The sequence below is a fragment of the Vigna umbellata genome, chromosome 1 (genome assembly GCF_029865625.1).
Source record: "Vigna umbellata cultivar VRB3 chromosome 1, Vumbellata_1.0, whole genome shotgun sequence".
In the NCBI taxonomy this organism is placed as follows: domain Eukaryota; kingdom Viridiplantae; phylum Streptophyta; class Magnoliopsida; order Fabales; family Fabaceae; genus Vigna; species Vigna umbellata.
In genome coordinates this window covers 88,031,754-88,103,842 of record NC_142165.1, presented here as the reverse complement: position 1 = coordinate 88,103,842, position 72,089 = coordinate 88,031,754, and the positions used below count along the sequence as shown (strand labels likewise).

The following is a 72,089-nucleotide window of genomic DNA, read 5'->3' as shown; positions in this document are numbered from 1 at the left end:
TGTATTTTTATTTTAGTAAGTAATTTTTATTTGTCCGCCAGGTATGGTGGTTGGAAGAAGTTACAGGGTTGAAAAGGCTTCACAAATTTGAACACGCAATAGGGTGTGAATCAATTAGAAGCTTACGCGTGCGAATTTTGGATAAAATACGTGGTCACTGCAAGTCCACAGGAGACAAAGATAATGACAAACATTTTGTCTTTAGATTACATCTACATGAATACCACACTCTCCACACTCTCAATTCCCTGTCCTAATTTTTTTTCTCTTTAATAAAACACTATTTTTATTTGTTCGTTAAAATTTTTTTGTAACGTTTTTATTATTGGGTTAAATTTGTTTAAAATGTTAAATTTATTACTTCACAATTCTTTTCTTACTTCCTAGTTTTTATTATATTTTAATCAATAAACTCCCCCATTTGAAAATTTACTATTAAGTATCGTAGAAGACTTTTTAACTATGTCTTAAGGATACTAGTTAATCTTTTAAAATAGACAGTGAGTCTTTTATGAAAAAAAAAATCAAATTTAAGACTATAAGATTGTATATGATTTTATTAATAAAAAAATAGTTTTTACAAAACTTATTAATTTTTCAGAAAAAAAAAAGTTGCTTTGACCTTAATATTTTGAGGTCCGTTAATTGCTAATGTGCTAATCAAATAAGTTAAGCAAGTAACGTATGCTAGTCTCTTTAGGATAATGCCAAAGTATATATATCAAAATTCTTATTTAGATCCTTAAAATAAATATTATGATCTATTTTTAAATAAATTTTAAGGATGAAAATATTTATTTCATGTTTTAGAGATGTTACAATCCTAAGTTTATCGAGTAACATTGTTAAACAATGTAAAATTACTTGGTAAGATAGGAACAAGAAAGATTAAATTTTTTTAGAAAAACAAGAAAATAAACGTGATGAATAGAGGTAGTACTAACAAGCCTCCAAACCACAAAGTGGGGAACTTGAAATATATGAGTTAGTTTGGATGGTAGCATTATTAGAAGAAATTATATAAGAACTTAATTAGAACATCAAAGAATGGAAGATGAAAAAAGGTTATGAATATTGAAAAAGAAGAGAATATGATAACTTTCCACATTCCTCGCAAGTTCAGTTCAATTCCACTATCTAGGTATAGCTTTAAGCTAGTAAGTAGTTCACCCACATCACAACATGTTGTTAGGATAGTGATGGAGAAAACTTACACAAGGAAGGACAGACAAAGAAAACATGCTTTCATTTCTTGTCTAGCATTCAGAATTTCAAATATTCTATATAAAAGGTTGACTACATTGTGGCCACACCTTATTCAATTTTTTTTTTCTTTTTATAACTATTCATGAAAAAAATACTAAAGTATTTATATTTTTCTTAAGACACTAAAGTGAGTCAGAGAAAATTTGAAGATTTGTTGCCCATTGGTGTCTTTGGACCATGAAGGAGTTGTGGTGATAAATTTTAGGTTTAAATACCCTCTTTTCTTATATAGTTTCTTCTAAAAAATATATTATAAATATAGTCTTTTTAGTTTTAAAACTAAATCATTTTGATCTATTACTAATTAATTTGTTATCAAATTGCTAGCTTATTAAAATGTCAGGTGTCCCCAAATAACATCATATTACATAATATATCAATAATAAAGTTTAACAAATCACTTGTTATCTTAACAAATGATTATATAAAATATTATTATTATTATTATTATATATATATATATAAATAATAATGAACAAAAAAATAATTTTAAAATTGAGAAGATTAAATGTTAAGAAAAAGTAAAATAGAACTTTTGGAGAAAGTATGACTTGAACTATATTTAACTATAATAGTATCATAGGTTAGATTTGAAGAAAGTATTGAGTTAAAATAAATTAGTTGTAATTGTGACCTAATTATATTGCTTTGACTTAATCATATTAATTTAAGAATCTCAATTTGTTTTTTTTTAAAATGGTCTCAATTGGATCCTAAATTTTGTAAATGAATAATAATTAAGCTGTTTTGTTAAGTGGTAAGAAACAACATTAAGACGTGGAGCTATAATTTTTTTTTTAGGAGTGTCATTCTTGATTAATTTTAGTGGTTGATGTGTTTTATGATGATAATTTAAACCTGGAGTGAATTATGATATGCAATTCCCCACCTAAATCAGGGTTCTGATGCATAGGGAATTCTTGTGTCGCGAGGACGTGGAGAAGGTTTTCTAGTGGCTCCTGGTTCTATCACGATGGCGCATTGCATACTGGATTTTGTGGTTTTTTCCTTTCTGCATGTTGAAGAAGCTAATGAAGGCAGTGTGCGAGGTTTCCTAGAGAAGATGAGGTTCAGGTGAAGCTCACAAGAACACGATTTCTTGTTGGTTTCGATTTACAGATGATTCGCTATTGCGGCATGATGAAGAGGACATGGTGGCACGATTAAGCTCCCTATGAAGGACGATTGCGCGAGGATTTCAGACTATGGTTTCATTTTCTCTGCAGTTGGAGCATGATTTGGGTTTGTTGGTGATTAACAACGAGGTTGATGGTTTTGAGGTGAGGAGCTTGCGGATTCGAGATTTTAGGGTTTCAATTTGCGTTTTTTTTTTGGTTTTTCTAGTTTTGGGTTATCTATGATTGCAGGTGCGTGATGGAACTAGATGCTCCATAGCCGCTATGGTTGTGCGATTTGGGTGGCGCCATTCTCGCGATTTGGTTTTTGCAGGTTCTCAAAGAAGATGATTCACGATGAAAGAGGAACGAAGACACGAGACCATAGTGGTGCTTCTCTGGTTCACGTCTTGGTGTTGATTCGGGGCTTTTCATAATCTGAGTTCTCAGGTTTTCGGTCTTCATGGAGGTGCGATCATGGTGTAGTGGTGGAACTCGCGAGTTCTGTTATTAGGGTTTCGTCACGATGGCTGAACAACAACCTGTTGTGTGTGATGAAGTTGATGGATGTGTGACGCGTGAAAGATGTTGCTCGCGGTGGTGATTGGAACAAACATGGTGGAGTCGTGGTGGTCCAATAGAGATGACGACATCGCGAGATCTGCAATGATGCAAGGAAAAAGATGAGTGCTTGTAGTGTTATTAATTGTACATCATAATTTAAATTTTATTTTTGTAATAAAATAATTCAGATCTGTATGTCTAATATTCACTAGATTAACAAGTTTTGATATTGATTTTTACCACTTAATGAGAATATCTTAATTGTTAATAATTTACAAATTTAAAAATCAATTAAAACCGAATTGAGATTTCTTAACAGTTTAAACCATATTTTTATCATAAATAATTTATATAAATTTGATTTGATGGAGTTGGGTACTAATGTTAGATTTGATTCTAGTTCATTGAATTCAATCCGGAAAGAAAACGTCTTTAAACGTGTAAAAAGCTCAGAGAAAGTATCACTGTAGTGTAGATATTATAAAAGCGTCGTTAAAAATTCAAGTGAAATCAGCATAAGAACCTTTTGGAATAAATTTTGAAGTTAAGTAATTAATATTGAATTTAAGAATGTTTATAAAATTTTTAGAAATCCAAAAATGATAAGAATAGTAAAGAATTTGTGTAATCCGTGTCTATTGAGTTTTTTCTTTTACTTATATAATCATGATTTCTTCTATTTCTTTCTAGGTCATCAATCTTTTTTGAGATATATTACTTTTATTTGTTAATCCGATGGAAATCATATTGCATATTTTGATAGTTTATTATCTTTATAATAACAAAATCATTTTCTTGTATCTTTGGTTACAAATATTGGAAAGATAAGCGCGCAAGGTCAATTATTGTAATATTGATGAAGTTTTAATTAATACGTGAAACTTTATGCATATTATCACTAAATCCTGTATAATATACTACCATATTATAACTTTTAATTTAATTTCTTTTCAACTCGAGTTGTAATCTGACGTCTCTTCCCAGCTGAAGGAATACGTAATAGTTGCCCACGTCAAAAATAATAATGTTTCACCAAAAGATCAGGTTCAAGACAGTAGAAAAGTGTATATATAAACTTTCCTTGAAAATTCAGAAAATTTCAAGTTACCCGATATAAAAGAAAATGGAAAAGAGAAAGCTATCTTTCCGGATAAAAATAAAAACTGAATAAATTAAGTAAACAATTATATCGCTTAAAAGAACACGAAATTAAGAACGATCATAGGTTAACAATTTTTTTAACAACATTTTCATAATGTCACTATTTTATTAGTATGTATATTTAGACAGACCAATAACAAACTATTACATAAATAATTATAAAAAAATTGTTAAAAAAATGTTTGCATTAAAAATATGATGTTATTGTTATTATTATATCTTTAAAATAATAATATTTTGACAACATCTTTTTTATAACATTTTAATATCATTTATGTGATTGATCCAAAATTATAAATATCAACGTAAATCAATCACCGAATAACACTTAAATAATAATATAAAAAATATTATAAAAAAATATTATCTTATCTAAACAATAGAAAAGACAACCTTAGCTTTATCACGTGTTTGGCACTTGTCTGGTAGTACTGTAGCACATGTTGTCGATGCTGCCCTTCCTGCAATAAAGATCCTTTTGGGAAATACAAAAGAACAAAGTTCTCTATTCTCTTTTGCTTTCTTTCCAAATGCCTTGGGAAAATATATATGTGTTGGATCTATCCTTTTTTAGTTGGTTTAATTAATTTTCTTTATTATTTTTAGAAATGGTAAGTCGATCTTTTATTATTTTAGTTTTAATTTGGTTTTATTTATGAAAAATTATACAGTTAATTTTTTTCATTATAAATAATTTTAATAAAAGTTTTACGTATTAATTGGTATTTTTTTTAATTTGTAAATTTTATTTTAATGTTTTAATGTTTTTTAAAGTGATGTTACGTAGTACTGTCACTGTGTCTAAGACTTGATTTAGTTCTTATATTTATTTTTTTAATTAATTTATTTTCATATTTTTTTGTTAAAATGAAATAATGTTTGATTTTAGAATCTTAATTTAGTATTTATATTTATTTTTTAAAATTATTTAATAAAATGGAGAATGTTGTTTCTTTTTAAATTAAAACAAATTTATATTCTTTTTCAAATGTTAAGTTGATATTTTTATTAAATTTATATTTATATTAAATATTTATAGAATTATATTTAAACTAATCTAACATTTTTATAAATATTTTTATTAATTAAAAAAAATTATTTATCTATATTTATTTAATTAATAATTATATATGTAAATTCTTATATGTAATTTTTATCTATATAAATAAATTTGATAATTTTAACCTACTTAATCTATTTTAGCCAAAATTGGAATAAAACCTTAATAAAAACTTGTTTAAAAGTAATTTATTAAATAAAATCCATTAATATAATTAAAGATAGTTTAAAAGTATTTTTTTGAGATATTTAATAAAAATGTCAATTTTAACAAAAATAACTTCATAAAATTTATAAAACAAAAAATAAATTTGATTCAATTTAAAAAGAGAACATTATTTCATTTATAAAAATAGGACTAAATAGAATAAAAAAAAATATAAATATAATGATTAAATTGAGACCCGATCACATTATACTCTCCCATCACACTAATAAATATCACGTGACAAAAAAAGGTAAAAAAAAATTAAAAATCATAAATTAAAACGTAATTTTTCTTTAAAACAATTTTTATAACATTAGCACAAATAACCTAATTTATAAATCAAAACTAAATTGAAACTAAAAGAATTTGTAGACGAAAACTAAAATAAAAAAGTAATTAAACCTTTTTATTTTCTTCAATCTCTCAAAATTTTCTTATATTTTTTGGTATAATTAATATACATAATATACATTTGAAAACACATATTTTTCATATCGCAGCAATATTACTGCAAAGTCGTTTTTTTAAATCTTTTTCCAATTTTCTTTGTTGTTTAAAGAAATTATATGCATAAAAAATCTCAAATATAAAAAACCCAAGACTAATTTCACATCATTCTTTATGAAGGAAATATGCTATGTGTGGGCTGATGGTTTTGATGCATCATATATGATAATCTTTTTCTTTATGAATTGCTTATTTGAGAAAGGTTTTATAACTGTTACCACTTATATGCAAACATGTCCAACACTATCAATTAGTTTATCTTGCAATATTAATCCATTTTGTATTCATTATGGTTACCCCTTCTGCAAATTATTGAATAAGACGGAAAAAAGTTGCGTGAGATTCATAATTATTTATTGGACACACAAACATACATAAATGGGATGAAAGTGTAAAAAATAAAATAAAATTAATAGTACGAAGAATATTTATTGTTAATTTTTTTTCATATTTTGTAGCGAATATTTATAAAAAAAAAATACAATGAATAATCATTTTAACAATAATTTAATATGTAAGTAAATAATAATAATAATAATATTATTATGTATAATATAATTAATCATATCAAATTTATAATTAATTGTTTTTAAATACTTTTTATTCTTTATAGTCATTAATTAAAGAGATGGTTTTTCTAATAATTATAATGTAAATATTTTATTTATATATACTTTTATGTTATAAGAAAATAAATAATAAAAATAATAAATAAAAAAGAAATAATCAAATATTTTTCTTAATATATGTTTATATATTATAAAAAAGAAAAAATATGTTTCTGGTCCAAGTACTACGTAAAATTGAAAATGGTTCTTAGTTGAAATTTTGACACAGTTTGGTATGTGTAATTTCAAGTATTGATTTTGATCCTTATTTTTTAATGTCGTTAAAGTTTATCATATATAACATCCCAAAAATATAGTTTAAACTATATAAAGGAGTTAACATACAATAATATGATATGACAGTTTAGAGATCTACAAAAATGAGTTCTAGATAATCTAAAATACTGAAATATTTAATACTTTACATTAAAACATAAAGTCTAATGCAAAATAAGATAACATACCGAACGGTTTAAAACTATAAGCCTAAACCGAACGGCTCTACAGAATAATACTAATCCTCCTTACTGAACGATCCTACGCTTCAGCTTCAAGATTCTCTCCTTCCAGAGCTTCTTCTAATGAACTTACGTCCCCTTCTGCTTACATCCACAAGATGATCATTGCAAAAGGAAGTATGACCGAATGGACAAATAAAGACAAGACAGGAGAGTAGGGTAAGCTTCAGTAATTTAATTAATCATATTAATATAAACTAATTCATTCACAACCAAAACATACCATCATCATACATATACATCCAAGCAAATACCGAACACATAAAATACAATAACCGACCACTTTTACTCTGACTGTCCGGACTGTATGAATTATGTAGCTACGACGTTTTAGCACCCGGATGGTGTAGTAGATGGGATGCCCTCAACAGTTGCCACCCAAGGTTAGTCCGTTATACTTCGCCCAAGTTCACCTTATGGACTAGGACCTCCTGCCATTCTCATGCATGAGTTACTCTTCTCTACTTGAGAATGAGTAATCACAGAATATCAGGATAAACGTCAGCTAAGTATAACCAATTACGAGATATTCTTCCCTGGAATACTCCTTCATATCCATACTATTCAATTCATGCCACACTTTAAATACCATCATACTTAGCCATCAATGCAATAAAACCGAACAATAAAATATGATCCCATCCTTGAACAAAACCTAAAGAGATAGTGTCATTCCTAAGAACAAGACCGAACGTTATACTCAGGCTAAACACTTTAGTTGAACCGAATACTTATTGTGAGACTGCACGTTTTCTCGCTACTCAAAAGTTATGACCGAACGGTCTTTACTAGACAGAACCCAAAGAATTGACTGAATACTATAGAATACTTTATAATTAAGCATGACCGAACACTAAAATCTTTTAACTAAAACCTAAGAGCTTAGACCGAACTCTACGAGCTTAGGCCGAACACTATTGAAGTATGTCGAACACTCTTAGTTTCAAATACAAGCACATAATTGGGTAATGTGACGAGACCGAGTGTTAGTACAAGACTGAGCACTACTGAGACCGAGCGCTAGTATAAGACTGAGCACTACTGAACTTATACAAAATGAATAAAATAGATTCTACCGTACAACTAAGAAACACTTATTTACAACTGAGGATAAATATAGTATCTAACACTTAAGTTATGTTGGGTACCTTAACTAGGTTGATTACTAAGTAGAAATTGGAAACTATCCTTAGACCGAACGCTTATTTACAAGTATACTAATAGAAAATCGATTGGTCATTAACTGAAACTCTCTACAGAAGAAGAATCCAGTCCAGACCGAATGCCCAATGGAAAACCGAACGGTCACGAATGACTCTCGGCGATAATTACAGAATTACACAAAATGTTGCAGATTCAAGATCAAACCTTATTCCTACCCAGTTCACATCATTTATAAAGCATCAAAAAAATACAACAACTCAATATTCAATATCAACCAAATAACCAAACATAACATCATTCAAACATGCAACCATTCAAAATCAGAGAATCATAATTAAATTACAAGTTTCCCTTACCTCGAACCCAAAAGACTTCTATGCTTCTACAATATTGCCTATACCACCAGTAACCTTTATAGCCTCCTACAACTTCTGATCGGTGAAGATGAACCAATCGTAAAACCAAAGATAGAAGATAGATTCAGAGGGGGAGTTTGATGAATACATGTAAGATAAATAGTGCTTGCATGTAACAGAAAATACATAAATCCTAAAAGAACGAAGGGGTTTAACTTACCAACTCCAAACAACAACTTGATCGGTTTAAAAGAGAGAGCTTGACACCAAGAATATTTAGATGTTGCCTGGATGATGATCGGAGAAAAGAAAAGGTAAGAATTTGTAGAGAGAAGAAGAAGATTATAGAGAGAAAGAGGAGAAAATGAAGAACTCAGAAGTGTTTTGGAGGAGAAGGTGCATGTAGAAAAAGTGGCACGAAAATCTGAAAATTTGATTTATATACCACCGTCAAAAACTGATCGGTCATTCTGCTACCCACACCTGTCTTCCACTTTCTGAATTTTAAAACCCTTGCACCTACACCTGGCTTCCACTAACACAGAAATTTAAGGGTACTGACAGCATACGTGACAAATAATGTTTCAATTCAACATTAGATATGTGGACACGTATCTAACACATGTTCTTTCCTTTCTTTTCTTTTTTTTTTTAAAAAAACCTTTACACAAAACAAGGCATATAGTGTTAGGAGATTTGACACAAAACGACATTATGAAATTGAAGGGAAATGATGAACATTGTGAATCAATTTTATTGATGAACACCATCTTTGGAATCCTTTGACAAAGAGTTTTAAGGAATGTGTGGTGAAATCCAAGGATTCTATTGAAATGCGATTTGTTTGTTAAATGAAAAGATTGAGGTCTAGGGTGGACATCACGAATATAGGTGGAAAGGAATTTTGGAGATTAGGGATTTATGTTGTTGTACCTTCCGAAATATAAAAAAGAGTTGTGGATCCAAGTGTTCGACGTCTTCATCCTCATCTTCGCAATTGGGATGTTCACAATTAGGGCCAAAAATTTATGGAAATGGGAAAAGACTATTTTTTTTGAAAGCCTTTAAATTGTCATCCTACAATAGACTAAGAAACCATCTCAACTCTTTGTAAATTCATTTTCCATCACAACAAACACAAGAGGAAAATATTGGTTATTTGGTGTCTTGTAACCACCACTAACAATTGGCCTCCATAACTGTTTTTGATGTGACATCCATCAACACATATGAAAAGTCTACAACCATTTTTAGACCTTGCTTTCACCATCGAGACATATATAAGACGCCTCAAAACTTGGCTATATTGTGGGTTGTGGTTGATTAACTTTAATCTTGCATGTTGTTCCAGCACACTCTTCTCTACTCTGCTAGATAGTCTTAATGCAATGTATATTGTCTCTCCTATCCCCTTTAGAATGTTGATGGCCATTTGTTTTACTTTCAACACCCTCTTTTTTGTGATTCCAACCCTATATGACTTATTTATGTCATCAATTATCTTATTTGCAGTCATGTTTCCAACATTTCTAAAGTTTTCCACTACAACTTTTGAGACCCAATCCTTGTTTACATTTTGATTCCTAAAAACCCTACCACAATTATGTGTATCAACTAAGGTTTTCATGCCAAAATTTACGACTTCCTTCAACTTTACTACATAAAATAAAAAATCCACAGTTCCTCTTACAAACAACCCTGACTCTAATGTCATCATTCTTAATTAACATAATCTCTATGTCATTTATTATTGAATACTCCTTAAGAGTTTTTTTAAACTCCTTCAACGAACAAAACTCCATCCCCAATTTGAATTTGAAGTTTATTCTCATATCTTCATATTTAAACATTGGATACATGTTCACACCCTCCCCTTCATAGTCCACATCACTGTCTAATTCATCAGCATTGTATATGACATCGATTTCATGATTGTCACCATTTTGTTGTGTGTTAAAAGATCAACATATGCACTGGCTGAAGCCTTCATTTTTCTCCCTCTTTTACCTATCTTTTTCCACCTTTCAAGCACATTTCTTTTGTCCTTGCATGATTTACCATCCTTTCCAAAAGCATCAATATCTTCTCTATGTCATTTTTATTCATTTTCATCCAACCCTTCCTCTTCAAATTCAACATCACTATCCACATCCACACCAGAAACCCCCTTCTCAGCATCCCCTATAAATATATTTTTTTCTATAAAAAATGATAATTAGCATAAAAAAATTAAAATAATAAATAACATAAAATAAATTATTTATGTTTATCCAATAGTTAAATATTTAAATTAAAAAAATAAGAATTCTTTCATAAGAAAATAATATTAAGAAAAAATAATCAAAATTTAAGTCAGTCATATGTTAAAACAATAAGTTATTTTTAGCTTAGATTCCCTCTGATTTTAACATTTAACACATTTCAAGTAGAAGATGACACAAACTTGACATGTCACTAACCTAAAATTTGATATGTGACTCTTCCCAATGGTATTAGTGCCAATTTAACCTAATGTCCATATTGAGTTTTTTTTTTATACAAAAATAGGAATTGAAATGAGTTTTTTTCTTTAAAAAAACAAAGACTAAAATATAGGACCAAAACGAATGAAAGATGTAAATATAGGAATCAAATTACTAATTAAACATTTTTTTTCTTTCTTCACATTTCATTATTAATAAGTACAAACAAATATTAAAAATTTATCGCTTTGTCTACTTAGTCAACACACATGATGAAACGAAATATTAAAGTCAGGGTGTGAAATTAAGTTAATCTAGTTTACACAATTTAGTTCACCATGAGTTGAACTAAAAATGAGTTAGTTCAATTTGGTTCACTTTTTAGCCAACAATTCTAACCACCATGGGTTAGTGAGTTAGTAAGTTGACTCACTTCAGGGTATTTTATTCTTTTAATTTATACATTGATTGTATTACAATCAAAGTGGTTTTATTAGACTCATTTTTTATAATAGTATAATCAAAGTGTTATCTATTTCAGCAAACATTATATATAAAGATAATAATTAAAAATTAAAGTGTCAACTTAGATAAAGAAATAAATTCAACTTGGAATTCAAACATTATTAATCAACATTCTAGTATTTAAAAATATCAATTTATCAACTAACATGATTAAAAGTAGTAAATAATAATGATTAACCAAGTTACAAAAAAGTGGAAAGAAACTAATTAATTATTGTTCTTAAAGGGTTAAAGTCATCTTCAATTGGGCTCAAACTCTTTTAACTTATAGATTAAGTGAGTTAAGGTCAATTTAACTCACATTTGAAATCTTTTTTTATCTCAATTCATAATAAGTCAAATTGGTTCACGGATTGAAACTCAATATTTCTAAAAAGAAAAATGAGAATAAAAGTTTAATTTTAATCCCCTCAAGAGGAGAAAGTAATTAATTATTTATAATTTTGTCTCATAAATCAATATTAATATTGATGGATTATGTTAAAATCCTTCAATAACTATATGCGTCCAATTTATAATATATAAGTGATTAAAACTTTAACTTATAATTTAATTCAGTTTTACACTAAAATATTTTTATGTTTTATGTGTCACGTATTTTTATCATATTTAATTTTCATCTTAACTTTTTTATATTTTTTATTTAAATTTAATAGTAAATATAATTAATTACTTTAAACAACCCATTAAATAAAAAAAGTAGTTTTATAATTTATTTAATTTAATCTTTTTAAATAATTAAATCTACTACCAACTTTTCACTTTTTCTATTAAATTTTTTCTTTCATTTTCTGAATTTAAACAATTTTATTCTTGAGGTACGTGTTTTCTTCGTTTCTTTAGTTTCTCATTCTCACACTCCAGTCCAAACAAACCAACTACATGTGAACGTATTATGTCTTTAACACTTGAAGTTAAAGAATGATAATGTTGATAAAATATTTCTGTTGATATTTAATTTGACTCTTTCACATTTTCCCCCTTATTTATTTCAAGATTTATTTTAGTTATACAATTTTAGAATTTAATATAAAGAAAAAAATGCCTACAATGGCACCTACTTGCAATTTTAACTCAGCCTGGGAGCAATTTGGAAGTCGTCTTCAACATCTTCACAAACTAAACAGATATTTCCACCATTTTGCTTATAAATAGAAGGTAATCTTGAACTGTTTGTTGTGTCTCAGTAGACATTGAACTCTTTCAAGAAGAACATCTTACTCATCTTTGAGAGAACAAAAGAGTTATATATCTACTACTACACTTGACCATGAATAATCGACTTGAAAGCCAAATGATGCTCTTCTCTCACCAATATCCTGGTGCATTCACTGAAGTAACTCCTCCTCAACAAGGTCTCTATTCATATTACAACGCTCAACATTTTTCTACTATATATTGATTCTGTATCTTCAATATGATATATTCGACACTCTTTTAATTTAAATTAATCTTTACACGTCTTTGCACAGGCAAAGAAGCCAAGCCAAGACGCAAGAGAAATAAAAATGGTGCTGCGGCCACCCCCAAGAAGAGAAAGCTCACTGCCGACCAAGTTAGTCTTCTCGAGAAAAATTTCTGCAGTGAACAGAAACTTGAATCTGAAAGGAAGGACCAACTCGCATTTGAGCTTGGTATGGACCCTCGACAAGTTGCGGTATGGTTTCAAAATCGACGTTTTCGTTGGAAGACCAAAAAGTTGGAGGAAGAGTACTCCAATCTTAAAAATGTTCACGAAACCACCATGCTTCAGAAGTGCCACCTTGAGACTCGGGTACTTACACCTAATTCATTTCTTTTCTACATAGCTTTTCATTACTATAGATCATTGCTCTACACTATTCTTGTACTTGAAGCAATTTGTTGAAAACAATCAAATGAGCTTTAGTAAGACCCCCTTTTGCATCTTATTGCCTTGGTAGCAGAAAACGGTCTCATCTGTGTTACCTTCTTTCTCACAACAATAACTTCAATTTTTGGGCAAGTTTAGGAATGTTTCTGCTATATTTATACTTATATCTACATATCATTGTCTTTTGTTACTTTAGTTCTTAAAGTCTGCTTTATGTATTTTATTTTAAATAGTTCCCCCGCCCCACTACTAGTTTAATCACGTACTTACAACCAGTACTTTGATTTAAATCTCAAGAACAAAATTTTCGAAGTTGTTGGCCACTTCATAAGTTAAAGAGTTCAAATATTTGGATAGAAAACATACTTATAACTAGTAGTATATATAATCATCTTCGTTTATCACATATTTTTAAGTAAAGACATTTTAAAATTACCCAGAAAATAAAATAAAAATCTTCTCTAAAACTATTTAGAACAACATTATTATAAGGAAATTTAGTGGAGAGTTTTTTTAGAACAAGACATTGACAAATGATTTGACATGAAACACCAAAAGGCATCCTTGGTGTACAATAAAAGCCACTGTCTTTCGGCCGTGGATGAAGTACGTACAATGTTTTGTGCACTGGCATTGGGCAATGGTTAATGCGCACTTATCAGAACCCACGTGACGTGTTCAAATACATTGCATCTTGCTGGAAAAAGCAAAAACTAACAAGACGATAGATCCTTTATTTCTAAGGTTCATATTACGACATCACAGTTCACAAAAAAAAAATAGAAATATAATGGCATTGTTCAAATATAGGTATTAAAGCTGGAGGAGCAGCTTTTGGAAGCAAAGAAGGAGATTCAGCAGTTACAAGAGCGTGATGAAAGAGCCGCAAGCAAAGATTTGCTGGAAGCTGTCAACCCACCATTTCCTGAAGAGTTTAGGGTGGAAGAATATGATTATGGTGATGTTTTCTACATTCCGGAGACTCATTACATCAATGGAATGGAGTGGATTAATCTCTACATGTGAACCTCAACAACCTTAATTAGCATTTTGTCAATAGTTTGAATAATCATTTTGTATAAATATTTCAGTTATCTAATGTAAATTGTTTCATCTGCTAGCTTGCAAGATATTGTGTACATGTCTGCCTATGATTTGGAAAGAGCATATCATTATATAAATTTTGACTTCACTTAACTAGTTGCATCTTTAGTTGTTGCATGATGACTACAAAACATTTAAACCTTTTCTTTTTTCTTTTTTTAATATACAGTGTATCAATACTATTTGAACTTAAATCATAGTCTTATTCTAGAAAATTGAAGGATTAAGAGTAGGATATAACTTACTGGCAGTCTTATTGCTTAAAGGTTAAAAGATTATACGGATATGATGAGATTTGTTTTATATGAATAATAATATAGCAAAAAGCATGAAGTACTATCAGGGTATAGAGCTGATCGAAAAGGGGGGAGAATGACTAATCTAGAAAGTTTTATTCCTATCAAGACCAATGAAGAAATATAAGAACTCAGACCGAATCACATTCAAATTTGACGAAATATTCCTCCCTAGACCAATGAAAAGCTTCCCTAATAATCAAGAATGAAAAAATATACTCATATAATAATTTAGGAACAAATCCAGAGAGATTAAGACCATAATTTAAGTAATTACGATTAAGAACAACCAAAATAAGATAATAGTTAATAACATTCACAAAATAATACATAATAAAAACAGGAGTAATTACTCTTAATTCAAGGGATGTAATTTTGAACGCAATGAGAATCATCAATTATAAATAGTTTAAAAATCAAGAAAAGAAAAGAAACAAAAAGAAAAAAAACTAGTCTTGTAGCGAAAAGGGTCCTCATATCGTTTGGTTAGAACAATTTGTGTGGACTGTGAGGCAGGTAAATAAATCACGCGTCACTTTATCTAATGATGAGGGGAACACAATGTGCGCTCTTGCAAAACAAAAATATATGCAAACAAAATGAGGAAATTGCATTCAAAGAAACCAAAATGCACGAGCATATCTTTAATCAAAACTTGTTAGTACCAAATGCTCAGGAAATCGCTTATCTATCAAAATAGAAAGCGTAGATGGCATGAATTAATGTGACCCCCATTGAATGTTGTCCTAGCCATACAACACAATATATAAGTTTTTGGTTGATGCGTACAAACGTCATTAGCTGATAATATAGTTGCAGTCTCACGAAATATTATGCTAATATATGCTATTGCATAACCACTTATTTGTATAGGGTTTTCAACACCTTTGTTGAGGCGTGTTAAGAAGAATAATGTTTCAAACATAGATGTGGTTCGTAAGAGGATATGCATAAGTCACATCAAGCAAGGCGGTGACTATAATAAGGTGCTATAAGCCGGAAGACCTTGAGTCAGCATTGGCTGAATAGTTGTATTTCATAGTTAGTCCTTGGCCTTTTCACAAATAATGGGAATGGACGTTTTGGGACCATTCCCCTAATCATGAGGCCAACTACGATTTTTAGTTGTAATTTCTTTTTATTTCACTAAATAGATCGAGGTTGAATAACTAGTAAAACTATTATGTGACATTCACAAGCAAGCAACTGCAATAATACATGCGCAGAACTAAACAATGCGTCTTTTCATTGGTAAAGAACCCACATATAAATCAACAAACAAAAGTTAAAAAGAAAAAAATTATTTTGTGATAAAGAATAATTTAGAGTATATAAGTGGATATAAATAAGTTGATTTTGTAGGATTAGATTAGGTTTAAAGTTTATTTATTAACATAATATCAGAGTCATGAGTTAGAGTCTATTTTAGTGAGATTTCTTGTTTGTTTGACCTATTATGTTATCCGCTGTAAGGATATTTGTTATTTATTGGACATATTGTTTCACCCACTATTAAAATCATATCCTAGTGAAATTTCTTGTTTGTTCAGCTTATTATGTCATTCACTATTGTGATATTTATTGTTTGTTAAACATATGGTTTGTTAAGCATATTGTTTCATCCGCTATCAGATCACCCATTAATGTTTAGTTTTATGTTTGAGATATATATTTCTCGGCGTAAGAAAAATGTGTTGGAAGTTTCACATTGATTAGATATAAAACTAATTTAGAATATATAAGTGGATGCAAACTTCACCTTACAAATTAGTTTTGTGAAGTTGAATTAAACTTAAAATTCACTTCATAATACTAAGAAAAAGAATATTGGGTCAAGGAATTGTCTCACGCATTGTGGTCCTATCACACCAAACTACACTTAACAACCCTAAAATTTTCATATCAAAGGTTGGAGGAGTTCTTGACAAAAACATTAAAAGAAGGAAAAAGTGTGAATTTGGACATGATGTTCGAAGTATGAAAATCTCAATTGAAAGATATGGGTGACAAAGAGGATAGTAGAACTTAAATACTTCACAAAGGTTATCCAATGAAACTTTTATATTGTGTTTGTTTCAGATGAAGTTTTGTTCATACAGACGGATTAGCAAGTGTTGAGCATGATTACTTTTAAAGAAGTGCAACAAAATGGGAGTGCTGATTTGCAATTAACTCTTCTTCCATTACATTCTAAAAATGAAAAGATTGCAAGAAAAAGTCATGTCATACAACGATATAACTAAATTTACTTATATAACCTTAAGCAAAGTATATTGATAGAAGTGTGACTCTTTTAATTAAGGACATTGGCTCATCCATTAAGTCTCTCTCTTTCATGGAGTGACTTAACGCTTTTATAAGAGAAATGAAGTTTTCTTTTGTAGAATCATAAATGTTAGTTTATCTAAGGAAATCGAGTTTGACCTAATTCAGAGTAAGAAGTGTAGACATTCATGCATAAAGAAAGAGGACAAAACTGAGGACGAAACTGAAGATATGAAACAAAAATCATGAATGGAAAAGAAAATGGAGAACTAGGAAAAAGAAAAAAAATGAAGATGAAAGGTAGCATACTTGGAGATAAAAAAATATGACATTCATTCTCTTAAGAGGACATGATGCAACCTCTACTAACATTCTTATCACTTAAAGATTGAAGGATTGTGTATCAATGATGAAAAATATTTTATACATAATATAATGCAAAAGAGAAAGGTTATTGAAGTATTTATTAGAAAAAGTGAAAGAATGATTAATATAAAAAGTTAAATTCCTACCATACTAATAAAAAAAATTAATATTTAATACTGAATCAAATCCAAACTTAAATATCCTTTTGCAAAGCCATACAAAACTCCCGCATAACGAAACAAAACTAAATACATTGATATAATAATTTAAAAATATATGGATAGATTATAAAATCTTTTTCAAGTAGTTAGCGTTAAGAACCACCAAATAAAATTAAGAGGTCATAAAATTTAAAAATATACTTAAAAATAAGCAGCCATAAACTCTTAAGATATAACTACAAATTCAAAAAAAATATCCATGGTGAATAGAACCTTCAAAATTAAGAAAAGACAAAAAAAAATATGTTAAATTAAAGGATCGAATATTTATCAGCGAGAACATCAAACATAACATTTTTTTATTATATGAAATAATTAGTAAAAGTAATACATTTAACTACCGAAACAACTATATATGTTCTGTGTTTTGTTTTTCAATAATGTTTTGTGAAAATTAAACATTTAGTGAAAATTAGGGATTGTTATAAAAAATACTATAGGGATTTGTTTTTCAATAATGTTTTATGTTTTGTCACACCTAGTAATCCTAGTATGATGGGACCCCTCCTTTTAGGGGAAAAGAGAAGCATAAAGTCAAAGAAAAAAAATCGTTTCATAGATATGCTATTGACCTACTCAGGTAGCTCTTCAGTTCATTGAATTCGAACTTCAACTTTGTCACCTTATCTCTTCAATTTTTCCTCCCGGAATGAAATAATAAAGCAATTCCTTATGTGGAATGTGTTCTTTTTCAGAGTTTTCTTTTCTTGAAAAAGATTATCCTTATTGCCAAATGAAATAAATTTTTAGTTTTGGATTACATTAAGTTGCTTATTTTAACATGTTCTCTATTTTAACATGATTAAATTATTTATTTATTTGTAAAAGTTAAATCATAATTTTACAAGATTTACATGAATTTTGTTGATTTTCATCGATTCATACACCACATTGTATATTATGTCAAAAACCTTTTTATATTGGTTAAAAAATATTTTTTGTACTAATTCTAAAATTGGTATAAAAGTAGGGGTATAAAAAATATTTCAATTTTTACATGTTTTATAATATAAAAAATCACTTTTTATACTAGTTAAACAAACAATCGGTATAAAAAATAATTGAAATATAGTGAAATCTTTCTTCTCCAATCTTTCAATCCGCTTTCACGCATTGACATATTCACTTGGTTATTTGGTTCATCTTGTATCCATAATAAATTCAAACACTTGGTGTGCATCATTCAACCCTTTCCTCTTAAGTCACTCCTCCACCATTTCATTATGGAAGAACATCAAATTTGTGCCACCATCAATAACTCATCAACAACGTTCTCCAACACATTGACAAAATCATAATAAAAAGGACTCATATTTCCATCTAGAATGTGGTGTAGATTGAAGCATGAACTTAAGATAATTATTCCTCATACACACATAATTGGGCATTCAAAGTCAAGCGGCACAGACTCCCCTCGACGAACAAAGAGGTCTTCGACGATGTCCATGTCCTGCAAAACCCTTCCCACTCTTTTGGTGTTGATAATTTTGGTAGGAGGAGCGGTGACGATGGTGACAACAACGACCATGGCATAGAGTTTAAATCTGGATGTCGTTATAGTTGTGGGAGAAATACAAAAGGAGAGAGAAGTGGCCATGAAGGAGTGTAGTGGTGACCATTGTAGTTTTGTTGGTGGAGCTATGTTACAATGTTTGCGAATGGAGCTAAGTTCTATCATATGATGTCCTTTTTATTATAAAATGCACTTTTTATATTATAATTAGAATTGGTATAAAAAGTTTTCTTATTTATTATAAAAATGTCACTGTATTTACTTTCTATATAAGTTTTAATTATAACTGCTATAAAAAGTTTTCTTATTTATTACAAAAAATTTCACCGTATCTACTTTCTATACTAGATATAATTAGAATCTTTATAGCAAATTTTCTTCTTTATTACAAATATGTTACTGTGTCCACCTTCTATATTTATTATAATTACATTTAGTATAAAATGTTTTACAATATTTACAATTACAAAAAATATTTTTAACATTAGTGACATAAATCTATTAAAAATTTAACATGATCTAAACTCAATTTTCAAAATAATATATATATATATGCTAATAGCACCTATCACAAACTATATTATAGTAAAAGACAAACCTCGTTACATATACTTTATAAAACGTCATGTAAGAAATCCTATTAATTTCTCATCACCTAATGTTTTCATTTACTTGATCTCCGTTATTAATGAAATTTTTATATGTCATTCATGTAATGATTTTATAACCTAAAACATATATTATAGTCGAACTAAATTATACTACCACCCAAGTAATTACCGTTCATATAATCAATCCCGATTTCAATTCATTCAATAAATAAAAACTAAATATTTTCCTAAAAATAAGAAAATTGTTGGAGAAGATGTTTTATGTCGTTCATAAAATACACGAACAAAATATTTTATAATTTAGTTTAGAATAAAACACAATATTTTATAACAGTTTGGAGATACAAAAAAGTATATTTAATCTATTAAAAACCGAGGAAAATAAATATATCTAATTAAAATCACTATAAAGATGACTATTTATTATAAAATTAAAGGGTATAATAAATATCATTTAATAATACCTCACAAATGGCTAATACAATTTCACTTTAACTATCAAAGTATTAAATAAAATTTATATCTTCATTAAATGATGTAGTAATTAATACCATCAATATCTTCTAAATTTCTTATTAAATTATGGAAGCGTTACAATATTGATAATTTACGAATGTATTAATCCACCACTTAATATTTACAGAAATGAAACCCATACTTAAAATTTACATGATTAAAATTGATACTTAAGAATATTTTACTAACAATATTTTCAGTATTTAAACTGAATTTAATTTTTTTCTATGTGATATTGTATTTAAGGAATTGTGTTTTTGTATACCATAAATAAATGTGGTAAATTAGTTAACAAGTTCGGCGGCTTTACTTTAATGTTTTGAATGAGGTTACACGTGAAAGTTAAAAGAAAAAGGATGAAAGTGGGTAAATTAGTAAGCAAGGAATTCACTAGAATTTTGTTAATTCTTCTTTATCATTTTATTCTCTATAAATCTATTTTATTTTTCTTATTAACGTGGAGGATCAAAATAATATACTCAACATTTATATATTTAATTATTTTAGGTTTGAGATTACAATCAAAACATTTTATGTCACACTTTTCTTCAAATTTCCTAAAGTTAGGTTTTCATAAGTCTATAATGTTTCTTTTTCAAGTCGTACAGAGGTATATAATAAAGGTAATTTGACACTCAAGTTAGTAATATAATTTTTTTAACATAGTAAAATCTTAAATTCGCAATAAATACAATCACCTACCCATTTGTTATATTGATTCTACATTCCATGAAACCTTGCATGTGAAAAACAAATGACTATAGCACATACTGAGTATGTTCTATTATCCATATCTATTCCTTTGCTACTTAGATTAACTTTGTTGGTACTCTCTTGATTACAACTCTTCATGCCAAGTGTTGAGAAAATGGGAGAACTTCGACTCTATACAAAATATAGAACACTTGAGATGCACTGCCACTGATATTATCCTATAGTCTTTTCTCTTCTACTTCAAATTTCACTTCCAGTTTCTTATCTCATCCACTACCTCTTATTCATTCAAGGATTGGATTTTGAGTGTCTTTAGGAATTTAATATTTTAATAAAGCATATTATAATTTACATTAATTATTTGCCATATAAATTCTTTGGTTGTGACCTAGTTACATTGTATGACTTTAAATGTAATGGTATCGTGTTTGACTTCTTAGATAACATAATTCCACTTTAGTGTGAGTTTTAATTGCTTAAATAAGTTAGGCTACCAATTTCAAGTAGTAAATTTTTGTGTCAATGGTATTATGGATAAAAAGAGTTAATGTATGATTTTTAATTTGAACAAATATGTTTTTAACCCATAACTTAGGCATTTAGGGGTCTCACAAGTCATAAATGACCCAATAATAAATCCTAAACACTCCATTTGACTTCAATCCATTGACTTGAAATCTCACCGCTCAAAACCTCTAAAATAGACCAAAAACAACTTGAACTCATTCACTTTGCAGATTTACCAACTCAACATCAGAGTTTTTGCCAACTAAAAGTCTAAACAAGTTTCAAATAATCAAATAAGATCTTTTAACCCACCAATTCTCACATTAGACCAACAGTTCTAAAATTCAGTTATCAAACCTTCATTTTTATCCAAAATGACCTATAACTCTACTAGCTTCTTCATTTTTAAAATTTTAACCAGAATTAACACCAATACAAGCATCCTAACAAATTCACAAGAGTTCCACAAGCCAACACAAAATTTATACAAAGCGCCAAACTACATACAATTAATTATTGTCCTTCAAACACAATTTTCAACCAAATAATCATCTTAATTTACAATTTACAAATCATATCACAATATCAATCATCACTCATATTTCATAAATTCAAGTTAAAAACAAACGCCAGTTTCCTTTACCTTTAATCTCGATTGTTTAACAGAAGACATCCAGAGTTTGAGTTAAGAAGCAGTTCCTCTTATTTTACGTGTAAGTTGAAGCATAATCATTAAAAGGGGAGGGCAGTTATATGTTACCTCGACGATGTTTTACCGCCTATTCACTTATTGGAAATAAATGATTACGCTGAGTCTGCAGATGCTTCCAAAAGCATTATATGCTACACTCACGTTTTTTTTTATAGTCTCAGCGTCATCTATAAATCAGAAGTTTGTGTTGCTGCTGTTACTTCTTCAATTCTGTAACTCAACATAACAGGGGCTTCAATAATGGCGCAAGAGCGTCGATTCGTCTCTCTCTGCGACCCTGCTCTCATCCTCCATCTCTCACTATCAATGCTTGGTTCCGCTTACACTGAAAGTGACGATGATGCTATCCAAGAAGATGATGATGATTTTGTCTTCGACATAGATCCTGCCGTGTTAGTGGATACTCGTAAACTTATAATTGATGAACAGATCGCAGAAGGGTTGCATTCAATTGTCTACAAAGGATGGTGGGTATTCCAATTGCAAAATCGAAGATATATATCAGTTTGTGCTTCTGTCTATGTTTTTTGTTTTGTTTTTGCACCTTGTTTGGTTGACTTTCTTGATCTGCATATTTTCTCTACCATGTGATTCAAGCGTTATGCGTTTCATAAATTTTTTCCTTGAAAAATGCTTTTCATTTATTGATCTGAGACACCTGTTTTTTTAGCTTTAATGCTACTGATTTTGACTTCCTACCTGGATCTCTCTGGGGCTAACTCTGATTTTATTTATGCTGTAAATAATGGAAAATTAGAAATATGCATTTCATTATTTCAAGGCATAAGTGATATTTGTATGTAAACATGTCAATATATAATTGTTTTAATTTTTCTCTAATATTTTTAGAAATCTTTTTATATACCTTTTCAATGATGATAAGTATATTTTGTCATAAATCTTAATTTAAAATTCATCAATTTCGAAATGAATAAATTGGGGTTTAACTTATAGTGAGTATGCATAACACACATAATACATATCTTTAAAAGTTGTTCTATTTTATGGTGAAATGTGATTAACAATTAAAGAGTTACCTCAATAGATTTTCCTGCACAGCATTATTTTTCCTTCCTACAAATATCATTACCTTTTTTTTTCTATTTTTATAATAAAATATTATTGAAAAATAAATGAATTTAATATTTTACAAATATAAATCATATTAAAAACTTACCATGTAAGGAAGTAGAAAACAAGAATAGAGCAGGGAAATGGATAATATCTAGCAAGTCAATTTGTTCTTTTGCGAAGTAAGCATGCAAGTTAGAGAGTTCACTTAAAAAAATCACTTTATTATTTCAAAAAATATATAAACTACAAGTCTTATGAATATCATCCTTGATAACTTCTTATAATTACCTTACACAATTGCATATGTCAAAACATTAATTTAAAACTTTATATTTAAATTTTTAATTATTTTAATATTTGTTAAAAAATAAAATAGACTTAACTTGTATTTTCAGATGAATAAACTATTTAAATCACTATCTCGTAATGAGTTAAACAAAATTAGTTTTTTTTTGGTTTACAAAAGAAGTGAATCGTTTGTGATAATTATTTTTTTAAAAAAAATAATCCACATGGTAAGGTAACTTGGATGAATTGTTCCCTTTGAAAATTATAGTTAATAGAAAGATGTTGAAAGAAATTTAGAATTAAAAGAATAATGTATATCTTTGTAAAAAAAGGTTGCAAGATCATAATTAATGACAGTTACATTTACTGTTGTATTAAGAAATTTAATGCTCATTATACAAGACACAAATAATTAATGTTTTTAAGTAAAATGTATTTAATGCTAAAATAATATAATTGCTTTGAAAATTGTTCCTTTTAATTATTCATTAAAATTATTCAATTATTTAGTTTAAGTCAATAGAATCCTGGGTGAGTCATACTTTGTTTTCCATTTTTGTAAAATCTTTTTTAAACAGGTTCTTTATTATTAACATTCCAAATTCTGGTAATATATTTTATTAACATATTCCAAATAGTTAAACATTCCAAATGCTATACCTCCCACATGATAGTATTTTGTGATATTATTTAAAACATATTTTTTATTATTAAATAAAATGAAATAAAAGAAACTCTGAATTTAGTAATTTTTAGTTTTTATTTAATGAGTTTTGTAATTTTCAATGTATTTAAAAATGTTAAAATAGCTTAGAAAAGATTGTTTTCATAGCACTCACCCCTCTCAAAACCAGTTCAATAAGAAAGAGTGAAGGAAAAATTGCTTCCTTCATGTGCGATGACTTGAAATTGAAGGGTGTACGCATCTGCAGAAGCATGACTAAACACCATGGCTACTGAAGATGTCAATAAGTTTCATCATCACTTGATGAAGGTGCGTGAAAGAGCAATGGATAATTATCAGTAACCATGCTTGCCAAGTAAGACAGAACCATCAATGAAAACCATATGATATAGGTTACTTAGTTCACCAAAATGACTGAGTGTCTTTTAACCGACCTATACTAAACACCAGTGCTTCTTAGGTTACTTTTATGGGAATTAAGCTTAAAACCAGATGCAATTCAAGACATCTAAACACATTCTTTATAAATACTATGTTTTGTATTTCCGTTGTGCATACAATATAATATCATTTATAAACTGCAATGTACTATGTTTTTTATTGTCTCTATTAATAACGCACTCTATCAGCACAAAGTCAATTATAAATATATAATTTGTTTTACTTTTTCATCACCAATATTTTTATTAAATTCTAATGCAGATTAGAATTCAGCAAGTTAGCACTAAATTTACATCTAATGTGTGGTGAGAATGAGATGAGATGGATACTTTCTATGATAATTGATTGTTACTTGGATTAAATCGTTTAAGCACATGTGATAGCACACTCATTAGAAGTTATAAAATTTACTTGATTGTTTATAATGTATTGATTGGCTTCATTTAAACTTCAATTAATCTATTCCTCAAAATCAAGAAAACTATGCAATGTTATATCCTTATATATATATATATATATATATATATAAAATATTCAAAAGACAATATTCCTATAGCATAGTATTTTTTTTAATGTATGACATTTAGAATAGAATGAACTTTGGAAGAGTTATAGGAAAAGATATAGAGTTGTTAAGTTGTATTAAAAACAAGTTGTAGTAAGAACGGTTGAAGGATAAAGGCGAAGTCAAATTAATAACTCTCAGACATGTATGCACAAAAATCCTAAGTGTGACAAAGGAGGGTAAAAGGAAGCTTTTAGAAAGCTGTGTTTATTATGTTTGTTGCACATAGTCTTTATGCCATTGATTTTTGTGTTTGTTTAATACTGCAGAAACAAGTAACCCTTGTATTCTTTCTATTCTGTTGCAATAAAGTGACAAGTTGCAGAATTTTAAGTATTTTGGCCTTCTATATTCTTTTCCAATATTATTTTGTAGCTAAATCATTGTGACAATTCATATACCTAAAATTATTTAGGCCAGCAAAATATTAAGGCAAATTGTTATCTTGTTAACCAAATTGATTAGTTGTAATTAACGTGAAATCATATTTATTTTTTCAAATACCCTGTATTTTTAATTAGACTTTGTTGTTTGCTTGTGGTTTAGGTATGAACTGAATCCTGTATCTATAAAGGTTATGCTTCCAATGCAAACATCAAATGTTCCTTCTTCTTGTAAAGCAAAATTTCAGCGGGAGGTTAACTTGATATCCAAAATTAAACATAAAAATATAATAAAGGTACTTCTCAATTTCTTTTCTTACTTAAGTGCTTCATGATTTGTCTTCTTCTCTGCACTCTTTGTCCTAATTATTCTTCTAATGGTTATAAAACAAATTTAATTACCAAAGAATTGGGTAGTTGTTGGGAAATACATAATAGATAGAACACGTGATGTGGTTGCTTTTGTCTATTATGAAGAAATTCGTTGTTTTTAAAAGTGTTTTACATCAACCATGATTAGAAGAATTTTAATCCAATTTGAATTATGTATTACTAATTAAACTTAAAGACCACTTAGGAGTTACGAGAAATGATAAAAACACTTGTTAGAGGAGATTTACTCACTAGTGTTCACACGCCCATTTGCATTTGCTTTCTTCTCTTACACATTCATTTAGAATTATTATCTTAACATGCTCTTTATATAGGAATAAATTCAGATTCCATCTTAAATGAAAAATATGGATACTGACGGTCTTACATTTTTCACAAATATTCATTAATTATAATAGTGGATTCTCCATAAATTAAGAAACATGTACCTTTAAACTTTCCACTTAATTTTATTTATTTAAATATTTTTCAACATTTTTCTGTCAAGTTTTCATGTAAACCACATGAGAGAATTTTACCTATTTTTCAATTTTACTCTCACCATTGTGTGGATCCAATAAAATCTTAATTCATCCGTCACTGCATATATAAAAGAGACATCATATTTTACTCAAAATCTGTAATAGATTTATAGTTTTTCTTTTATATATAGTTCATTCACTATTTTTATTCTATATGAGAGTTCTAACTATACATTTAAATTCCTCACACATATATAACTATTTAAGTTCATAACAATTTGCTTCTTAAGATTTACTGTGGTTAGTCTTAAAGGATGTTAGAATGATCGAACTCTAAAGACTTTTTTGGTTAACTGGATGATTGATTAGTGAGAAGTAATTTAGCTAACTATTACGAAATTTAAACTCATTTTGCAGTTTATTGGCGCTTCTGTGGAGCCAACAATGATGATAATTACAGAACTTTTGGAAGGTTGTTCGCTACATAAATACCTAGAGAGCATTTATCCAAATGCTCTTAGTTTAGAGCAATCCATAAGTTTTGCTTTGGATATTTCTCAAGCCATGGAGTATCTGCATGCAAATGGCATAATTCACCGCGATCTAAAACCTGGTAATTATTTGGTTATAATGATAAGTATCTATACAATGTGCTATTTGAATGACTTTTTACGTTTTGTTGTATATTTTGTCTTCTCTGAAATTTAGTACGTCTTTTAAATTAACTCTTTTTGTTAACTTATGGAATGTCTAATGTAGATACAGACCAATTAAAGGGATCCAATAAATATAAGTATTTTTATTTCTTTACCTTTACAATAACTAGTTCATTCACAGTAGTCAAGGAAACTCATTAACACTGATTGATTTTCATATACATTTATTTTTCTGAGCACAAGAGGTGCAGTCCTTTCAGTTACAAGTTATCCATGACTTATTTAGGTAATTTGGTTCTTCCCAAAGACAAAATGCAAATATTACTTACAAACTTTGAGACAGCTAGAGAGGAGATATCTGGTGAGATGACTTCTGAGGCTGGTACATATCGATACATGGCTCCTGAGGTACATGCTATGCTAGATTTTTCTCTGCATATAAGTATCTACCATCACTATATCTATATATGTTTATGTATCCATTTACTAGAATTTTCTTCGTGTGTTTTGATGTATAATCCTTACATTATCTGCATCAGTTATTCAGCAAGGATCCACTTTCTAAAGGAGCCAAGAAATGCTATGACCATAAAGTAGACGTCCATAGCTTTGCTATGGTTCTATGGGCAATAGTTAAAAACCAGATTCCATTTAAAGGAAGGAGTGACTTGCTGGCAGCATATGCTACTGCAAAAGTAAGTCATACCAGTTACTCTTAGTTCTGATTTTAGTAATAAGAGTGTCATTTTTCTTCCTTAAGTAGTCCTTTCTTTCCATTTTTAATATATTTTGCTTTAGAATAATGTTTGTTTTCATGATCTTGTGTTACCAAATTAGTCCTTCAACAATTAATGTAATTTTTTTGCTCTTTAAATCAAAACTATTATCCTTCTAAGGATTGGTTGTGGTATGTTTATGTTGTTATCGGTGGTTGCAGAAGATGAGGCCTAGTTTGGAGGGTTTTCCAGAAGTTCTACTTCCATTGCTGCAGTCTTGTTGGGCAGAAGACCCAAAGCTACGACCTGAATTCTCAGAGATCTCGCAAATCCTTGAAAACCTTCTCCATAACTATCACTCAACAGGTATATCAGCTGAGGAAAAAGCATGTCCAACTACAAGTGTGCAGGAACTTTTCCCCAATTATGTTGAAGACAACTCAGAACATGAACATGAACATGAGACTCAGAATCTGAATACCAGTGTCTGCTTGGAGGGACAATCTGAGGTCATAACACAAAACTCTAGTCCAGTCTTAGCCCAAACCAAGCACAAAAGGACTCTTAAGAAGTGCAAGGGTTTATGGTTATGCTTTCGAAAATGCTTTCACATTGGTTAAAAAAAAAACTACATTAAGCAAGATCATAGGTGAGTCATTTTTATATATAGTTGCATACATTTGGGGAAAGGCTTCCCAACTTTGCATACTCTACTTGCTGGTATGTGTAATTAAACCAAGTATTCCCTTGTGTGATGTTTAGTTTTGTCAGAATTGTCTCGATCGGCTTTAAAAAGAGGATTTTCACAATTACATATATTAAATTTGAATTGATTAATTTTAGATTATTTTATTTTTAAAACATTTTGTTTAAATATAACAATTCAAATTTATTAATTTTTAATTTTTTTTTGTTTAGATAAAGTGTTTAAATTACTAATAAGTTCAAAATTTTATTTAAATATAAAATATTTACTAAAAATTCAAAAACTATCATTATTATTTTTTATTGATGTAATTTGTCGGTCAAAGGTTATTGATAGTTTTTCATTTCATATTTGTAAAACTTTTTCTTATTTCACTTCAACTTCATTTATTTATGCTGATATCGATTAAGTTTACTTTTAGTGTCGACAGTTAGAAATTTTTTGTCGACCTTTTGTTATCAATATCGATTAACAAAATTCTCAAATAGAATTTGTAAAAAAAAGACAATCCTAATAAATGTTGGCTCAGTTTTTTTTTTCAGTTAAGAATGTATAAGAAATCCTAGCAAATTATTAACCATAAAAAATAGCATATTTGCTAATGATGAAAGATCATTGTAGACAGAAAAAACAAATCATGACAGATATCAATTGAGAAAATCTAATTCATATGTGCAACAAAAAATTGTCTCCCTAGCGCGAAAACTTGAAGTAATATTGAGTAGGTATTTATAACAACATAAATTCTAACAACTTAAATAAAATAATCACTCCTATGAAAGGGAACTTGGCTTGGAAGAGTATGTGTTTATATGTGTGTGGTGATTTTCAGAAATGAAAAGCCAGATGCGATATGTTTGCGGTATGGAAAAGAAAAAGAGAAAAGATGACTTTAGTTTGGAAAACAATACGCAGAATTAAAAATAGTTGTTAAAAAAACATTTTTCTTAAAACGTTGTAAAACAGTAGTAGTTAAGAAAAAAATTGTTTAGAAAACATTTTTCTTTCATTTATGAGTAGAGCTGTCAAACGAGTTCTTTAATAAGATTTGGTCCTAGCTCATGTAGGTTGGGGTCAAAAAAGTCCACATGATCAAAAAAACTCTTTATTAAAAAAGCCATAGGGCTAAAAACCCCTAAAACCCTATAGGTCAGGGTCAGTCTATGGGCTTTCCTTTTTACAAAATTTAACGTCCAGAAACATAATATCATCAAGTAATCACAAATCATGTGTACTTTTTATGCAGCTTTCATTTTATCTTTGTTAGTAATAACTTATAATCATAATTGATTCATGTGTAATTATATTTTTTTACCAATAAAATTAATTTTCTACTTCATAATTGTTTCTATATTAATTAGTTTAATAATAATGCTTTTATATAATTATTCCTTAATTTCCAAATTTTGTTTTGATAATTTTTTCATCTTAATTTTGGTTTCTTAATTTTGGTTTGTAAATTTGACAAAGATATCCACATAAAATAGGTTTAAAAGTTAAAAAATTTAATTTAATTTGTAAAATTTTGATGGACTAACGAATCTATTTATAGATGGTAAACTATTTTGTCACTAGTTTAAATCAATATCATTCGATTAAGATTTGTGATCAAAATTACATTATTTTTAATTGGTGTGAACATGTTAAAATTTTGACTTAATAACTTTTTAACTTTTTTAATTTTCCAAATTTAATAAAATTAATATTTATTATTTATAAAGTTATATAATTCTTTTATATTTTTTTTCTGGTCATTTACATCAATTTATATATTTTATGTCTTTTTCATATATTTTACATTATATTCATTTGTCTTTTTTATTAGTTTCTTATTAAGAGACATTGATGTAATTTATTTATCATTATAATTATTATAATTTTTTTTTATTTTTATATGTTAATAATTAAATACAATAATAATTTTAATTTTAGTATTATAAATTATAACATTATATTTATTTAAAAATATTGTATCTATTATTTAATTATTTTTTTATTACAATCGGTTCAATTATGATAAATAATTCAATAAAAACGATTTTTGTTGGATAAAGATAAGTCTGATTTTAAAATATTAATTTAATCTAAAAGGTTAGAAAAAAAATATGATTTTATAACCACTAGAATTACATCTAGATCTTGTATACTAACATATATGATATTTATAACAATTTTGCCTAACAAGGACTTTCACTAAAAAGTTAGTTCTTTTATTACGTGAAATTAATTTTAAACTTTATAAAGTATGTGGTTTAATTTTTTAATGTATATATATCTATACAAAACATTCAATAAAAGAATTTTATATGACAAACTATAAAAAATAAAAATTTTACACCGATATTAAACATTCATCCAATATGTAGATTTGAATTTAAAATCTATCCATAATTAATATTTCAAATATTTATATAGATATCATAATTCGATTATTGAAAAATCGAATTTTCAACTTTGTTACTTTTATAATTTCTTTTTTAAATTTTTTTTTCATTTTCTTTTAAATAAAAATAATAATAATAATTTTCTTTTTTAACTTTCCAAAATAATAAAATTATATATTTAAAATATACTTATAATTAAAAAATTATTTTAAATATTTTTTTATAAAACCAATATTTATACATTTATATTTAATTAAAAAGATATTAAATATCATGTAAATTTTTGGAAATTATTGAACTTGTAAAGTAAATAAAAGAAATAACTAAAAAAACATTAAAAGTGAATTAATTTAATTTGGGGCTAGTCCCATCCTAACCCTATCACAGCCCACTTTATGTGGGGCTTTAGGGGTTGGGGCTTTTAAAAAGCCCCCTATTAAATAGGCTAGAAAATTGGGACTTGATTTTAGAAGGGATGAGGGTCAATCCATGGGTCATGGCATGGACTCAAATGACACCTCTATTTATAAGGAGAAAGAAGTGAAACAGATGTTATCATAAGCAAAAACTAAAAGTCTAGGTATATTAATTGTTATTATTTCATTCATTTTATTTCTTTTATTATTTCGAATGATTTATATTTTAATGTAAAATTAACTTTTATCATAGGAAAAGTATTTTCATTTTTTATATAAAACAGCACTTTAAATTATATTATCATTTATATTTGTTCGTTCGCTTTTAGTTTCTTTAAACATGTCTACAAGGTAAAATTGAAAATCATAAAATAAAAAGCACTTTAAGTATTTTTATTATGATTAAGAAAATCAATGAAAGTTATTTATTTATCTAAAAAATATTTATGCTAGTAAACTTATAAATAACTTCTTATAATTACTTATGTATTTACTTAGCTCAATAGATGTATTAAATAATGTAGTCCAACCATGTCTTATATGTCTTATCATTTTACAACCATCTAAAATACATCTATTGAAAGAAATATTCACATATTAACGGTGACTAATATCACCAATTTGATATTATTATTGTTATTTACTATAAAATGTCATGTTATTATTTTAATTATTATTCGTTTGAGATAACTTATTATAGTAATATTATTTGATACCACAGTACCAGATTTATAACATGGACTTAAGGCCCAAAAAAATTCTATAAATATATCTAGTATTTTTCAAGAAATACACACTCACATTCATACTTATTTTCTTTTACTCATAAATATTCAAACTTTCTTACTGATTTAATTGTTAGAGAGTCTTTTGTATTTGAATCTCTCATTTGCTTCCACCCTCAAGGAATAGACATAAGATTCCTTAGTCCACTCATATCCTACCACCTATTGTTAGGACTACACTCAAATCCCAATGAGAACAATTTATTTATAAAAATGAATATTTTAATAAATGTGAAAATATTTTTTATGACTTCTTTGATGGATATATGTAATTATTATTTTTAATTAATTCTAAATATTTAAATGACTTGATTAACATAATGATTATGTTTATATAATAACATCGTACTCTTATGACCATCATACTCTTATGACTCTTGAATGATTTAAAAAAGAGCCACCCTTATTTTTGCATTAATTATTTTTATAGATTTTTGTTCTTCTTATGTAGGCACAATGTTATTGTATGAGCACCAAATTTAATAAAACACATTGTTATACATGACTTTGTCATTCTTCAATTTCCAAAACATTATGTATAGTGTGAATTTGCTAGCCTGAGCAATTAGTATGTGGTGCCGAACTTATCAACACCATCTTTATGTCGATTGATAAATGTCACAAGTTAGCACTCGAGCTTTAAAAAGCATTAACATAGATTAGCTGACTAATCATGTATAAGTATGATTGAGCTGTAACACCCCAGTTCAGGAAATATCCTTCTAGAAAGAAGATCTAGTATGGAGAATGTTGGGCAACACCTACAAAACTATAGGCAAGCTCGCCCCAATTAAGAGGGACCCTAAGTTCTTTCTTACCTAATCTCTATTCCAAGTCCTTTACTCCCAACCCACGTTCTTCCTTAGTTCTTCATATACCCTCCCATCTAACCCATGCAATCTTCCTACCTTCGTGACCCTATCCCATTGGAACTTCCTATGTAATTTCCTAATAATTTTCCACATACAAACATGCATTTTGGAGATAGATAAGTAATACAAGGGAATGGTAGAAATAAAGGTTAAGTGTCTTCCTTTCCATTTAGACAACCTCTTTCTTATATTTATTATCATATCATTCCAACAACTTTCTTTCTATGATTTTCCCCTACCTTTATGCTCAGGTATAAAAAAAGGTATATTCACAATCTTACAATTCAACATTATAGAAAATTTTTCAATCCTTTTATTTTGCATACTAATACTTCCTAGCTTAGTCTTACAAAAATTGGCTTTTACTCTAGAAGCTAATTCAAAACATTTAAGAATATTATTCATTACCATTATGTTTTGTGTTTCAGGTGAGCAAACAAATGTTGTATTGTTCGCATTTATTGAGGGTATTTTTTGAAATTGGAGGCAAGAAGAAAGCTTTGGAGGTGTAAGGAGAAGCACTTATGTAGAGCATGCAACAGTGGGAAAATAGGTTGAACAATGGTCAGTGTGGGTCAAGGATTGAATCTTTTGTCAATGACTCACAACGACTATATAAAAATTGGGCTCAGGAGTGGACACAACTTAAGCTCATGACTTAGCAGAATGATTAAATGGGCCTAATCATAAAAGTCCATTTTAATTTTAACCTTATATGAAATTGTTCAAGAGCCTGAATATCGTGAGAGATAACTCTTAGTGCAGCATAAGGGAGATAAATCTAAGCCACAAGAATGAAAACAAAATGGAAGAAGAGGATCCATCTTATCAAAAGGTGCAAACGAAACCAGAGTTGACAAGGGTAGAACACGACAATATCGAAGACTTGGAAGAATATAGAAAAATTGGAAGCTCTCGCAAGAGTAATGCAAATTAGATCCAAGAAGAAGATGTTATACACGATAAGATGAAACTCATAAAGAAGACGCCAATCAAACTGGAGACCATGCTCTAGTGGTGGAATCTAATGGTTGATGAAACAAGTCGTGGGAGGAAAAGATAATTATCAGATATTAATGTGTTATCCTTCTCAAGTGAACCTCACAAAGAAAAAAAAGTCAATATTAACTAAATACAAAGATAAAGACAACTCTAACTCGTCTTCTAGAATACGAAATTTATTTCTAATCGATTAGTTATTATAAAAATTATACAAAAAGATTAATAAAATAAAATAAAATTAATAAGAAGAAAAAGATAAATAAAATAAGTTAAAAATTAATTAACAAAAGTAAATGAAAATAAAAAATAAAATTAAAAAAAGATTAAAAAAAATTGTTGATTTTATTACCCATTCAAAATAGGATTCATCATTTATTATTTAAAAATTATTGTTTAATTAATTATCGTCTTATATATTTCAAATTAATCAATGTATATTTTCAATTAATTTGTTGTTGTTATCACTATTAACCAAAATACATTCTCAATTAAAAGTCAAAACTTTGTAGATTAGTTATAATAAATTTAACTAAAGTACATTCTAAATTAAATATTATTATGTCTAATCATATTTATTCTTTTATCTCTTATATAAAATAAAAAGCTAATTAACCAAAGTATATTTTGGATTAATTCTTATTAAAGTTTGGGTTAAATATGTTTTTGGTCCCTTAACTTTCAGCGAAAATTGGAATTAGTCTCTCTTCAAAACTTTGGCCTAATTTAGTCCCCAAACTTTCGAAATGTGTGAATTTAGTCCTTTTAACTAAATTTTGTTAGGTTTATTTGATGTTTCAAGTGCGTTTCTTGATAGCATTTGAGTTGTTTACACCATTTGACACATTTTTGCTTCAATGTTCACTAAGAAATGCGTTTGAAACATCAAATAAAATTAACATAATTTGATTAAAAGGACTAAATTCACACATTTCTAAAATTTGGGGACTAAATTAGTCCAAAGTTTTGAAGAGGGACTAATTCCAATTTTCGCTGAAAGTTAAGGGACCAAAAACATATTTAACCCTTAAAGTTTTTACATTTAATCAAAGTACATTATCAATTATTCACAAAAACTGAATCACATGAAAGTTTCTAAATTTAATTAAAGCAGATTTTCAATTAAAACTAAAAACCATTAGATTTATATGATTGATATGTTATGTAAATTTAATATCGTGTTAACTTTGTTACAATGTAAAAATCATTACTTTTACTTGATTAATCTGCAAAAAAACATGTATTAAAATAAACCACAACAATAATCAAAAGAATAAACCATTTATTACATTTTAACATCGAAATTAATTAATAACTTATAATAATCAATCCCAAAAACTTAGAACTCCATTAAATACATAAATAGAAAAAAAATGTATAGAGCATGAAAGGTGAGAGATGACGAAATTAGGTTCTCCAAAAGGTTCCTAATCTTCCTTACCGTGTTTCCCTATGCCTCTTCATATATAAATTGGATTGAGTTTTGTTTTGGGTTTTTCCTCTTGTTATAGTTTTTTTTTCTGATAATGTAATATTCTCTCATTATATTCTAAATAATCCAATATCTTCAAGATATATTTGATTGTTGTGAAAATTTAAGAATATTTAAAATTTTTTGACAAATATTATCTTTTGATATTTACTAATATATTTAAATAAGGTAATTATTTAAAAATATCAAATAAAATATTTAAAGATATATTTTTCACCAAATGCCTTTTAGCATAAACATTTATTAATTATTGAAGCCATTATAGAAAAAATCATCAACGTCCAATTTTTGTTTTCGTTCATTTTTTTCCTAGCTTAGTCAAATTTTTTAATTCTTTTATGTTTTATTTTGCCTCTTCATGTCATGCTTTGCTTGGATTTTTATGGTTTTAATTATTTTTTGTTTTTGGATTGATCTTTAATGGATCATTAAACTTTAATAATTTATTTTCACATTTTTATGGGCTCAATTTAACTGTAATTACACTAATCCATCTCAAACTATTTAAAGAATAAATATACAATTAAACAATTATTTTTAACATGTTTTTATATTTCATGTTTAATAAATTTAATTATAACAAATCTAATTAAAAACCAATTAAAAATCTAATATTAAAAATTAAATAAGAATATAAAGGTTTAGCTATTCATTCCCCTGATAACCCTGTCTCTGTTATTGACATAAATAGTTGTAATAGGCTATTCTGATTAGAAATAATTCAATAGAAGCTCTCCAATTATGGAACATAGGAAAAGTCCTAGGGTTTACATACACAAGAGAGGATGCAGACATAATAAAAGGATAAAACTTATTCGCTTGACATATTCAACAAAAGACTAATATTTTTATAACTACTATTATCAATTGTTAAAAATATTTTTTGTTTAAAAAATATTAAATTACGAAATCACAAGTAAGTATGAATGAAATTTCATCGCTATACTTTTGAAAATTATTATATTTTTCTTGTAACCCTAAGTAGATAGTTAGAGAAAAAAATAATATAAGTACAAAGTTTGATTATATGTAACCTACTAAGATTAATAATATGTAAGGGTAGGGAACTTTGAAAGTTTTTTTATCAACAAGAAACAAACATATTATTAATGGCATGATTCATCTCTATGAAAACCAATTATATTTAAGAAAAATGTTTTTTTAATAATTTTTTTGACAATTTTTTATAACATTTATGTGGTAGTTCGGTCTATTTCTTGTTAACGTAATCTTAAATAAAAAACTAGGGTTACCAAAAACGTTGCATTGAATTCCATGGAATAAGTTATAATAAAAAATATTTTGAGAATAGCAAGTAATTAATTTATTATTTACCAGTAAATGTGATAAATATTAAAAAGATATTATCAAATATCGGTACTCGGAGAACCGTTTAAATCTACTATAATCCCAACAGATAAGAAAAGAGTAAATTACCATTGAGTCCCCGTCTCGAGCATAGGATTAGAGATGGGCCAATCCGTGGAAGAAGGTTGTTTTTTTTAATTGAATTTAAAATTCGAAACGATACACTCTGACGTTTAACAGCAGTGTTAAAGATTTGTGGTTATTTTTTAATTGAATTTAAAATTAAATAATAGACTACGAAGAGCACTGTTACGGATATGTGCGTTTTGAAATTAGGTAGAAAAGAAGGAATGGAAAGGACGGAGAGAGGAAGAATTAAAATGGAAAAAAGAAATTGATATAGTAATAATAAGTCGTATGGAATAAAAAATATTAAAAAAAGTTATCCACAAAAGCACTTAGTTGTCAGATGAGTCATCGCGAAAGTTGCAATGTCTCAAACCTAATCCAGTGAGACGCGGACACCCCACAGCTGTAACCCTATTCTCCGCACGTGTCACGCCAGAAGCCCTAAACCCAATCCAACTCACTCCTCCTCTCTGGTTGGTTTCAGTTTCAATCTAAATTTCAATTTTCAATTTTCAATTTATGTTTTCACATTCCAATTAGTGTCCGCTGGTAGAACCCACGTGCCCACTCCACACCTTCCTCCTTTTCTCTCTCGAGTTTCCAACGCAACAACAGCCACAGGAGTTGTTGAAAATAACAAACATTTACTGTTGTTACCCTTCTACCTTCTCAGACGCACGCCACAACAAACACCTTCTCAGACACAACACAACACTAACAAACGTTTGCAACACCTCGGTTTCGGTTTTCCCATAATACAACTGTAACTACATCAAACCAAAAGCCTAGTGTGAAATTATTGACTTCAAATTTCAAATCCACTTTGTCCCATCCCACCTGGACTTCCACCTCATCGCTCCTCTCAACGCCATGAAAATAGGTCAGGTTCTTTCTCTTCTCTCTAGCCCTTTCTCTAATTTATTATCAATACCAATTGCTCCAAGATCCGTGCTCAAACTTTCTGCTTTTCTTAACTAGTATTCTTCTGTTTATGTGTCCCACAGTCTTTGCCTTTTTACCGGGTTTGGTTTTTCCATTACACAATGCTCTCTTTCTTTATTTTCTTTTTTGTTATTGTTATTTCGGGTTGCTTTGCCGTGTGACCTTTCATAGAATTCCAATTTTCTGTTACGTCTTTTCCTGCTTGTTTCTTGATTCTCATACTTTGTTTCTTTATTTTGTTTTTTCCTTAGTTCTTTAAATATCCTGACGAACCTGAATTGTTTTTGTTTGATGTTATTGCTAGCTAAGGAAAGTAATTTTTGGTGTGTCCGTGTCTGTGGCATTCTCTTAAACAGCAACACGATTCCTGAAAGGAGTTGCTTGGTGCTAATGCTTATGCTTGCTTAGATTTTCAACCAAATCTCTGATTTCAGAAAGATTTAATTTGATATATGGGGTTAAGTTTTGGTTTGGTTTGCGGATCTAGAAAAGAGAGGGAATTATCATGTAGTGTAAAAATATAGCACCATCTCATGAATTAGAGGGAGGGCAGAAAGGGAAATTTTACCTTTGTTTGATTAGGTTTAGTGAAGATAAAAAAAGGACTTGCAAAATAAATAAATTGTATAGTTGAGAAGGATATTTCATGTTTTTTTGTGTTGAGCTGTATTGCTTCCATTTCATCTCTTGTTTGAAAGTAATAGATTGGTCCAGAAAACTAAGGGCATTGTCAAAGCAGATAGATGGAAAATATAGTATAATAAAATTCCCTTTTTAATCTGTGGCATCTGACAAAGTACTCAAGAATTGCAATTGCATATATTTGATTTGAATGAACCTCTTTAAATGACCTAAAACGCAATTGATACACTAAATGACCTAAAACACAATCGTCACTTTGGTAAACCTGACATAATACTCAATAGCATGCAATAGCATAGAAGTGGAGAGGCCTTGAACTGATCTGAGATTCAAGTATCGGCGATTGAAGCTGCACTAGTGGCCAAAACAGTGACTTTTTGTGTGCTATAGAGGGGCTTCCATGATATATAGCCTTCAAATTCCCATTTTGACCCCTTGAATAGTGTTGCGCTTTAGAATTGGTTTTTTTTTTTTTTCATGTGCCGCGTTAGTTTTTCTTCCTTTATATATATCAGTTCATATTGTAACAGTTTTTATGTAATTTGTTATGTTCTTTTTCTAAATTTAACTGTTATCTTTCATTACTATGTTGTTATTGCTTGTAGATTGGTGGTGGTTTTGAGTGTAAACTGACAGTGGGACTTGATATGTGTGACACATACCATTTATAGTTTGTATTATAACATTAAAAATAAAGGTCATCACACATCCTGCTATAGAATTTTCAAAGTTGGCTGCATCATTGTCTGAGATTGATTACCAGGATTCTAAATTCACATAACTGAAATTGCACTTATGAATATACAAACACACATCAATTTTTGCATGACATAATTATGTTATCCTTGTGTCTCTACTGCTTTATGCTTCATTCAAGGTTTGTTTTTTAGTATTTATTCATTGTACTAATTTTCTGATAGTTAATGGTTACAAGAGCATTAGTTTATCCAAGTTATAAATGGCTGGTTGGGGTTTGACTACAGGAGAGAATTGGTGAATTGGTAGAGCCAAACTTCATTAATTGAAAAGTGGGAGTCTGGTTACCCCGTAATGACGATGTAAATTCCATTTGTAAAGGAAATGTGTAATTAAATATTTCTTTGGTGAATGAAGCACACGAAATAATATTTTAAACTCATTTACACTATAATTTTGCAGTAGATTTGATAGTTTCTGCTATTTAGTGTCAGTGGTTTTGCCATCTAATTTATATTTGTTGTATTCAGTGTGTGTTTTCTGACATAGGAATCTATTCAACTTGATCTTATGACCTCCACAGATATCAGCATTTGATCATAGGTCCTTTTTTATTTTTGTGGCTGAGAGGAACTGATTCCAAACTATTCTATATGGGGGCTGGGGAAGAGAGCACAACTAAACCTTCAAAGTCATCTTCATCAGTTCAGGTCTTTCCCCAACTCTCTTCCTGCTCTCTTTTTATTTTGCCTCTTCTTCCTCTTGTGTCTCCTTATCCTTATCTTCTCTGTTTACACTAGCAGGAGACACCAACAGTGCCTTCATATCCTGATTGGTCAAGCTCCATGCAGGTTGGAATATATGTTAAATAGGTTCATCAGCCTTTACTTATGCATGCTGAAGCACTTCAGCAGATAAATTACGTTGATATCTAATGCATTTGCTTTTCACTAGGCCTATTATTCTCCTGGAGCCACTCCACCCCCCTTTTTTGCCTCAACTGTTGCTTCACCAACTCCCCATCCCTTTTTATGGGGAAGCCAGGTAAATCTAGTAAATCATTTGGGATATATTCAATTATACTTTATGGAAGAGAATCTCATTTACAATTTTGTTATTTTTCCAGCATCCCTTGATGCCGCCATATGGGACTCCAGTTCCATATCCAGCTTTATATCCTCCTGGGAGTATCTATCCTCATCCAAGCATGGCAGTGGTAAACCACTTTTTCACACTCTAATCCCTGGAATGCCTCTATGCCTGATCAGAAAAGAATGAATTTTTATCTGTTTGTAGGCAACTATTTTCACTACTTTACTATAGATGGGCATTTTGATTCATAATCTATCTTTTTTTTGTTGGTTTTAATCATATTGCTAGACTCCGAGTGTTATCCAGCAAAGTACGGAGATTGAAGGGAAGGGAGCTGATGGAAAGGATCGAGACTCGTCGAAAAAATTGAAAGGAACTTCTGCAAATACAGGTTCCAAAGCAGGAGAGAGTGGAAAGGCAGGCTCAGGTTCAGGCAATGATGGCATGTCGCAAAGGTTTGGCAAACAACTGAATGAACTAATTAATTGAGATCTTTTCTACTTCTTTCTCTTCAATATACATTTTTAAAATGAATTTCTATTAAAAAAATATGAAACAGTGGTGAAAGTGGTTCGGAGGGTTCATCAAATGCCAGTGATGAGAATACTAACCAACAGGTAAATAACAGATTACCATTAGTAAATGTGCTTTCACTTGTTTTTGTAAATAATAACTGTGCTGAAATATAAACAAGCCCTGTTTTTCTTTTGCAATCACTTGGCTTTGTTATTTTGATGTTCACAGCAAAAGTCTGAATGGTGTAGTTAACACCCTGATTTTTCTCTAAACTGTTTTTGGCTTCTTTTTTCTGATGTTTCTCCACAGGAATCAGCTACAAACAAGAAGGGAAGCTTTGACTTGATGCTTGTCGATGGTATTCATCACCTCCATTCATGATTATCTTTTTTTCCTTCTCAATTGCTGAGATGAGTTATCGTTTCCATTAACTTTTCAGGAGCCAATGCCCAGAACAATTCTGCGGGTGCCATTTCTCAATCTTCTGTGCCTGGAAAGCCTGTTGTCTCAATGCCAGCTACTAATCTTAATATTGGAATGGACTTATGGAACCCCTCATCTGGTGGTGCAGAAGCTGCAAAAATGAGACATAATCAATCGGGTGCCCCAGGAGTTGTTGCCCTTGGTGAACAATGGATACAAGTATGAGTCGTACAGTTGTTTTGCTAATCATGTTTTGCTTTTAGTGGTGAACAAATAAACATTCCTTTACGTATAATAATTATTTGAAAAGCAATTTTTTGTTGATACTGTACATCATGTTCCTAGGTATGGTCACTCAATACTATGAGGATTTTGAAGGAAGGAAAAAAGTCCTTAAAGTTAATAGATTGTGTTGCCTAGATTATCTTTTGTTTGAACTTGATTAGTTGGTTTTAGGCTTAACAACACTTTTGAGTCCTTCTACTGTTGCCAAAATTTGATTTTGGTCATTTTTTATCATGTGTAAATTTGGCCACCTATTAATATAGTGCAATTCTGGTTCATCTAATTATTCAATATCCAATGTTTGTGTTGAAGTTGTACTCTCCTGGGCTACCATGTTAGCACTTTCATGCTGATGTGGTGGCACTCCTGCGTTGTTATGTCAACATCTCTATGAAATATTAGACATCAAGTTGGTAGATGGCCCAAAATTGTAAAATAGTATAGGGATCAATCAAATCTGTGCAAAAAAATTAGGAGGACCAAAGTAGAACCCCAACCCCAACACTACAGTGATAAAAAAGTGTAATTAACTATTGCTTTTATTAGTATAACTACTGTAAGAGTATATCCTCAAACAGAAAAGAAAAACTAAAGTAAGAGTATAATAGTAACATATTTTTAATATCTATGCTTGATTTTGGTAGGATGAACGTGAGCTGAAAAGACAGAAGAGGAAACAGTCGAACAGAGAGTCAGCTAGGAGGTCAAGGTTACGCAAGCAGGTAACTTTCGTCTAATATCTATTTCATGCACCTTTGTTACTGGGGAAGATTAGAAGTATTTTCAATTGCTTCATATTTTGAGGCTAGAAGCTATATTATTTGACTATGCAGGTTCTTTCATACTACCATTTTACAATTTAACAGAGAATAACAACGTGTTATGCATTTTTTTGTACTAACCAGGCTGAGTGCGAAGACTTACAAAAGAGGGTGGAGACACTGGGAAGTGAGAATCGAAAACTCAGAGAAGAGCTTCAGAGACTTTCTGAAGAATGCGAGAAGCTTACATCTGAAAATAATTCAATCAAGGTACCATTCTTCCTTCTCGAGTCCTTTACCTTTTGCAATTTATAGATTTGACATGTCTGAACTCACGACATCAAATTTATCTTTTGAACATAATTGCTTTAAACAGGAAGAGTTGGAACGGATGTGTGGGCCAGAAGCAGTTGCTGACCTTGGATGAACCATCGACACGTTCCTCGGTGTAGTGTTTGATGGTAACGACAAAATTTGATAGTTTCTTAATTAAGACGAATCTGCAGCTGGAATTTTCTTATGAATGGCCCGGTCTCTTAATTGAGAATAGGATATAATGTTTTTCCTTGTTATACTAATTTATATCATTAACCCTCAATTGTAATTGCCCCTATGATTTTACATGTCATTTGTTTGTAATATTTACCAACCAGTACCGTAGAATAGACAAATGTAGGCTACTTGAGCTCTTCTGTTCAGAACATAGTTTTGCAACTGGTGTTGAGAGTCTTGCTTCAACTTTTGAAATCTTCATTACTTCACTTTAGACTCATTTTTTGTTCGATACTATTCATGTTCTTGTGTTAAGCTGATTGAAGAATGTTATAACCCTAACGCACGTTATTATTACCTGCCAAAACTACATCCCTTCTCGCCGAAATTTTGCTTCCTGAGGGATTTTGATTTTCGTATTTTAGTTAAGAAGGCATCTTTGTCAAACATAATTCTTCTTACCTTCTAACTCAAGTCCTTGTGGTTGTTTCATTTGGTTTCCTCAAGATTTTCATGTAGGAATATTGTTTTGATCCATATGCTAACTCAAGATTAAGCTCAACAACAATGTCTGTTAGAATCTTTATGGATTTGTGTATTTCAGTATTTAACTCATGCCAAATAGTCTACATTAGCTGACCATAAAAAGTTAAATGGTCTGTTTATCAATCTCCGCCATAATGCTTCTTTCTCAGCTTCACTACTAATCTTTTATAACTTTTGTTTTATAAGCCATTTCAGCTTCATTGAAGTCAACATTATTATTGATAATATACTTCTTAATAAAATGTGAGCATAGACAATATAATCAAATATTCTCAAATTCATTTTATTAAAGGAAGGACCTAACTCAATTCCTCGAGGGTCTTCATATTTAGAGTAATTAAGGACATATGCTAATAAGGTCAATAATGATGATAATAACTTCGGTCCAAAACACCTTTAAAAATTTCAGTATTGAATAACACGTCTTATTCTTTCTAAAATAATCTTATTGAAAATTTTTATCAAGTCATTCTTTTGAGAATTTGTTATTGTATATTTTTTATTTCTAAAACTCCACAATCCCTAACCGTAGAGATTAAACATCTATGTCAAACTTAACAATACTTTAAATATAATGGAAATGTAGCGAGAGAAATTAATTTGTTCTTTAAGATTTTTCTCTGCTAAAGTATTCAACTTATCAAATTGTAAAGCATTATTAGATAAAACATAATTTTAAAACATTAAAACTGAGATAAAAGTTTAGTATAATCAAAATACAATATTTTTTATATTGTTCTATCTCTAATTATTATTGTTTACTATTCTAATAAGATTACTAACCATAAAATAGTTATACGTAACATATTTACCTAACCTTTATAGCATCTTAGTTGAGTATATTAGTATTTTTACCTGTGCAAAGCACAATTCTTTTTCTTAAAGTGGAATTTATTTTTATTATTAAAAATGTTTTTTATTACATAAAAAATATAAGATTGATGTGATATTTTTTGTATAATAATTGATTTGATTTAAAAAATTAATGAGTGCTTATTTAAATTCAAATGTATTGTAAATATTTTATTACAGCTTATCAATGTATAATTTATCGTATCATGTAAATATTTTATTACAATTTAATAAAAAAGTATCATATCTATGAATTAAATCATATAGAGAGAGAGAGAGAATATGCATTATATTATAAAAAAAATTGAATTAATATTATTGTAAGATAATATTTTAAATATAGTAATTTAAATTGTTGAGTAAAGTGAAACTATTTATGAAATTAATATTTCTTGTGTTGAATATTCATTCATGTAAGGAATATTCATTCATGTAAGGAGATATAGACCAAACCCAAAATACAAATAAAAAATAAAAACAAACAAACTGAACATAAAAGATAAAAACAAGGCAAAAGATAATATATCTAACACTCTCACTCAAGTTGACACGTCTAGTATCCTCTTAGGCAACGATTTAGAGCGTCGATGTTACTTTTTTTCCTCTCTCAGATTCGTCGTGCGTGATCACACGTCCTGTCTCCTCTCAAGCAGCTATTCAGAGCATCGATGTTGCTTTTTTTTCCTTTTTCAGGTGCCTTGATTGAAGAATCTTGAATTTTTAAGGTTTTTGTCTCATGTTCATCCATGACTTCTTTCATTGGGGTTTCTTCTAACTTTCCTTTTGTCACAATTGCGTTTAACCCATCCATATATGTTTTTTCCCATGGCAAAGATGAATTTTATTAGTTTATTTATAGTTGTGGTGACTCTTCAACAATGACCTCTTTATCCATTGGAAGTCAATAATGCATTTCTGAACGACGATTTGCAAAAAGAGATTTACATGGAGCAACCTCCCAGATTTGTTGCTCAGGGGAGTCTTTTGGGTTGATATTTCGTCTTCTATGTCATCTTCATAAGTCATTAAGAATTTGGTGTTACTCGAGTGCAAAAACAAATATTTTCATTAAGTTTATTGATTATATTAGTAGCAAGTTTGTGCATATAAATCGTATGTACCAAGCTTGCTTCTAATATAATCAATAGACTTAGTAAAAATATCTACTTTTGCACTCGAGTGACACCAAATTGTTAATGATTTGCAAAGATGACATAAAAGACGAAAAATCAACCCAGAGGACTCCTCTTGAGCAGCAAATCTGGAAGGTTGCTCCATATAAATATCTTCTTACAAATCGTCATTATGGAATGGATTGTTAACATTCAATGGATAAAGAGGTCATTGTTGAAGAGTCACCACAACTATAAATAAACTAACAAAAATCATCTTTGTCAAGGGAGAAAAAACATATATGAACGTGTCAAACGCAAAAGTGACAGAAGGGAGATCAGAAGAGTCAATAGCGAAAGAAGCCATGGATGAACATGATAGAGAAACCTTAAAAATCAAAGATTCTCCAATCAAGCCACCTAAAAAAAGGAAAAAGAGCAATTTCAATTCTCTAAATAACTACCTGAGAGGAGATGGGACGTGTGACTATGTACAACAAACCTGAAAGAGGAAAAAGAGCAATCTCGACACTCTAAATCACTGTCTAAGAGGAGACGAGACATGTCACACGCACGATGAAAAATGAAGTAGATCCATAGCTTCAAAAGGCGTTGAAAGTGCATAGGAACTCCGATGAAGGCGTCATTGGCGGCACGGTGGTCACCTAGACAAGACGATCAAAACCGTGTGATCATTGGTCGAAACCGGAACTCTGATAATGCCAGCGATTGATGATGACAATAGTCAATGGAGCCGCTGACAACGATAGGTGTAGTGGCAAAGGCAACAAAAAAAAATTTCCTCAAAAGAACCGAACTCTATATACTATATTGAATATAGCAAAAAATTATGTATGAGATTAGTCTCCCTTTTATTAAATATACACATAGGATCATCTATTTATAATAGAAAAAATATGAACTAAACCCAAAATACAAATAAGAAATAGTAACAAACTAAAGATAGATAAAGAAAAGATATGGATGATATATATAATATAAGTCAAATATAACTTTATAAATTAAATAAAAATGTTATACATTACATAAATCTATTTTTATATATTTTACATAAAAATAATATAAAATAACACTAAGAAATATAGCATTAAAATAATTTTAAAAAATGAAGTACAATAAGAAATAATTAAAATAAAATAAATTTGGATCATATATAATAATGATTACTAAAATTCGACACATATTATTAAAATTTAAATATTAAATAAAATTAATTCAGTAAAATAAATTATCATACATAATTATTAAGAAAAGGAATAATAAAATTAACAATACCTAATAGAATCAAATTATTGAAAAAAACAGTTAGACGCCTTTATAACACATTATTATAACGACGTGTCCAATACATAGCTCCAAGCACAAGCTCTTACATCGTATCTTGTTAATGGATAGTTTTTGTGCTTCCCACAGAAGACACAAACATATGTAGACTAAACCACAAATCAGATACTGTCCACTTGTTTTGGATTAAAAGAAAAGAAAAAGAACTTGGTACTTTTTCATTTTTGTTTCATTTATATATTCAGTTTAGAGAAGAGATGGAGGGATAAAAACATTATTAGGTAATTTAAGATATCGATAAGTATACTAACTCTATCGTTGATAAGCCGTAATTTTTTAGAAACAAGTTTAAACCTTACTAAATAAAAACTCTAATCCTTTAGATAATTTTATTAAAAATTCACATTAAATTTATATGTTTAAATTGATTAATTGATAAAGATTCTAAATTTATTACCCAATATTAAATACCAACAAACAAATCAATAACTATGCAATTAAAAACAAAAACATAACACCACAGAAATGAAAAAGAAGTATGTTAAATATCACAAATAAAAAAGAGTGAAGATACATTTGGTCCAATCCTAATATATAAGGGAGTTAGTTACTCCTAGACATTCTCATCATTAAAAAAAGGGATAGATGATGAGTGTGTCCAACCTGTGCTTTTGTCGTCTCTCCTATAGGCTAGTCCCAAATTCCCAAAAGATATTTAATTCTATGACGTATTCTATTTAATGATTTTCGTAACACACAAATCGTTGGGCGAATTGGAATTGTTGGACGACTTGACTTCTTTCCTTAGATGGCGTAGTCTTGCTTGCTAGGGAAAATGGACCGAACTAACTTAGCCTGTAAATTGCACTAAAATGAATTTTACTTGAATGATAATCCTTGGTTATTCTTCAATCTTCTTTAAGCCTTATTATGAACACTAATGTTTTAAAAGATAATTTATTATAAAATTGAAAATACTTTTATAAGAGTTGTTCTGTTTATTGTGTTTTTTTATATGAATAAGTTGTATTCATACACTAATGCAAAAAAAAAAACTTATGATATCAATTGCACCACGTTGACCCAAAATTCAACGTTAAGAATATGTCGCAACATTTTTTAAATATTTCATCCAAATTGACATAAGATCCTTCACAACAGACAACAATTAACAATTTGACGTTCATCCCAAGTCCAATAAGCGTTAAATAATGTCGGACTACCTCAGGTCTAACTTCATTTAACCTTTGTTGGCCTTAGGGTCGAAGTCAAGTTAGTAATTAACGTCTGTTGTGAGGGATCCAATCTTAATTTGACTTTTAAAATTTCAAAGTGCTCTCACTTTTCTCTTGTTTGCGAAAATTGCAACAACAACATAAACTTGCAGAAGCAAGTTCTTCAATCATTTCACTTCATATTATTGTAGTGATGCTCGTTTTGGCTCAAACTTTCATTTTCTGTTATTGTATTTTACATTAAGGTTGGTGTTTCATTTCACATTTTCTGTTATTTATCACAAATTCAGAATTCTAAAGATTTGGTGATGAAAAACTTCAAATGGTCATAACTTTTGTTACAGACCTCGGATTGAAATACTTCAAAACTAAAAGTTATTGAAAATGGCATGATGAATGCACGGACCAATATTAAAAGGAGATTGAGTTTCTGGAATTTTCAAAAATCAATCATTTAAGGGATAATTTTATTTTCTTAGCAACTTTTTACTCACTTTTTTTATATTGTATACTTTTATTTTAAATACCCACATTATTTATAAAATTCTAAAAATTTTATTGATGTATTCTTGTATTATATTGACTATTTTTTTAAAAAAAACCTCACTTGATGTTTGTTATTTCTACAACATACATTAACAAACATAAATGTATAAATATAACATATGTAAGTTGACGTAGGTTTAAAAATCACATACATCAATTTACCAACCTCCGTTACAATATTAGACCTTCAACAAACATCAAAATCTAAAATAACATATTAAAAATCCTTTTTTGTTAGTAATAGATAAAAGAGAATAAATAATATTAAGTAATAAAAAATCTTGTTAAAATAAAATAAATGTAATAACGTTCAAAAAGTTCGCTAATAAACACATTTATAAAATTAACAATACATAAAAGTATCAATAGGACTAATTTTTTTAAAGTATACTAATATTTTTAACAACTGGAAAGTGAAATTATTTGTTAAGGTACTTTCACTTACAAGATCAAGACCTTGAGATTGAGATCGTGACCTCAAGACCCCGTAAACGATAATGAATTAAAGACTTTTATATTATAAGATTAATTAAAAAGATAATGATACTTTCACAATATTTTTTTGACAACATTTTAATACTATCTACATGTCATTATGTGATTGGTCTATATTGATGTTTATGATTATTATTATTGATTGTGGAATAATTTTGAACCAATCACATGATAACACGTAGATGTTATTAAAATGTTGTCAAATTATCATTATCCTAATTAAAAAAACACATAATTTTATAAACATTATCTCAGCATGTGAGAACATTGTGATTTACAATTAAAGTACAATATGAAGAAAAAAAATCATTTACCCTGTCAATGTACCAAAGAAAAAAATCAAATTATTTGTAACACAGATGCATCTACTAAGAAAAACATGATTGGCTAATAATGTCACAATGCATATCTTAGTTTAGCAAGTTAATCCGATAACATTAATGGTTGCACTAGTTATATAAAAATGGAAATGATCGTGGTTGTGTATAGTCCTTGTGATTTCTCATTTTTGTAGTTATCTACAATTAGAATTTATTTTGTGTCAAATGGAAAGACACCTATATATCGATCACTGAATCTTAGTTAGGAAGATACCTGCCATTGTATATTAACGTAATCAATTCCACTAAAAACAATATAAGCTAAATTAGCCATTTACAATCATACCACATATGAGGAGACGTTTGAACCCAAATTTTCAACTATATTATTATTACTATATCAATAAAATTATAATAACATTCATAACAAAAATATTAATAATATTATCGACTAAAATATCTCCATCTTCTTCTCAATTCCAACTACGTAATGCTCCATCATCATTAGACTATGATAATGTCATTTATCAATTCAACCATTCATTTATCATCCATACCTATATGTCACTCTTTATTGTCCACCAATGCCATAATTTGAGAAATATGGTCGAGTATGTCAACCATTTAAGTCGGTGACTTCTTTGAGGCATTTCAATTTACTTACGTGTGAGCTTAAAGTTTCATAATATATAAGATTGTACTTCATCAATATGTTCTGAAATTTTAAGTAAAAGTGGTGTTTCACTTTTATGCCCATAGTCCTTACTCGGCTCAATCACGTAGATATTTTTTTTTTTGTTTTTTTTTTTATTTAGTTCTTCTTGATCTTAACACTACACATGTCAAGAAAAAGCTTTGGATTTGATTTTTGACTAGAGGAAAGAGTAATGAATCAATAATTATTTTTTTATATAAATAAACGGAAACTGAAATTCTATATTAAACTCTTTTTCAATAAATTGTTTTGTTTGGTTAAATTTATGGGTATTTTACTATCTCGATTCCTAATATTTAATGACTAAAAGAACTGATGTTGACAAGACTAAAATAAAATGAAGACTTTAGTGTACGTGAGTTTAAGGCTAATTATAACATGATGGTTTTCTTCTTCTTTGTGACTAAGATGATTTAGGGTGTGTTTGTTTTTTAAGTTGGATTTGGAAAAGTGGATTTAAGGGGAAAAAGAGATGAGAGTGAGATTGTTTGGATTAAGAGAAAAAATAGTGAGAAATAAAAAGATTTGAAATGAATGATGGAATTTTTTTTAATAGAACTAAATAATATATATGATTAAAGAAAGGAAACTTAAAAATTAAAGAGTGCAAACAAAATAAGAGTTTAATAAACATCACTAATGCCTGAGTGTAATAAAAAGAGTTGTTTTTTTGCGAAAGCATTTGTTACATAACGGTTAATAGAGAATTATCTTGATAATGGAAAGAATATATTTATATAGTAACAGTTATATATAAATATTCTGTTTATATTCTATAGTAAGGATTGGAATTTTTAGTAAGCATGATGAGATGTCAACATGTTACATCTTCAAATATTTATGGAACTATATTTCTTTTTATAGAGAAACTTTGATAAAGAAAAAAACAATTAACCTCCTTAAACCGTTGTGCTATAAGAGTAGTGGTAATAATAATAGAAAATAACACTTTTTCTAAGTTTCTTTTCATTCTAATTTGAAAATGAGAGACACTGATTAATAGGGTCCATTTCAATTTTAACTATTCAATAAAAAAAAGCCTATAATAAAGAGTGAGCATGAAACAAATATGGCTAAGTTCCTAGCGCCATGTTGCTATTTTTCTCTATCTCTTAAAGCAATGTGTGGGTCCCACTCGAGAGTTGTCCTGAAGAAACATGGCAACAACAGGGATTAATAATGGAGGAAGACAAGGGATTACAATGGTTTAAAGAAAATACACATTAGAGTGTCCACAACAATATTAGAGAATAATTAGTGGCAATGCAATTATTCAATTGTATTTTTTTTTTAATTTTACACTCATGCAAATATGTTTTCTTGGCTGTTGTTGCAACCATATTTGAATCGTTATTCCATCTTCTTTTATTTCCACATTTTTTATTGGATCGGGCATTCAAATAATCCTTAAGACGCGTCTCTAGAATATTTGTAATTAAGGGTCAAAAGCTTCAAATAGTTATAATTGTATGTAAATTATATTGAATAACGAAAACAACGATGATTGAAACTTACTTACAATATTCAATATTCATATGTTGGTAAAAAAAACATTGATATTGTCATATTTAAATACTTTTTTTCTAAGCTACTTATGTGTTGTACTTAGAAATTGTTGGTGTATGTGTTTAAGATACTCATATTTGAAGGTAAATACAGAAAGAATATAATTTTTAGGAATACAAAGGCTGATGTTTTTTTCTTCTACTCAACTAAAGATCTGGCTGTGCTAGAAAGGTAGTTTGCAGGTTAGGAAATATTGATAGATCACATGAAATTGTGGAACGAAACAAAGAACAATACTGTTGCTCAGTAAATCTTGGGACGATAAAAGATCATTTACACTGAATACACTGATAAAGTTTTTACTCTTTTTCTGTCATTTTGTGAGATTGAAACTATGACAAGTCTATAAAGTGCAATTACATTTTGAAAACATATAAAAAGTAAGATTGTCTGCCTTTATAATATTATTGTGTGTGCATTTAAAGATTAATAAATACAGAAATGAACTTTGCAGCATTAATGGATGAGTGCAACTAATAGTTGTTAGTTTTGCCTGGCTCAGCTCAAGTAATTTGTAGTCATTTAAGTAAGCATTGCTTAGAAAAGAAAGTGTTTCAAATTTTCTTAATTTAAAGATTAGTCTCCTAAAAATAAGAGATAAGGATAACAAAAATATCCGCATCCACGTATATCTGCGGATAAAATTTACGACAAATAGTTGGTATTAATGAATATTTATTATTCGCGAATGCAGTTAGCGGGTATTTTAATATTTTTTTATAAACGAGTCGGAAACTGGTATTATACTATATGTACATGTAGATATTCGTTTTCCTAAAAAAATAAAAATAAAATTTAATTATATTTTATTAAGTTAAATTTAATTAAAATTAAAATTAATTTATATTTTATAAAATTAAATTTTAATTTATATTTATATTTAATTTAATTTATATTATGTTTTATATATTTTTTATGATTTTATTTAAATTTTATTTTAATAATTTATAAAATATGTTTTTTAAATATTTGTGACGGCAAATATATCATCCGTGGAGTTTAATCGCAAATATTTTTTAAATAAGTAGCAAACGGATAATAAGTAAATTCATTTTTTCGAATCAAATTAAGAATAGACATTATTCATACCACTTGTTTTTATCCAATAATATATAAAAGAAATAGAATAAAAGAAATAGAGTATGTAACAATATGATTTTGGGATTAAACTTAAATTAGATTGATCACTTGCTTCTTACTCAAGAAAATACGGCATTTAAGACGCATCTTTGTCCAAATGTTGAAAACCTACTTTAACCACCCTTTAACTCAACAAAAAGTTTAAAAAAGGTACAATAGTTGACAAAAGTTTATTGGATGGAAAAGAGAGAAATCTCAAAAGCACAAGGACCATAAGGTACGATTAGTGTATGTTTTGTTAATTTAACATGATCAAAAGTCGTCACTAGTATAAATGGAAAATAATTAAATTAAAATATAACTTTTTTAATTTTATTTTGCCGGTAGAAAGTTGAATTTAAACTAATATCTCATAAATAATAGATTAAATTATTTTTTACAAATCAAATGCTACATAAATACTATTTGATCTATCCGATAAATTATTATACTTATATTTCACTATAAGTTATTTAAAGTAAAAGAAGAATAATAGATTCATACACTTTAAATTCCACGTCGATTAAGAATAAGGTTAATTTATAATATATAAATAGATAGTAAATTTTATTTTATAAGTTGATTTTGTGAAGTTGAGTTATGTTTAAAGTCAACTTCTTAATATGGTATTAGAGTTAGGACTATAACTTATCCTAACGATATTTATTATTTGTTAGACATATTGTTCACTATATATAATTATCTATATTAGCGATATTTGTTGTTTATTAAACATATTATTTCACATGCTATCAGACCGTTATCGAACTATACATTAATGTCTAGTCTCACACTCGAAATGATTGAATTTTTATATTTAAAAAAAAATAGGAAAAAATAATATTAAATAAATGTAAAAATTTATATATGTAAAAATATATATTTTTTATTTAAAATATTTTTAAGAATGCTTCTGAAAGACACTAAACACTTAATTTAAAGAATAGAAAGATATTATGCATTCATTATGAAAATTTCTGGAGTTATACAGAGACTGTTTTGAAGAAACTGCATCCATGAGTCCCTATAAAAAGGACCATAGAATACAAGTGAAATACTCAAAACCAGAGTATTAGTCACAGTCCTCTTGAGTTCATCTCCCGCATTTTACCCTCAAAACTCATGGGTGCCAAAGCTACCTTCTTTCTTTTCTTCACCTTCTTTGCTTTATGCTCATCCTTCCCAGTGGAGAGGAACTATGTACCCTGCAAACACCTGGTCCTCTTCTTCCACGACATCATCTACAACGGAAGGAACGCTCTGAATGCAACCTCCGCAATAGTAGCAGCTCCACAAGGTGCCAACCTAACCAAACTGGCAAACATCTTCCACTTCGGAAATCTAGTAGTTTTCGATGACCCCGTCACCTTGGACAACAACCTTCAGTCCGAACCTGTTGGTCGGGCACAGGGCTTCTACATTTACGACTCCAGGAACACTTTCTCTGCGTGCCTCGGATTCACCTTTGTTCTCAATAGCACACATCATGAGGGAACCATCACCCTCGCTGGAGCTGACCCCACCTTGAAGAAGACCAGAGACATCTCAGTCACCGGTGGAACTGGAGATTTCTTCATGCATAGAGGAATCGCCACCATTATGACGGATGCTTTTGAAGGTGAGGTTTATTTCCGCCTTCGTGTTGAAATCAAGTTTTATGAGTGTTGGTGACACATATACACACACACAAAGTTACATTACGGTAAATAAATGTGGCTGTTTCTGTCAACAGCCTCCTCTACTTACTGTTATTATTATATTAAATAAATATGGCTGTTTGTGTCTACAGCTTATTCTGATACTATGTGGTTTGCTTGTTGTAATAACGTTATTGGTTCTCAGTTCGAGACAATGCGTACTATATATGAAAATCCTTTCAGCGTGTTTATCCTCCTCAAAAGTCAATATCATCATCCATTTCTTCACTCTCAAATCTTGTATAATGGAGAATCCTGAGCTCAGAAGCATGTTGGCCGGAGAAAAATTTGATGAAGTTAATGACATAAATGTTTAGAATTTGTTTTATGACATAAATATTTATGTGGATGTTGCGAGAATTCGTGAAGATAATTTGTAATATATCAGCAAACTATCTTCAATAAATTCTTCAAAATGAAAACAACATTCAACTCACATTTAAACAATTTTATTTTCATTTCTACTATATAAATAACTTATATATATAGTGTTAACCGATAAACACTTGAGTAAACTATAATGAATTAAAAAGTTATTTTTGTTGTACGAACCCATATCGATTACTTTAAGTTGTAAAAAAAATATCTGCATGGTGATGTACGCTAATACTATTTAGTGAATATGTGTTGCCATGTGACTCTTTACTAATACACTCACCTTAAATTCTTTCTCAAAAAAATATCTCTTGTTCCGAAAATTAATCTTCATAGGTGATTTTACGCTGAACATGAAATCTTTTATTAGTGTACACAAATTCAATTCTCCTTCAAGTGTAATTTTGTAAGTTTATATAATTTTTATACATTCTTAATTCAATGCAGAAAACTATTACAGGATCTTAAAATCTATGACTTTTATGTATATTTCCTAATAGAAATTGTAAAAACCCAAAAAATATCAGTCTTCTTTGTTCTAATTTAATCTCATTTGATTAATATAAATATAACGTAGATCAATCATTTAAGAAAGTGTACATTTCATTTTTTAGAAGAAAACATATAAATATTATCTTAATAAGATAATGGGTCGAAACAAGCGTATAAACAGTGTTTACCATTTATAAAATGGGAGTTACTCCCTCTACCACCACGTACTGTTTTCTGCACCTCTCTATTCTTTTTTTTCCCTTCAATAATCTTTAAACGGATCTAAATATTCGTTGAATTCTTAAATGTAAACATCGACATCCGATTTTGCAGTGGAATTGAAATAAGAAAAAGGCAAAAGGAAGGGAAGAAAAAAAAAGGCAAAACAAAAACAAAAATAAAAAACAAACACACCCCAAAACTCAGGAATTCATTTTTGTTCGTTGCCTTTGAGTCAAACCATTCACTATATTATTATAAACGTGCATTATTGAGAAGTGGAAGCAAAAGCAAGGCTCGCGGCATTGCTCTGCGAGTTTTAACTTTAAAGCGTCACCTAACCTTCTTCATCTTCTTCATTTTGCTTTTCAAAAATTTAGCATTTTCTCGAATCTTCTGTTATTCCACCAATGTGCATCACTGATTGATCTTCGTTGACGAATTGCAAATGCACATCGCTGGGTAGGTAGATTATGCATCTTTCCTTCTTTGGATTTTGATTCTGATTCGGATTCAGAATGTTGCTTCCTTCTAGAATTGTTTCGATTTATTCTCTTTCATCGATTCATTTAGTGTTAACCATTTTCGTTATGTTTTTTTGTTGTTATAGAGTTTTGTTTGATTCAGAGTTGTGTGCCTCTAATGTTTGGTTTGAAAGCTGTATTAGTTTGAATTTGTTTCGGCGATTTGAAATTTTGAATTTAGTACTTCCTCCACCACCACTGCACACTGCCCCACGGATGTTGATATTCGTGGAAGGACAAACGGCTGCTCTACGGATGTGGATAGGGCATTTTTGGAATAAACAAAATTGTGGAGAGGTGCAGGGAGCATTTGAGGTGGTGGAGGGAGCAACTCTCTTATAAAATCCACATCTTATTATCATATTGGATATCCATTTAAAAATATTCGCATATATTTAAAGATATATGTCTGTATAAATACTTACGGATACTAAAAAAAGAAAATTTTTAATTTTTTAAAATATATCTAATAAAATTAAAATAAAACATATAAAATATAAAATAAATTATATTAGTGTTTTACTGTGTTTACTTTGTGCTCTTTTTTAAATATTAGTGTTGAGTAGCCTTATAATTATATTTGAAATCATTTGTGGAACACGTAACATAATCAAGTTATTTATTATTCCCTCAAATTACCTGTTTAGGAGTTTTGATTTCTGGTAAGACAAAATATGTCACTCAAAATATAAAAAAAAATAGTTAACAGGTCTCAAAATTCCTATATTAATATTAATAAGTTCAATTATTATGAGAGGTTGAAAATTTGTCTTAATAAATCTGATTTATTATATTAAGTCGAACTTAAGATAAATTTTTAGACCATGACGGATTTTTAAAAATTTATCATAATAAATTTAAGGGTTAAATATGTTTTTAGTCCCTAAATTATTGGTCGTTTCTGGTTTTCGTCCCTGTTTCAAAGTAAGGTACAATTTGGTCCTCATTCTTTTCGAAAACGTTCGTTTTAGTCCTCGAAAACTAAACACTGTTTAAAAATTTGGTCCTCATTTAGCAACAAATAAGGACTAAAACCAAAATTCCGAGGACTAAAACGAACGTTTCAAAAAGAATGAGGACCAAATTGTACCTTACTTTGAAAGAGGGACGAAAACCAGAAACGACCAATAGTTTAGGGACTAAAAACATATTTAACCCTAAATTTAAATTTGATACTCGTTTATGTGTTATAATAAATTTAACTTATTATGATAGGTTTTTATTATATTATAGAAAATTCAAACTTTTTATGATTATGCAAGTATGATGTGAAAATATTGGTTATAAAAGGTCAATTTCACATGTTATAAAAAGTTTTATATGCATTAGTGTTAATTTTTTTAAACCATTTTATACATTGGAGGTAATGTGATCATTATTATCAGAAAAATAATAATTTACATTGGTAAAAAAATAAAAGAAATCTTTTTTTTTTAATATTTTTATATTTAGGAGTGCGAACCGAGTTAGAATATACATCCTTTTTATTATCAGTAGTGTTTCTGTAGGGATGTGGAGAACGAGATACGAACCTAACAAACTTGCTCTGCGCTGTTTCTCTGTGCTGCTTTCACTGTGTTACCTTTTTTCTGTCTCCTTTGAACAAGGTGGGCTGGGTACCTACAAAAGTACTCCGACGCTCAAGTCAACAAGGGTGTTGTCTGAAAAATGAGAATATCTATCTGAAAATAAGAATATCTCTCTTCTTAGGGGAAAAACGTACCTTTTTTCCTAGATGCTCTGTGTATTTAAAACAGTAATAATAAACCGTTACCTGGCAATCCGGTCAGTTATCGAAACTGACTGCCTAGGAGTTGTAACTGCCAGATTGTGTATTGATACCGAGTCAACTACCTCCGTGATTCATGGTGTTGGTTAGCTAATTATGTGTAACATGTGTAACTGCTTATTTGTAGCTGCCCTCTATGACATTGCGTCCTGTATGTCGGACATACTGTGTGTCGACATGGCTAGGCGACATGTCGTGTGTCGTGTGATTGTTAATTGTCGCGATGTTGGTTGTCGAGGACCAAGCGGTCGACCTTGCTCTGTGATCGACTGTCGTCGGGCTATTGGTCGACCTTTGGGGAATTAGGTGTCCCATAGTACAGTGATCGACTGTTGTCGGGCTATTGGTGATCGACTGTTGTCGGGCTGTTGATTGACCTGTGGGGAATTAAGTATCCTACAGTACATGCCCCCCAAGTCCGAGTAAATGGGGGACCGAGTTACGAAGGGCTTTTGAGTATTGTCGGAAGAATCTAGGTGACGTGGAGGAAACGAGGAGACGTGGAAGAAACGAGGAGATGTGGATGACAGCTGTGCGCGGCGTTACGAAATTTAGGGTTTTCCCGCTCCTTTAGGGAAAGGAGGGGACGCCAACTAGGAGCCGTTAGATTAAAAATAATCCTACGGCATCTGATAATTAAACGGTTTGGCTTCTTCAACACGACTCAAAAGAGGTTTATTCACTTTGGCAGAAGAGCAAATACTGAGAGTGTATACTGCGAACGAGATTGTTTCTTCGTCAATTTCGTTGCCTTCGCTACTACGAGAAACAACCAGGTAACCCTAGAATCTCTTTCGTCTTAGTGTACTTACTATTGATCATGGAAGGGAGGGGGCGGGATACTGGGGGTGAAACGCCGGGGCCGTCATCTACGGTGGAATGTGCCGCAATTACTACAGTACCGTATGGGGAGAGAGCCTTCGTATATGGAAACGTATGTGGTGAGGGTCCAGGGGGACGCCTGATATCTCTGATTAGCGGAGATGAATACGCCTGGGCGGCGCGTGAGGTAAAGGAACTGAGGAGTCAATTTGGGAGTAGGGCCATCCTTATGGATTGGATTGAGGATAGTTGTGTGTTGAGGACCCTAGGATATCAGACTTGTGTGAAATTGGTAGCGTGTCGGGAGGATGAGAGGGTTTGTCATGGGAGGGAGAATGCTGCTGATGAATTTTTTTACTGTTATGCTGCGTTATTCTACGATTTGTATGTAAGATTGCCGTTCACCACTTTCCAAATAGATGTTTTGCGAACCTTGAATGTTGCACCTAGCCAACTGCATCCCAATAGTTGGGGATATGTACAGGCCTTCGGAGTGTTGTGTGGGGTGTTAGGAATTAGGCCTACTGTAGGCTTGTTTTTGTACTTCTTTAGATGTCGCCCGCTTGCGACGAAGGGGTGGGTATCACTGATTTCAGAACCAGGTAACGCAATTTTAGAGCTTTACCTGCAATCGTATAGGGGTTTTAAGGAAAAATTTTTTAAGGTGTCGATCACCGATGCTGGTCGACGGTTCTTTTTTGATGGTGAGGGGAATCCCAGATTTCCCTTATATTGGACACAGGAGCCTCTGAAATTTACCTCGTGGCCGGAGGATAAGATGACGATTGAAGAGTTGGAGGCTTTGAGTGTGTTGACCTCGTTGCCCCGCCCCTTCTCTTCACGTCAGATTATAGATTGCCTCGAGTTCGATGACGCGGGGGCGAGGGTGTTTGGTATGTGTCTTTACCCACTACTTTTGTAAATTATTATGTTGTTGCTGACCAGTGTGGGTGGATGTTTGTGTTTGCAGAGATAATGGGAAGGAAAGGTAGGGGTATCAGTTGGTTTCAGAGCATTGATAGCGAGAGGGATGAAGGTAATCGGCCAGGGTCGTCTGTTGAGCAACAACGCTCCCAGGTACCACCATCTGGTCCACCTCCAGTCGCAGTGGCGTCGGTTGGGGAGACAACACAAGCTGAGGTGCCCCTTGTGCGCAAAAGGAAAGCCAAGACAGTCGACCCTAATCGCGAGGCGTCAAAGAAAAGTAAGGAGGTGGTTGAAGATACTGAACGTTCCCTTCCGCTGGGTATATGGGATCGCGCCTTCATGCCGGGTCATAGAGTGGACCTCAACCTGGACGCTTCAGAGAAGAAGGTGATCGAGAACATGAGCGAGCAACAAATTGCTGACAGCTTGCTGGAGATGAATACACGAGCCCAAGCGCTGGCTTGGCATCTGGCGTATGCTTCGGATAGGGGTCAGATGCGGTCTGAGTTAGAAAAGGTGCGTGCCCAACTGAAAGAGCTAGGCGAGGTCCATGCTGGCTGTGAGGCCAGGCAGAAGCGTATGGAAGAACGTTTGAAGGAGGGCGAGGTACGTTTGAAGGAAGATGATGTGGCCTTCCAACAAGAACGCGAGCAGATGGCGCGGGACCTGGATCAAGCAAAGAATTCCATGCTGATAGTGGCCCGAGAGAGGAACGCGCTGAAGGTAGAAGTCTTTGATCATAAGGAGTTGATTGAGGAGCTGAAAGATGCGGTTATGGATGAACATAAGAAGGGCTTCAGGAAAGCCTTGAGGCAAGTCGGGCACTTGCTTCAAGTATCCACCAAAGGAGTTGAATTTGACGTCCGTAAGGACGTGCATGAAGGCCACCTGAAGCCTTTGAAAGAAATACCAGAGGATGCTGTCCTGGAGGGGGAAGAGGATGAAGAGGTGGCCGTCAACAACGAGCCCGAAGGAGCGATGGAAGTAGACGAGCCCGCCAAGGAGAATGCTGATGCTGCTGAAGGCGACTCGTCTAAGATTGTAATAGATTAGGATGTAGGAAAGGTCTGTAGATACATACTTGAATATTTGGTTGACGACTATAAATGCTAAACTTTGATAATTTTATGAATGCTCGACTTGTATGTTTGGTGACTTTGCGGTTTGCTTTTTAACTTAGCTGATTCTGCAATGTATTTGCTGTAGTGATGGCTAAGTGTGAGTGTCGAGTGTGTTGATAGCATGTCGTGTGACAGTTGAGAACGATGGTTGATTGAAGAAAATACTGGGTGTTCGAGGGTGAACCCCTACCAGATATTGGATGTTCAAGGATGAACATCGACTAATGGGAGTGTATTCCACGTGTGTGGGATGTTCAAGGGCGAACATCGATTAATGGGAGTGTATTCCACATGTGTTGAATGTTCAAGGGCGAACATCGAGTAATGGGAGTGTATTCCACGTGTGTTGGATGTTCAAGGGCGAACATCGATTAATGGGAGTGTGTTCCACATGTGTTGGATGTTCAAGGGCGAACATCGATTAATGGGAGTGTGTTCCACATGTGTTGGATGTTCAAGGGCGAACATCGATTAATGGGTCTGCTCTTAAATCCTTTGTAGGTGGAAGTGTCCTGTACGACAGCCTTGGGACTCGACATCATAACATTGATAAATGAATTAAGACAATAAGCATGATGGAATGTAATCTTTATTTGATAACTGAACTTGATAGAGTTGTGAAAAGAAATGAACAATAAACGGATATTAGCTAAAATAATATTTAAGATGAGTGGCGTTCCAGGTATTGGGAACTGGGTGTCCATCAAGCTGTTGGAGGCGATATGCACCGTTCGACATGTCTTCTGTGACCCGAAAGGGTCCTTCCCAGTTAGCTGCAAGCTTGCCATGGGCTCGATTTTTCCGAGCCTCTCCCCGCTTTCGCCATACCAGATCGCCGCTTTTGAAGGCTCTGGGCTTGACTTTTGTGTTGTATCGTCGAGATAGTATGCGTTTCTGGGCCTCTGCGCGGATGGTGGCAACCTCTCGACGTTCAGGAAGTACGTCGAGGTTTGTCCGTAATTGCTCTTCATTAAGTGACATATCAGTGATTTGTCGTCTTAATGAGGGTTCGCCTATCTCGACCGGGAGCATGGCATCGGTGCCGTATGTTAAGTTGAATGGCGTGTCACCTGTAGATCCGTGGGGTGTGCATCTGTATGCCCACAGGACCTCTGGCAGCTCCTCTACCCATAAACTCTTGGCTTCGCCGAGTCGCTTCTTTAATTCTGTCAGGATGGCTTTATTCGCGGCCTCGGCTTGGCCGTTTGTTTGAGGGTGTTCGACTGATGACGTGACATGCTTAATGCCCAAACTGCTGAGAAAATCCTCTAACTTGCGTTCAATAAATTGGCGACCGTTGTCGGTAATGATCTTTTTAGGGAGACCGAACCGACAGATCAGGCGCCAAATGAATTTCTGCACTCGTTGTGCACTGATGATGGATAATGGCTCCGCCTCGATCCATTTTGTGAAGTAGTCGACCGCCACGAGGAGAAATTTGTTTTGTGCTTTGGCGACTGGCAGTGGTCCCACTATGTCGAGACCCCACTGGGCGAATGGCCAAGGAGAGACAATATTGTGCAAGTCTTCGGGAGGTGCACGGATATCGTGGCCATGTGCTTGACAGGAGATGCATTTCTTGACGAATGTCTCACAGTCGTGGTCGAGAGTGGGCCAGTAATATCCAGCACGGAGAACACGGCCTCTCAAGGTCCGCTTGCCAGAGTGAAATCCACATATCCCGGTGTGTAGTTCACGTATCACATAGTCTGCCTCTTCCGCGGATATACACTTCAATAGAGGATAGCTAAAACCACGACGGTATAGGTCGTCGCCTATACATACAAAACGCGCGATTCTCTTGGAGTCGGCTGCCGTAATGCTACCTCCTTTGTCCTGCTGCTCCATAAGATCTTTGACTTTCTGTCGCCAGTCGGTTACGGGCGCCGACACATCGGTGGCTAAAGTTTCCACCCCAGGATGGTCGAGGGTCATTCTAATAACAGATGATAGCTGTGCTCGCTCCTTAGAATGAGTTAACTTAGACAATAGATCAGCCCTTGCGTTTTGTTCCCTGGGTACATGGATGATATTAACTGTGACGAAGCCCTGTAGTAAGGTTTGAACCTTGTGGAAGTATCGCAGCAGTTGGTTATCCTTGACTTGATAGGTGCCGTTGACGTGGCTGACTACTAACTTTGAGTCCATCCGACACTCTAAATGATCGACTGAGAATTCTCGGGCTAAAGATAAGCCTGCAACCAAGGCTTCGTATTCGGCTTGGTTGTTGCTGGCAGGGAATTTAAATATGATGGCTTGCTCTACGACCACACCGTCGGGGCCTTCTAGAACGATCCCTGCTCCACCTCCCCTCTTGTCGGAGGAACCATCGACACTGAGTAGCCATGTGGTAGGGGAGTCGGCCGGTGTAGATGTGAGGTCAGCTGCGAAATCTGCCAGATGCTGACCCTTGATGGATCCGCGTGGCTCGTAACGGAGTCCGAATTCGGATAGTTCCACGGACCAGGCAACCATTCTCCCTGCCAAATCTGGCTTGCGGAGGATCTTGGCTATGGGATGATCCGTACGGACTACCACCTGATGGCTCTGGAGGTACGGGCGAAGTCGTCGAGAGGCGTTGAGAAGGGCCAAGGCGAGCTTCTCGATTCGAGAATATCGTTCCTCCGCCCCCTGCAGTGTACGGCTGATGAAGTAGATCAACTTGAAGGAGGGTGCTTCTTGTATCAGGGCAGCACTGACAGCATGCTGGGAAGCTGAGATATATAGCTGTAAGTCGAATCCCTCGTCTGGTCGAGCCATAATTGGAGGACTAGTGAGGATGCGCTTGACAGTGTTGAATGCAGTCTCACAATCCTCGTCCCAATGTTGAGTGGAACCCTTCTTCAAATTCTTCAGAATGGGTTTGATGTGTTCGGCCAGCTTTGGAATAAACCGTGACAGGGCGGTTAGGCGACCCACAAGACGCTGTACCTCTCTTAGGGTCTTCGGAGCCGTCATGTCGAGTACCGCCCTGCATTTGTCGGGGTTGGCTTCAATGCCTCGACGTGTGAGCAAGAATCCTAAGAATTTTCCGGCTGGGACGCCGAAAGTACATTTGGAAGGGTTGAGGCGCATGCTGTATCGTCTGAGTTGCCCGAAGACCTCCTTCAAATCTTGCAGGTGCTGGTCTATAGAATTGCTGCGAATGACCATGTCGTCCACATACACATCCATGCAACGCCCTATCTGATGATGGAAGACCTTATCCATGAGGCGTTGATAAGTGGCTCCGGCATTTTTTAATCCAAACGGCATTACTTCATAGCAGTAATTGGCGCGTTCAGTGATAAAGGCTGTCTTGCTTTGATCGGGGTGGTACATTGGGATCTGGTTGTACCCCGAGTAAGCGTCCAGAAAACTGAAAATGACATGACCAGAAGCTCCATCTACAAGGCGGTCGATGCTGGGCAAGGGGTATGAGTCTTTGGGGCATGCCTTGTTGAGATCAGTGAAATCGACACACATCCGCCACTGACCGTTTGACTTCTTGACCATAACCACATTCGACAGCCATGTGGTATATGTTAACTCTCTGATGAATCGGGCATTTATCAGCTTGTCGATCTCAACTTGAATGGCTTGACGCTTTTCTTCTCCGAACCTACGCTTCTTCTGGGCGACTGGTCGCGCCTCCCTGAAGATGGACAATTTGTGGGACATAACTCCTGGGTGAATTCCTGGCATGTCGGCGGCTGTCCATGCAAATAAGTCTGCATTGTTTCGCAGTATCTGACTTAGGGCCTGCTCCTCGTTTGAGGTGAGATCCTTGCCGATGCTGGTGGTTTTAGACGTGTCACTCGTCAGGGATAGGAGCTTGACTTCGCCTTGCGGATGAAGGCGCTCGTCCACATTGGTTCGGGGGTCTAGGTCGACTACTGCTGCGTCGACTACTTTTGTTCTCTTTGTTGGAATAAAAGGGGTGACCTTTAACCCCGCCACATAACACTGTCGGGCCGTTCGCTGGTCGGCCCTCACCGTACAAATAGTACCATGATTTGTTGGGAACTTCATGGCGAGGTGGGGAGTAGACACAATTGCTCCAAATGCGTTCAGACAGGGACGCCCTAGCAAGGCATTGTATGATGCGTTCGCCTCGACCAGCAAGAATCGAACTCGAAGTTCAGGTGCCTCCCGACTGGTTCCGAGTCGAGTTCGCAAATCAAGGTATCCCCTGGTGTCTACTCGCTCTCCTGAGAATCCGACAATCTGCTCATTAAATGGGGCGATGAGATCCTCGGATAGGTCCATTTTCTGAAAAGTGGACCAATATAAAATGTTGACCGAGCTTCCTTGATCAACGAGGACCTTGCTGACATCATATCGAGCTATGTTAGCCGTGATGACCATAGGATCATCATGATCAGGGTCTGGAGCGTGGAAGTCAGCATTCGTGAACGTGATGTCCGGGATCGACCGAGCCTGTCGTTCGACCATATGGACCGATTTCAGCTGTCTCAAATGTCGTTTCCTCGCTGAAGACGACACGCCTCCTCCAGCGAAACCACCAGATATAGTGTCGATGCGGCCCCGGACTGAGCGTTCCCTCTCTATGCGTCGAGGCGGACTGCGTGATCGCCTGCGGTGTCGATCATCTCTAGGGGGAGATCGCCGGGGACTTCGCCTGGGAGGGTCCCTTCGACGAGGAGTTGTTGCTCTTGCGGTAACTCTCTCCTTGATGTAACTCTGGAGATAACCCGCACGGACGAGCCGTTCTAACTCGTCTTTTACCGTATTGCACTCTTCCGTGTCGTGACCCTGGTTCATGTGGAACCGACAAGATTTGCTCCTATCGGCGTTCTTTGGGGTGGTCTTTCGCCGCGCTGTGAGAAGTTCGGTGTGTAAGGCCTCTTCCAGTACCCTCGCCCTGGGGGCGTTGAGGGTCGTGTAGTGATCATATTTAGATATCCACCCCGACTCCTTCCGAGGTGCTCGGTCCGGTCTGTAGTCGTTGGGGGGTCGCTTCGTTTTTTTAGTTTCCTGGTTGGGGATATCTTGGTGGTGCTTCTTTCTGGCATTGGCATTACGGTGGTCTTCAATGCGAATGAATTTGGCCACAGTGGATTGCAATTCTTCCATGGATGATGGGGGATCAGCATATAACTGTTCCGAGAACTCCCCCGGCCTTAAGCAGGATGACAGATTGCTGATGATGAAAGTGGGAGTAATATCCGGCACTCGCCTGGCCGTTTCTATATATCGCTGCATAAAAGCTTTCAAAGTCTCATCCTTCTCCTGCCTGGTATGGACGAGCTCCGTAGCAGTCATTGCCGGCTTTTGATTGGCTGCGTACTGTTTTCGGAATAAGGATTCTATGGTTGCGAAGCAATCTACGGAATTGCGGGGAAGTTTATGGAACCATTCCAAAGCTTCACCCTTAAGGGATAAAGAGAAAGCTCTGCATATAACCGGATCGCTGTCTGTGTAGAATGCCATGGTATCGATAAAATTGCGTAGATGGTCATCAGGATCTTCAGATCCATTATAGCGTTCCAGAGTTGGGGGAGGCTTGTCCGGCATATTCGCTTGCATGATGGCTTCCGTGAATGGAAGCAGGTTGGTGAGGCGCGCAGGAGTAGGCCCCCTCCTTCCTCCAACAACACGTTCGGAGGGTCCCCCATGATGGCTCGCTTCGTTATCCTCCTGCCTGTTTGAAGCAGATAACTCTGGTGTTGGGATCTGCGCCCTCAATGCCGCCATTTCCTCTGCATGCTTGCGCTGAATCTCCTGCATGGTTTGTGCCTGTGCCTCAACTTGCGCTTGCAGTTGCCTGATCAAATCGTGCGTATCTGAATTTTCCATAGCTCCGGTGGTCGTTGTTGGGATAGTAATCTCGGCCCCACGGTGGGCGCCAAAATGTTTCTGTAGGGATGTGGAGAACGAGATACGAACCTAACAAACTTGCTCTGCGCTGTTTCTCTGTGCTGCTTTCACTGTGTTACCTTTTTTCTGTCTCCTTTGAACAAGGTGGGCTGGGTACCTACAAAAGTACTCCGACGCTCAAGTCAACAAGGGTGTTGTCTGAAAAATGAGAATATCTATCTGAAAATAAGAATATCTCTCTTCTTAGGGGAAAAACGTACCTTTTTTCCTAGATGCTCTGTGTATTTAAAACAGTAATAATAAACCGTTACCTGGCAATCCGGTCAGTTATCGAAACTGACTGCCTAGGAGTTGTAACTGCCAGATTGTGTATTGATACCGAGTCAACTACCTCCGTGATTCATGGTGTTGGTTAGCTAATTATGTGTAACATGTGTAACTGCTTATTTGTAGCTGCCCTCTATGACATTGCGTCCTGTATGTCGGACATACTGTGTGTCGACATGGCTAGGCGACATGTCGTGTGTCGTGTGATTGTTAATTGTCGCGATGTTGGTTGTCGAGGACCAAGCGGTCGACCTTGCTCTGTGATCGACTGTCGTCGGGCTATTGGTCGACCTTTGGGGAATTAGGTGTCCCATAGTACAGTGATCGACTGTTGTCGGGCTATTGGTGATCGACTGTTGTCGGGCTGTTGATTGACCTGTGGGGAATTAAGTATCCTACAGTACAAGTAGATATGAAAATTATATAATGATGCATATAATGGAATCTTTTATAAAAACAAGATAAAAGTAGTGTCAAGATATCAGTACTCTAACTAAACTGGTGAAGTGATTCAATTATGGAGTAATTGAAGACTAAAATTAAATATTGATAAAACCTTAACCAAACGTTAATGCTCTCCTTCTACGTCATTGACCAAACGTATCTACAGCTTAATTAAAAGCGTACGTGATCACGCTCTTTTCATGACATAATATTAATATGCGAATGCGAGAATCTGGAGTTTTAAGAATTACACCGTAGCTTTCCTAAGTCCATGCTGCTATTTGATTGTAGAAAGGTCCATCTAGGTATCAATTCAAATTCAAGCCAATTCTGAAAATAAAAGTTAGGACATTGCTATTAGTACCCCCAAAATCGCTATGTAAACCAACATCTTTGCACAAATGTGTTTGACTTTTAACATATCACAAGACATTGGAAATAAGTTTTCGTTTTCATGTTTCGACTAGATTTTGCCAACATATACACTAATGCAAGCATTTGTTGAGATACAAATTTTTATTGCATTTATGTTGACTAATTATTAATATATAAACCCTTACTTATCTTTTGTCGACGTATAAAATAAAAAATATTTTTTTGATATATCTGAATCATATTTTACACATTATAAAAAAATATGTTTTAGTTGTGAAGTGGAGTGTCAAATGTTAAACAAAAACATATTTTGGAAAGGTAGGAATTTTTCTACAAAATTTCATACACCTCAAATCAATTAACAAAATAGTTAATAAAGTTATCTTAATGCAGGCGTGTTATTGTGACATGAGATAAGCTTCTTCACCAAGAGTTTTCTCACTAGAGGAAGAAATCGATTTAGGAGGAAAAAAGTTCTAACATTTTTCTAAAAGTGGAAATCTATATTTTAAAAAAAATTTATTTTTACCTACTTTGTTAAAAATAAACATCCAAATGCATATATACACATGAATATTTTTCTTTAGAGATACTTTAAGCATCAATGCATGTTTTTATTTATGACATTTAAATATTTGTATTAATGATTGATTAATATTCACTCCACAACAATCAGGTATGGTATACAAATCACCAGTAGTGCCATTTGGGTAATGAACCATGAAAGGTGTGAATTATAGACTCACTACACCCTCCGTTTTGAGATCAAATTTTAGAAAAATGATACCTTTGTACATGTTCTTTATTTCACCTTTCTAGAAATTAAATCCCAAAAGAATCTGAACCGAGTAAAAGAATTGACTCCATAATTTAATTTCCGCAAATTATTTTTCATAGTTCTGTAATTTAAATTAAGAAAACTCATCTTTTTACATTCTGGAACACACTTTGAAGAACGAGAAATACATTTTTGAAATTTTATATTAACTCAAAATTCCATGATCTGAAGACAATAAAATAAGTAGGACTTACACACTACCCGTCCCTCTAAAATAGGCAGTCTTATTACCCATCGAATATGAAAAAAATAACAAATATTTTTTACTTTTAATTTTAACTTTCATAAAATTATTTAAAAATAAATTTTTTAAAATATAAACTTGAATAAAAAAATAATTTTAATAAAATTCTGTAATAAAGCATTGGTGTAAATAATTTGGTCCTTCTAAAAATACAAATTCAAATAAATTACACAATACAATATATGTGTGCCTGATACCTACATACATATGTTGATTAAAAATATTTGTTCATTAAAAAATCTTCCAAATATGATTTCAGATTGTTTGTGTCTTTTATATTTAAAATAAAATATTCTAGTTCCTATAATATGAAGAAGAAAAAAAAAAGTTTGTTTTAATCTCGGCATAGGGTAGATCCGCAAGAATCGTTTTCCCAACAGTCGTGCTTTCTGAAGTTGTATCATGTATTGGAATAGTTGTGGTGATATAAAACTAACATCTTAGGTTTGAAAAGCTTCATCTGTAAGTGATGGAACTCACCTTATCAGAGAACACAGTACTACGGGGCTACTCCCACTCTATCATAAATCGTTGGTGCTTGTTTTTCTTCCTTTTGCATTGATGTGCCATAGAATCTTCTCATCCACAAACATATACATTACATCTCCATGTGATCATGTCGCCTCCAACAACCGTCGCAGTTTGCTTTTCAGAACTTATCACATACATACCATTCATAACAAAATCAGAAATTCAGCAGCTGCTCAAATTCATCATGAAGCCTAATAAACTATATATAGTATTCTTCACTGAATATGCCTATTATCACCATGCACGTGTGCTGCAATTTAAGTCTGACTTTTCTACCAAAATACTCCACACCATAAGCCATAAATATGTAACTATTCATTTCCAAATACTTTGAATCAAAAGCCAGATGTATTACATGGTAACTCTTCTCAAACAAATTGAATAGACACCCCCACAATTTATCTACATTACATAAAGCAAAAAAGTCTGGAAAAAATACAAGTTTATGTACCTTCCAGGGTTTTTTTCTTACATTTTAAACTTTTCATAATAAACTAAATTACAGTTAAACTAGAATCTTTGTCAAAGTGAACTTGATAATAAAGTTCACATCCTAAAACAGGTAAAATAAGGTTTTGGTGTCGTTGGATTATTTTTACTTCTTCTCTTGTATACTGTATTATTATTCTAGCACCGCCAGGCTGACGTGGAAACCATGGCTCGTTCGTGCCAGCAGAGCACCAATTCAGCATGTCGTTTTTCCACGTGGAACCCTCTGATTTGCACCTTCGCCAGCAAACACTCCGCTTGATAATCGGCGAATTGGCTCAGCTGCACTGGCCTCATTCCGGCGCCGTAAAATGCCTCCCTCCACGCTGGTGACCTCCTCCTTGCGCTTTCCACCGCTGCGAAGATCTTCGGCCGCAGAAGAAGCATCTCGATCCTCCTCACCCACTCGCCGCCTCCCCCGGCCGCCACAGACGCATCCAGCGAGTCCAGCATCATGGAGTAAAATTCCAAGCTGTTCACCACGCCTCGCCGAAAAGAGGCCGCAGCGGTAGCCTCCGTCCACCCCTCGCCGTCCACGAACACCACCACTCCGGGCGCCATCCTCCTCACGTCGGCGAGGAACGCGCCGACGCTGGCGCCAACGGATCCGAGGCGGCAAAAGATCGCCGGCGACAGCAGCACCGCGATCTTTTCGCCGTCGACGAACCTTACCGCCTTGAATGACACCGCCTCGAAGGTCCGAAGCGGGACGAAGTCCACCTGAACGCGGATTCCGAGGTCATGCGCAAATTGGTTGAGATTCTCGCGGACGAGGCGGCTCTCCACGGCGTACTCCTCTGGCACGACTGCCGTGATGCGGAGGAGCAGCGAAGCGCCGGCGGCCTTCTCCGCGATCTCTTTCATGAGGGAGGCGTATTGGATCCCGAGCCCGATTTCGAAATCGATGACGTGCACAAAGGAGGATCCGTTTAGGGTTTCTAGCAAGGCCTGGTTGGTGGTGAAGATAGAGAACATTGGGATGGGAGAGATTCCCGAGAAGGCCTTGAAAGTTTTGATGGTTTGAACAATCTCGGCCATGGAGGAGAGGCGGTTGGAAGCGGCACGGTTGGAACCGGAGAGAATGGAATGGAGAGCATCTTTGAAGTGAAACGCGGCTCGGTGGAGCGGTTTGGCCATGGGTGAGCGAATGAGGCGGCTGTTGAGGCGTTCGAGTATGGCTTGAGCCAGTTGGAAGTGACTGTTGTCGAAGCAATCGGCGGCGCGGATAAGCTCTTCGATGAAGTCCCAGTTGTTAACGTTGATGGTGGGGTTGTGGTGGTGGTGGTTGAGGTCGTGAAAGGAATGGTCCAAAGGGTTGGTGGTGGTGTAGTTGTAGGGGAGGTTTTGGTTGTAAATTTCTGAAAGCGAGGTGAAGTCGGGAGGGTGATCAAAGGGTGGGTCATGAGAAGGTGGAAAATCAGGGATGCATGGATTGATGTTGTTAGGCTTGGAGAGGGTTGTGGGAGAATCTTCGGGTAAGGCCAGGTCCTTCATGATGGACTCCCACCAATCGGAATTTGGCAAGACATGATCGTCCAGGTCTAGGCTGTTGTTGGTATTGGTTGTGGTAGCGGTGGTGGTAGTGGTGGTGAGGTTGTGTTGGGGTTCTGGTTTGGGGACAGTTGGTTTCTTTTCGGGACTGGGGCTGCGGCAGAGGTCGAGGACGGAGGTGGGTTCGTAGGTGAAGGTGGTGTTGGTGGTGGTGGTGGTGTGGAGGAGGAGGTTTGGGTTGGGAGAATGGGTATTGGGCTGTTGGGATGAGGGAACTCTCATCTCTAAGCGAAGGAAAAGCTGTGTTGATGATATGATGATGATGATGCCTTTGTGGCTTTCCCAACAGAGTTGTTCTATTCTTGTTTGTTCGATGGCTACTTTCCTTGGGAAACGTGGAAGAGTTTAGGAGACTGAGAGAGGCCTTTTTATCTTTGCGTGTCCTGTGGTCTCTATGTGTGTGTGCGTGTGTCTAAACCAGCCTCTTGTGGGTTACACTTAATATCTCTATCGCTCTCTCTCCAATGCCATCTATCAATACATCCATGCATACATACCATGCATCTTCTACCACCATCTCAAGCTTCTACGTCAAGCTGCCCTAAACCTCCTTCTTGCCTTTTCATTTTACTCACACCTATACACTTACCTAAAACTCCTTGCCTGTTCTTTATATATTAGTCTTTTGAATAATAATATATTAGAATCTGTTCTATATAATAATAATGCATGAATCACCACTATTATTGATATTATTATTATTATTATTATTATTATTAATAATAAGCTTCAAACAAATCTAAAATTATTGAAATCGGTTTCAAATGATAGGAGAACCAATTTCTACACAAGCTTCACAAAATCGATTCCATCATATTCCGGAACCAATTTTTCTTTCAACACAGCTCTTTATATGTACTCACTAATCTATCTCACCAAATCTCATTCTTGATTTAATCGC

The 72,089-nt window shown here is 32.3% G+C and overlaps 6 protein-coding genes across 7 annotated transcripts; 5 read left to right on the top strand and 1 right to left on the bottom strand.

Moving 5' to 3' along the window:
* Positions 1-12,607: 12,607 nt before the first annotated feature.
* Positions 12,608-14,495, top strand: LOC124827387 (homeobox-leucine zipper protein ATHB-40-like). Its single transcript, XM_047300434.2, has 3 exons — positions 12,608-12,868; positions 12,986-13,287; positions 14,176-14,495. The coding sequence occupies exons 1-3, from the start codon at positions 12,784-12,786 to the stop codon at positions 14,389-14,391; spliced, it is 603 nt and encodes a 200-aa protein (XP_047156390.1). The 5' UTR covers positions 12,608-12,783; the 3' UTR covers positions 14,392-14,495.
* Positions 14,496-22,430: 7,935 nt separating this feature from the next.
* LOC124827391 (serine/threonine/tyrosine-protein kinase HT1-like) lies at positions 22,431-28,627 on the top strand. Its single transcript, XM_047300438.2, has 6 exons — positions 22,431-22,657; positions 25,790-25,922; positions 26,898-27,093; positions 27,423-27,544; positions 27,676-27,831; positions 28,074-28,627. Exons 1-6 carry the CDS (start codon positions 22,431-22,433, stop codon positions 28,470-28,472), a joined length of 1,233 nt encoding a protein of 410 aa, XP_047156394.1. The 3' UTR covers positions 28,473-28,627.
* Positions 28,628-37,475: 8,848 nt separating this feature from the next.
* LOC124827395 (G-box-binding factor 1) lies at positions 37,476-43,066 on the top strand. Of its 2 annotated transcripts, none has more exons than XM_088104625.1 (12): positions 37,476-37,823; positions 39,754-39,933; positions 40,027-40,074; positions 40,178-40,267; positions 40,350-40,439; positions 40,604-40,770; positions 40,875-40,932; positions 41,141-41,189; positions 41,271-41,473; positions 42,184-42,261; positions 42,445-42,570; positions 42,677-43,066. In XM_088104625.1, exons 2-12 carry the CDS (start codon positions 39,877-39,879, stop codon positions 42,725-42,727), a joined length of 1,017 nt encoding a protein of 338 aa, XP_087960751.1. In that variant the 5' UTR covers positions 37,476-37,823; positions 39,754-39,876; the 3' UTR covers positions 42,728-43,066. The 2 variants fall into 2 exon arrangements, with proteins under 2 accessions (XP_087960751.1, XP_047156399.1); XM_047300443.2 differs by having other exon boundaries at positions 37,477-37,823; positions 39,807-39,933.
* A 10,588-nt stretch (positions 43,067-53,654) lies between these two features.
* On the top strand, positions 53,655-54,489 carry LOC124827388 (disease resistance response protein 206-like). Its single transcript, XM_047300435.2, has one exon. The coding sequence runs from the start codon at positions 53,726-53,728 to the stop codon at positions 54,272-54,274; it is 549 nt and encodes a 182-aa protein (XP_047156391.1). The 5' UTR covers positions 53,655-53,725; the 3' UTR covers positions 54,275-54,489.
* Positions 54,490-58,519: 4,030 nt separating this feature from the next.
* LOC148206701 (uncharacterized) lies at positions 58,520-60,501 on the top strand. The gene is made up of 2 exons (XM_088093545.1): positions 58,520-59,414; positions 59,492-60,501. The coding sequence occupies exons 1-2, from the start codon at positions 58,520-58,522 to the stop codon at positions 60,499-60,501; spliced, it is 1,905 nt and encodes a 634-aa protein (XP_087949671.1).
* Positions 60,502-69,441: 8,940 nt separating this feature from the next.
* On the bottom strand, positions 69,442-71,584 carry LOC124827396 (scarecrow-like protein 15). The gene has a single exon (XM_088104623.1). It carries the CDS (start codon positions 71,408-71,410, stop codon positions 69,776-69,778), a length of 1,635 nt encoding a protein of 544 aa, XP_087960749.1. The 5' UTR covers positions 71,411-71,584; the 3' UTR covers positions 69,442-69,775.
* Between the last annotated feature and the right edge of the window lie 505 nt (positions 71,585-72,089).

Excerpts from the sequence above, each read along its gene's own strand:
- LOC124827387 (XM_047300434.2), top strand. The coding sequence starts at position 12,784 with ATGAATAATCGACTTGAAAGCCAAATGATGCTCTTCTCTCACCAATAT. Across the intron at positions 12,869-12,985 it reads AGTAACTCCTCCTCAACAAG|GCAAAGAAGCCAAGCCAAGA; the intron begins GTCTCTATTCAT and ends GTCTTTGCACAG. Across the intron at positions 13,288-14,175 it reads AGTGCCACCTTGAGACTCGG|GTATTAAAGCTGGAGGAGCA; the intron begins GTACTTACACCT and ends GTTCAAATATAG.
- LOC124827391 (XM_047300438.2), top strand. The coding sequence starts at position 22,431 with ATGGCGCAAGAGCGTCGATTCGTCTCTCTCTGCGACCCTGCTCTCATC. Across the intron at positions 25,923-26,897 it reads AACATAAAAATATAATAAAG|TTTATTGGCGCTTCTGTGGA; the intron begins GTACTTCTCAAT and ends CTCATTTTGCAG. Across the intron at positions 27,545-27,675 it reads ATCGATACATGGCTCCTGAG|TTATTCAGCAAGGATCCACT; the intron begins GTACATGCTATG and ends TATCTGCATCAG.
- LOC124827395 (XM_088104625.1), top strand. The coding sequence starts at position 39,877 with ATGGGGGCTGGGGAAGAGAGCACAACTAAACCTTCAAAGTCATCTTCA. Across the intron at positions 40,933-41,140 it reads ATGAGAATACTAACCAACAG|GAATCAGCTACAAACAAGAA; the intron begins GTAAATAACAGA and ends GTTTCTCCACAG. Across the intron at positions 41,190-41,270 it reads TGACTTGATGCTTGTCGATG|GAGCCAATGCCCAGAACAAT; the intron begins GTATTCATCACC and ends TTAACTTTTCAG.
- LOC124827388 (XM_047300435.2), top strand. The coding sequence starts at position 53,726 with ATGGGTGCCAAAGCTACCTTCTTTCTTTTCTTCACCTTCTTTGCTTTA.
- LOC148206701 (XM_088093545.1), top strand. The coding sequence starts at position 58,520 with ATGGAAGGGAGGGGGCGGGATACTGGGGGTGAAACGCCGGGGCCGTCA. Across the intron at positions 59,415-59,491 it reads CGCGGGGGCGAGGGTGTTTG|AGATAATGGGAAGGAAAGGT; the intron begins GTATGTGTCTTT and ends TTGTGTTTGCAG.
- LOC124827396 (XM_088104623.1), bottom strand. The coding sequence starts at position 71,410 with ATGAGAGTTCCCTCATCCCAACAGCCCAATACCCATTCTCCCAACCCA.